The sequence below is a fragment of the Canis aureus genome, chromosome 16 (assembly GCF_053574225.1).
Source record: "Canis aureus isolate CA01 chromosome 16, VMU_Caureus_v.1.0, whole genome shotgun sequence".
NCBI lineage: Eukaryota > Metazoa > Chordata > Mammalia > Carnivora > Canidae > Canis > Canis aureus.
In genome coordinates, this window is record NC_135626.1 from 65,941,968 (window position 1) to 66,013,852 (window position 71,885).

The following is a 71,885-nucleotide window of genomic DNA, read 5'->3' on the forward strand; positions in this document are numbered from 1 at the left end:
GGAACCTAGCTACACTCTGGTTGAGGAAAGCCGTTGGAAATCGCTGTATTCAACTCAGATACACGGGAGTTCAGGCCCAGTGCTCACAAATGCTTTTCTCGCAACCTCTCCCAGCCACTAACATTAGGATGTTAGCAGCTACTACTACAGTCAGGCAGCATGCGGGAGGATTCTGCCCTGTCCTCAGCTCTCTCAGGGAAGCATGTCTTGAAGCCAGCTAGCTGTCAACTAGCTGCATTCCTATGGCAGTGAGAAGGTAGCAGTATTCTGCGTCAGGAGGTTCCAAGATTACCAGTCGACTGCACCTGGGGATACCCTCCAGGTCTGCATTGTTACCCTGCGTCTCAGAATCCTCAGGCAAACGTCTCTGCTGAAGACCTGCGAAACTCACTCTGCAGGCAGTGTGGAACTGTGAGGGACTGAGGCTGAGCTCAACTCTCAGAAGTAAGATGGTTTTGGACAAGGCGTTCAGCTACCCTCTCACGTATGGAACTTAGTATGTAGCACCAGTCTACCACAGGAATTACTAGGAAATCGCTGAACTGAGCTTGGAGGCACTAGTCTTGTGTGCCGGGTGATTCCAATTACCTCTCCCAGCACTTCCGTCAAACAGCGAGCCTAGACCTTTTAGAAGCCAAGGGTACCAGCAGGCTGGATGTGGAGGTACAGGCCATAAGCACAAATCTCAGAAGTGTGTATGCATGGGAGGCAGATGTCTGCTACCCACTCGGACATGGGAGTTGGAACCTAGCTACACTGTGATTGAAGAAGGCCATTGGAAATCGCTGTATTCAACTCAGATACACGGGAGTTCAGGCCCAGTGCTCACACATGCTTTTCCCGCAACCTCTCCCAGCCACTAACATTAGGATGTTAGCAGCTACTCCTACAGTCAGGCAGGATGCGGGAGGGTTCTGCCCTGTCCTCAGCTCTCACAGGGAAGCATGTCTTGAAGCCAGCTGTCAACTAGCTGCATTCCTATGGCAGTGAGAAGGTAGCAGTACTCTGAGTCAGGAGGTTCCAAGATTACCACTCTACTGCAACTGGAGATACCCTCCAGTTCTGCATTGTTAACTTGTACTCAGAAGCCACTGGCAATCGTCTCTGGTGAAGACGTATGAAACTCACTCTGCAGGCAGTGTGGAAGTGTGAGGGACTGAGGGTGTGCTCAACTCTCAGAAGTAAGATGCTTTTGTACAAGGCGTTCAGCTACCTTCTCACATATGGAACTTATTATGTAGCACCTGTGTACCACAAGAATTACTGGGAAATCGTGAATTGAGCTTGGAGGCACTCGTCTTGTGTGCCGGGAGATTCCAATTACATCTCCCAGCACTTCCGTCAAACAGCGAGCCTAGGCCTTTTAGAAGCCAAGGGTACCAGCAGGCTGGATGTGGAGGTACAGGCCATAAGCTCAACTCTCAGAAGTGTATATGCATGGGAGGCAGATGTCTGCTACCCGCTCGTACATGGGATTTGGAACCTAGCTACACTCTGGTTGAGGAAAGCCGTTGGAAATCGCTGTATTCAACTCAGATACACGGGAGTTCAGGCCCAGTGCTCACACATGCTTTTCCCGCAACCTCTCCCAGCCACTAACATTAGGATTTTAGCAGCTACTCCTAGAGTCAGGCAGCATGCGGGAGGGTTCTGCCCTGTCCTCAGCTCTCTCAGGGAAGCATGTCTTGAAGCCAGCTAGCTGTCAACTAGCTGCATTCCTATGGCAGTGAGAAGGTAGCGTATTCTGAGTCAGGAGGTTCCAAGATTACCAGTCGACTGCACCTGGGGATACCCTCCAGGTCTGCATTGTTACCCTGCGTCTCAGAAGCCTCTGGCAAACCTCTCTGCTGAAGACCTGCGAAACTCACTCTGCAGGCAGTGTGGAACTGTGAGGGACTGAGGCTGAGCTCAACTCTCAGAAGTAAGATGGTTTTGGACAAGGCGTTCAGCTACCCTCTCACGTATGGAACTTAGTATGTAGCACCAGTCTACCACAGGAATTACTAGGAAATCTCTGAACTGAGCTTGGAGGCACTAGTCTTGTGTGCCGGGTGATTCCAATTACCTCTCCCAGCACTTCCGTCAAACAGCGAGCCTAGGCCTTTTAGAAGCCAAGGGTACCAGCAGGCTGGCTGTGGAGGTACAGGCCATAAGCTCAACTCTCAGAAGTGTATATGCATGGGAGGCAGATGTCTGCTACCCACTCGGACATGGGAGTTGGAACCTAGCTACACTGTGATTGAAGAAGGCCATTGGAAATCGCTGTATTCAACTCAGATACACGGGAGTTCAGGCCCAGTGCTCACACATGCTTTTCCCGCAACCTCTCCCAGCCGCTAACATTAGGATGTTAGCAGCTACTCCTACAGTCAGGCAGGATGCGGGAGGGTTCTGCCCTGTCCTCAGCTCTCACAGGGAAGCATGTCTTGAAGCCAGCTGTCAACTAGCTGCATTCCTATGGCAGTGAGAAGGTAGCAGTACTCTGAGTCAGGAGGTTCCAAGATTACCACTCTACTGCACCTGGAGATACCCTCCAGGTCTGCATTGTTAACTTGTACTCAGAAGCCTCTGGCAATCGTCTCTGGTGAAGACGTGTGAAACTCACTCTGCAGGCAGTGTGGAACTGTGAGGGACTGAGGGTGGGCTCAACTCTCAGAAGTAAGATGCTTTTGGACAAGGCGTTCAGCTACCTTCTCACATATGGAACTTAGTATGTAGCACCTGTCTACCACAAGAATTACTGGGAAATCGTGAATTGAGCTTGGAGGCACTCGTCTTGTGTGCCGGGAGATTCCAATTACCTCTCCCAGCACTTCCGTCAAACAGCGAGCCTAGGCCTTTTAGAAGCCAAGGGTACCAGCAGGCTGGCTGTGGAGGTATAGGCCATAAGCTCAACTCTCAGAAGTGTGTATGCATGGGAGGCAGATGTCTGCTACCCGCTCGTACATGGGATTAGGAACCTAGCTACACTCTGGTTGAGGAAAGCCGTTGGAAATCGCTGTATTCAACTCAGATACACGGGAGTTCAGGCCCAGTGCTCACACATGCTTTTCCCGCAACCTCTCCCAGCCACTAACATAAGGATGTTAGCAGCTACTCCTACAGTCAGGCAGCATGCGGGAGGGTTCTGCCCTGTCCTCAGCTCTCACAGGGAAGCATGTCTTGAAGCCAGCTGTCAACTAGCTGCATTCCTATGGCAGTGAGAAGGTAGCAGTACTCTGAGTCAGGATGTTCGAAGATTACCACTCTACTGCACCTGGAGATACCCTCCAGTTCTGCATTGTTAACTTGTACTCAGAAGCCTCTGGCAATCGTCTCTGGTGGAGACGTGTGAAACTCACTCTGCAGGCAGTGTGGAACTGTGAGGGACTGAGGCTGAGCTCAACTCTCAGAAGTAAGATGGTTTTGGACAAGGCGTTCAGCTACCCTCTCACGTATGGAACTTAGTATGTAGCACCAGTCTACCACAGAATTACTAGGAAATCGCTGAACTGAGCTTGGAGGCACTAGTCTTGTGTGCTGGGTGATTCCAATTACCTCTGCCAGCACTTCCGGCCAACAGCGAGCCTAGGCCTTTTAGAAGCCAAGGGTACCAGCAGGCTGGATGTGGAGGTACAGGCCATAAGCTCAACTCTCAGAAGTGTGTATGCATAGGAGGCAGATGTCTGCTACCCACTCGGACATGGGAGTTGGAACCTAGCTACACTGTGATTGAAGAAGGCCATTGGAAATCGCTGTATTCAACTCAGATACACGGGAGTTCAGGCCCAGTGCTCACACATGCTTTTCCCGCAACCTCTCCCAGCCACTAACATAAGGATGTTAGCAGCTACTCCTACAGTCAGGCAGGATGCGGGAGGGTTCTGCCCTGTCCTCAGCTCTCACAGGGAAGCATATCTTGAAGCCAGCTGTCAACTAGCTGCATTCCTATGGCAGTGAGAAGGTAGCAGTACTCTGAGTCAAGAGGTTCCAAGATTACCACTCTACTGCACCTGGAGATACCCTCCAGGTCTGCATTGTTAACTTGTACTCAGAAGCCTCTCGCAATCGTCTCTTGTGAAGACGTGTGAAACTCACTCTGCAGGCAGTGTGGAACTGTGAGGGACTGAGGGTGGGCTCAACTCTCAGAAGTAAGATGCTTTTGGACAAGGCGTTCAGCTACCATCTCACATATGGAACTTAGTATGTAGCAACTGTCTACCACAAGAATTACTGGGAAATCGTGAATTGATCTTGGAGGCACTCGTCTTGTGTGCCGGGAGATTCCAATTACCTCTCCCAGCACTTCCGTCAAACAGCGAGCCTAGGCCTTTTAGAAGCCAAGGGTACCAGCAGGCTGGATGTGGAGGTACAGGCCATAAGCTCAACTCTCAGAAGTGTATATGCATGGGAGGCAGATGTCTGCTACCCGCTCGTACATGGGATTTGGAACCTAGCTACACTCAGGTTGAGGAAAGCCGTTGGAAATCGCTGTATTCAACTCAGATACACGGGAGTTCAGGCCCAGTGCTCACACATGCTTTTCCCGCAACCTCTCCCAGCCACTAACATGAGGATGTTAGCAGCTACTCCTATAGTCAGGCAGCATGCGGGAGGGTCCTGCCCTGCCCTCAGCTCTCTCAGGGAAGCATGTCTTGAAGCCAGCTAGCTGTCAACTAGCTGCATTCCTATGGCAGTGAGAAGGTAGCAGTATTCTGAGTCAGGAGGTTCCAAGATTACCAGTCGACTGCACCTGGGGATACCCTCCAGGTCTGCATTGTTACCCTGCGTCTCAGAAGCCTCTGGCAAACCTCTCTGCTGAAGACCTGCGAAACTCACTCTGCAGGCAGTGTGGAACTGTGAGGGACTGAGGCTGAGCTCAACTCTCAGAAGTAAGATGGTTTTGGACAAGGCGTTCAGCTACCCTCTCACGTATGGAACTTAGTATGTAGCACCAGTCTACCACAGGAATTACTAGGAAATCGCTGAACTGAGCTTGGAGGCACTAGTCTTGTGTGCCGGGTGATTCCAATTACCTCTCCCAGCACTTCCGTCAAACAGCGAGCCTAGGCCTTTTAGAAGCCAAGGGTACCAGCAGGCTGGATGTGGAGGTACAGGCCATAAGCTCAACTCTCAGAAGTGTGTATGCATGGGAGGCAGATGTCTGCTACCCACGCGGACATGGGAGTTGGAACCTAGCTACACTGTGATTGAAGAAGGCCATTGGAAATCGCTGTATTCAACTCAGATACACGGGAGTTCAGGCCCAGTGCTCACACATGCTTTTCCCGCAACCTCTCCCAGCCACTAACATTAGGATGTTAGCAGCTACTCCTACAGTCAGGCAGGATGCGGGAGGGTTCTGCCCTGTCCTCAGCTCTCACAGGGAAGCATGTCTTGACGCCAGCTGTCAACTAGCTGCATTCCTATGGCAGTGAGAAGGTAGCAGTACTCTGAGTCAGGAGGTTCCAAGATTACCACTCTACTGCACCTGGAGATACCCTCCAGGTCTGCATTGTTAACTTGTACTCAGAAGCCTCTGGCAATCGTCCTGGTGAAGACGTGTGAAACTCACTCTGCAGGCAGTGTGGAAGTGTGAGGGACTGAGGGTGTGCTCAACTCTCAGAAGTAAGATGCTTTTGGACAAGGCGTTCAGCTACCTTCTCACATATGGAACTTAGTATGTAGCACCTGTCTACCACAAGAATTACTGGGAAATCGTGAATTGAGCTTGGAGGCACTCGTCTTGTGTGCCGGGAGATTCCAATTACCTCTCGCAGCACTTCCGTCAAACAGCGAGCCTAGGCCTTTTAGAAGCCAAGGGAAGCAGCAGGCTGGCTGTGGAGGTACAGGGCATAAGCTCAACTCTCAGAAGTGTGTATGCATGGGAGGCAGATGTCTGCTACCCGCTCGTACATGGGATTTGGAACCTAGCTACACTCTGGTTGAGGAAAGCCGTTGGAAATCGCTGTATTCAACTCAGGTACTCGGGAGATCAGGCCCAGTGCTCACACATGCTTTTCCCGCAACCTCTCCTAGCCACTAACATAAGGATGTTAGCAGCTACTCCTACAGTCAGGCAGCATGCGGGAGGGTTCTGCCCTGTCCTCAGCTCTCACAGGGAAGCATGTTTTGAAGCCAGCTGTCAACTAGCTGCATTCCTATGGCAGTGAGAAGGTAGCAGTATTCTGAGTCAGGAGGTTCCAGGAATACCAGTCGACTGCACCTGGGGATACCCTCCAGGTCTGCATTGTTACCCTGCGTCTCAGAAGCCTCTGGCAAACGTCTCTGCTGAAGACCTGCGAAACTCACTCTGCAGGCAGTTTGGAACTGTGAGGGAGTGAGGCTGAACTCAACTCTCAGAAGTAAGATGGTTTTGGACAAGGCGTTCAGCTACCCTCTCACGTATGGATTTTAGTATGTAGCACCAGTCTACCACAGGAATTACTAGGAAATTGCTGAAGTGAGCTTGGAGGCACTAGTCTTGTGTGCCGGGTGATTCCAATTACCTCTCCCAGCACTTCCGTCAAACAGCGAGCCTAGGCCTTTTAGAAGCCAAGGGTACCAGCAGGGTGGATGTGGAGGTACAGGCCATAAGCTCAACTCTCAGAAGTGTGTATGCATGGGAGGCAGATGTCTGCTACGCACTCGGACATGGGAGTTGGAACCTAGCTACACTGTGATTGCAGAAGGCCATTGGAAATCGCTGTATTCAACTCAGATACACGGGAGTTCAGGCCCAGTGCTCACACATGCTTTTCCCGCAACCTCTCCCAGCCACTAACATTAGGATGTTAGCAGCTACTCCTACAGTCAGGCAGGATGCGGGAGGTTTCTGCCCTGTCCTCAGCTCTCACAGGGAAGCATGTCTTGAAGCCAGCTGTCAACTAGCTGCATTCCTATGGCAGTGAGAAGGTAGCAGTACTCTGAGTCAGGAGGTTCCAAGATTACCACTCTACTGCACCTGGAGATACCCTCCAGGTCTGCATTGTTAACTTGTACTCATAAGCCTCTGGCAATTGTCCTGGTGAAGACGTGTGAAACTCACTCTGCAGGCAGTGTGGAAGTGTGAGGGACTGAGGGTGTGCTCAACTCTCAGAAGTAAGATGCTTTTGGACAAGGCGTTCAGCTACCTTCTCACATATGGAACTTAGTATGTAGCACCTGTCTACCACAAGAATTACTGGGGAATCGTGAATTGAGCTTGGAGGCACTCGTCTTGTGTGCCGGGAGATTCCAATTACCTCTCCCAGCACTTCCGTCAAACAGCGAGCCTAGGCCTTTTAGAAGCCAAGGGTACCAGCAGGTTGGCTGTGGAGGTACAGGCCATAAGCTCAACTCTCAGAATTGTGTATGCATGGGAGGCAGATGTCTGCTACCCCCTCGTACATGGGATTTTGAACCTAGGTACACTCTGGTTGAGGAAAGCCGTTGGAAATCGCTGTATTCAACTCAGATACACGGGAGTTCAGGCCCAGTGCTCACACATGCTTTTCCCGCAACCTCTCCCAGCCACTAACATAAGGATGTTAGCAGCTACTCCTACAGTCAGGCAGCATGCGGGAGGGTTCTGCCCTGTCCTCAGCTCTCACAGGGAAGCATGTCTTGAAGCCAGCTGTCAACTAGCTGCATTCCTATGGCAGTGAGAAGGTAGCAGTATTCTGAGTCAGGACGTTCCAAGATTACCAGTCGACTGCACCTGGGGATACCCTCCAGGTCTGCATTGTTACCCTGCGTCTCAGAAGCCTCTGGCAAACGTCTCTGCTGAAGACCTGCGAAACTCACTCTGCAGGCAGTGTGGAACTGTGAGGGACTGAGGCTGAGCTCAACTCTCAGAAGTAAGATGGTTTTGGACAAGGCGTTCAGCTACCCTCTCACGTATGGAACTTAGTATGTAGCACCAGTCTACCACAGGAATTACTAGGAAATCGCTGAACTGAGCTTGGAGGCACTAGTCTTGTGTGCCGGGTGATTCCAATTACCTCTCCCAGCACTTCCGTCAAACAGCGAGCCTAGGCCTTTCAGAAGCCAAGGGTACCAGCAGGCTGGCTGTGGAGGTACAGGCCATAAGCTCAACTCTCAGAAATGTGTATGCATGGGAGGCAGATGTCTGCTACCCGCTCGTACATGGGATTTGGAACCTAGCTACACTCTGGTTGAGGAAAGCCGTTGGAAATCGCTGTATTCAACTCAGATACACGGGAGTTCAGGCCCAGTGCTCACACATGCTTTTCCCGCAACCTCTCCCAGCCACTAACATAAGGATGTTAGCAGCTACTCCTACAGTCAGGCAGGATGCGGGAGGGTTCTGCCCTGTCCTCAGCTCTCACAGGGAAGCATGTCTTGAAGCCAGCTGTCAACTAGCTTCATTTCTATGGCAGTGAGAAGGTAGCAGTATTCTGAGTCAGGAGGTTCCAAGATTACCAGTCGACTGCACCTGGGGATACCCTCCAGGTCTGCATTTTTACCCTGCGTCTCAGAAGCCTCTGGCAAACGTCTCTGCTGAAGACCTGCGAAACTCACTCTGCAGGCAGTGTGGAACTGTGAGGGACTGTGGCGGAGCTCAACTCTCAGAAGTAAGATGGTTTTGGACAAGGCGTTCAGCTACCCTCTCACGTATGGAACTTAGTATGAGCACCAGTCTACCACAGGAATTACTAGGAAATCGCTGAACTGAGCTTGGAGGCACTAGTCTTGTGTGCCGGGTGATTCCAATTACATCTCCCAGCACTTCCGCCAAACAGCGAGCCTAGGCCTTTTAGAAGCCAAGGGTACCAGCAGGCTGGATGTGGAGGTACAGGCCATAAGCTCAACTCTCAGAAGTGTGTATGCATGGGAGGCAGATGTCTGCTACGCACTCGGACATGGGAGTTGGAACCTAGCTACACTGTGATTGAAGAAGGCCATTGGAAATCGCTGTATTCAACTCAGATACACGGGAGTTCAGGCCCAGTGCTCACACATGCTTTTCCCGCAACCTCTCCCAGCCACTAACATTAGGATGTTAGCAGCTACTCCTACAGTCAGGCAGGATGCGGGAGGGTTCTGCCCTGTCCTCAGCTCTCACAGGGAAGCATGTCTTGAAGCCAGCTGTCTACTAGCTGCATTCCTATGGCAGTGAGAAGGTAACAGTACTCTGAGTCAGGAGGTTCCAAGATTACCACTCTACTGCACCTGGAGATACCCTCCAGGTCTGCATTGTTAACTTGTACTCAGAAGCCTCTGGCAATCGTCTCTGGTGAAGACGTGTGAAACCCACTCTGCAGGCAGTGTGGAAGTGTGAGGGACTGAGGGTGTGCTCAACTCTCAGAAGTAAGATGCTTTTGGACAAGGCGTTCAGCTACATTCTCACATATGGAACTTAGTATGTAGCACCTGTCTACCACAAGAATTACTGGGAAATCGTGAATTGAGCTTGGAGGCACTCGTCTTGTGTGCCGGGAGATTCCAATTACCTCTCCAGCACTTCCGTCAAACAGCGAGCCTAGGCCTTTTAGAAGCCAAGGGTACCAGCAGGCTGGCTGTGGAGGTACAGGCCATAAGCTCAACTCTCAGAAGTGTGTATGCATGGGAGGCAGATGTCTGCTACCCGCTCGTACATGGGATTTGGAACCTAGCTACACTCTGGTTGAGGAAAGCCGTTGGAAATCGCTGTATTCAACTCAGATACTTGGGAGTTCAGGCCCAGTGCTCACACATGCTTTTCCCGCAACCTCTCCCAGCCACTAACATTAGGATGTTAGCAGTTACTCCTACAGTCAGGCAGGATGCGGGAGGGTTCTGCCCTGTCCTCAGCTCTCACAGGGAAGCATGTCTTGAAGCCAGCTGTCAACTAGCTGCATTCCTATGGCAGTGAGAAGGTAGCAGTATTCTGAGTCAGGAGGTTCGAAGATTACCAGTCGCCTGCACCTGGGGATACCCTCCAGGTCTGCATTGTTACCCTGCGTCTCAGAAGCCTCTGGCAAACGTCTCTGCTGAAGACCTGCGAAACTCACTCTGCAGGCAGTGTGGAACTGTGAGGGACTGAGGCTGAGCTCAACTCTCAGAAGTAAGATGGTTTTGGACAAGGCGTTCAGCTACCCTCTCACGTATGGAACTTAGTATGTAGCACCAGTCTACCACAGGAATTACTAGGAAATCGCTGAACTGAGCTTGGAGGCACTAGTCTTGTGTGCCGGGTGATTCCAATTACCTCTCCAGCACTTCCGTCAAACAGCGAGCCTAGGCCTTTTAGAAGCCAAGGGTACCAGCAGGCTGGCTGTGGAGGTACAGGCCATAAGCTCAACTCTCAGAAGTGTGTATGCATGGGAGGCAGATGTCTGCTACCCGCTCGTACATGGGATTTGGAACCTAGCTACACTCTGGTTGAGGAAAGCCGTTGGAAATCGCTGTATTCAACTCAGATACTTGGGAGTTCAGGCCCAGTGCTCACACATGCTTTTCCCGCAACCTCTCCCAGCCACTAACATTAGGATGTTAGCAGCTACTCCTACAGTCAGGCAGGATGCGGGAGGGTTCTGCCCTGTCCTCAGCTCTCACAGGGAAGCATGTCTTGAAGCCAGCTGTCAACTAGCTGCATTCCTATGGCAGTGAGAAGGTAGCAGTATTCTGAGTCAGGAGGTTCCAAGATTACCAGTCGCCTGCACCTGGGGATACCCTCCAGGTCTGCATTGTTACCCTGCGTCTCAGAAGCCTCTGGCAAACGTCTCTGCTGAAGACCTGCGAAACTCACTCTGCAGGCAGTGTGGAACTGTGAGGGACTGAGGCTGAGCTCAACTCTCAGAAGTAAGATGGTTTTGGACAAGGCGTTCAGCTACACTCTCACGTATGGAACTTAGTATGTAGCACCAGTCTACCACAGGAATTACTAGGAAATCGCTGAACTGAGATTGGAGGCACTAGTCTTGTGTGCCGGGTGATTCCAATTACCTCTCCCAGCACTTCCGTCAAACAGCGAGCCTAGGCCTTTTAGAAGCCAAGGTTACCAGCAGGCTGGATGTGGAGGTACAGGCCATAAGCTCAACTCTCAGAAGTGTGTATGCATGGGAGGCAGATGTCTGCTACCCACTCGGACATGGGAGTTGGAACCTAGCTACACTGTGATTGAAGAAGGCCATTGGAAATCGCTGTATTCAACTCAGATACACGGGAGTTCAGGCCCAGTGCTCACACATGCTTTTCCCGCAACCTCTCCCAGCCACTAACTTAAGGATGTTAGCAGCTAATCCTACAGTCAGGCAGGATGCGGGAGGGTTCTGCCCTGTCCTCAGCTCCCTCAGGGAAGCATGTCTTGAAGCCAGCTAGCTGTCCACTAGCTGCATTCCTATGGCAGTGAGAAGGTAGCAGTATTCTGAGTCAGGAGGTTCCAAGATTACTAGTCGACTGCACCTGAGGTTACCCTCCAGGTCTGCATTGTTACCCTGCGTCTCAGAAGCCTCTGGCAAACGTCTCTGCTGAAGACCTGCGAAACTCACTCTGCAGGCAGTGTGGAACTGTGAGGGACTGAGGCTGTGCTCAACTCTCAGAAGTAAGATGGTTTTGGACAAGGCGTTCAGCTACCCTCTGACGTATGGAACTTAGTATGTAGCACCAGTCTACCACAGAAATTACTAGGAAATCGCTGAACTGAGCTTGGAGGCACTAGTCTTGTGTGCCGGGTGATTCCAATTACATCTCCCAGCACTTCCGTCAAACAGCGAGACTAGGCCTTTTAGAAGCCAAGGGTACCAGCAGGCTGGATGTGGAGGTACAGGCCATAAGCTCAACTCTCAGAAGTGTGTATGCATGGGAGGCAGATGTCTGCTACGCACTCGGACATGGGAGTTGGAACATAGCTACACTGTGATTGAAGAAGGCCATTGGAAATCGCTGTATTCAACTCAGATACACGGGAGTTCAGGCCCAGTGCTCACACATGCCTTTCCCGCAACCTCTCCCAGCCACTAACATAAGGATGTTAGCAGCTACTCCTACAGTCAGGCAGGATGCGGGAGGGTTCTGCCCTGTCCTCAGCTCTCACAGGGAAGCATGTCTTGAAGCCAGCTGTCAACTAGCTGCATTCCTATGGCAGTGAGAAGGTAGCAGTACTCTGAGTCAGGAGGTTCCAGGATTACCACTCTACTGCACCTGGAGATACCCTCCAGGTCTGCATTGTTAACTTGTACTCAGAAGCCTCCGGCAATCGTCTCTGGTGAAGACGTGTGAAACTCACTCTGCAGGCAGTGTGGAACTGTGAGGGACTGAGGGTGGGCTCAACTCTCAGAAGTAAGATGCTTTTGGACAAGGCGTTCTGCTACCATCTCACATATGGAACATAGTATGTAGCACCTGTCTACTACAAGAATTACTGGGAAATCGTGAATTGAGCTTGGAGGCACTCGTCTTGTGTGCCGGGAGATTCCAAATACCTCTCCCAGCACTTCCGTCAACAGCGAGCCTAGGACTTTTAGAAGCCAAGGGTACCAGCAGGCTGGCGGTGGAGGTACAGGCCATAAGCTCAACTCTCAGAAATGTGTATGCATGGGAGGCAGATGTCTGCTACCCGCTCGTACATGGGATTTGGAACCTAGCTACACTCTGGTTGAGGAAAGCCGTTGGAAATCGCTGTATTCAACTCAGATACACGGGAGTTCAGGCCCAGTGCTCACACATGCTTTTCCCGCAACCTCTCCCAGCCACTAACATAAGGATGTTAGCAGCTACTCCTACAGTCAGGCAGGATGCGGGAGGGTTCTGCCCTGTCCTCAGCTCTCACAGGGAAGCATGTCTTGAAGCCAGCTGTCAACTAGCTTCATTTCTATGGCAGTGAGAAGGTAGCAGTATTCTGAGTCAGGAGGTTCCAAGATTACCAGTCGACTGCACCTGGGGATACCCTCCAGGTCTGCATTTTTACCCTGCGTCTCAGAAGCCTCTGGCAAACGTCTCTGCTGAAGACCTGCGAAACTCACTCTGCAGGCAGTGTGGAACTGTGAGGGACTGTGGCGGAGCTCAACTCTCAGAAGTAAGATGGTTTTGGACAAGGCGTTCAGCTACCCTCTCACGTATGGAACTTAGTATGAGCACCAGTCTACCACAGGAATTACTAGGAAATCGCTGAACTGAGCTTGGAGGCACTAGTCTTGTGTGCCGGGTGATTCCAATTACATCTCCCAGCACTTCCGCCAAACAGCGAGCCTAGGCCTTTTAGAAGCCAAGGGTACCAGCAGGCTGGATGTGGAGGTACAGGCCATAAGCTCAACTCTCAGAAGTGTGTATGCATGGGAGGCAGATGTCTGCTACGCACTCGGACATGGGAGTTGGAACCTAGCTACACTGTGATTGAAGAAGGCCATTGGAAATCGCTGTATTCAACTCAGATACACGGGAGTTCAGGCCCAGTGCTCACACATGCTTTTCCCGCAACCTCTCCCAGCCACTAACATTAGGATGTTAGCAGCTACTCCTACAGTCAGGCAGGATGCGGGAGGGTTCTGCCCTGTCCTCAGCTCTCACAGGGAAGCATGTCTTGAAGCCAGCTGTCTACTAGCTGCATTCCTATGGCAGTGAGAAGGTAACAGTACTCTGAGTCAGGAGGTTCCAAGATTACCACTCTACTGCACCTGGAGATACCCTCCAGGTCTGCATTGTTAACTTGTACTCAGAAGCCTCTGGCAATCGTCTCTGGTGAAGACGTGTGAAACCCACTCTGCAGGCAGTGTGGAAGTGTGAGGGACTGAGGGTGTGCTCAACTCTCAGAAGTAAGATGCTTTTGGACAAGGCGTTCAGCTACATTCTCACATATGGAACTTAGTATGTAGCACCTGTCTACCACAAGAATTACTGGGAAATCGTGAATTGAGCTTGGAGGCACTCGTCTTGTGTGCCGGGAGATTCCAATTACCTCTCCAGCACTTCCGTCAAACAGCGAGCCTAGGCCTTTTAGAAGCCAAGGGTACCAGCAGGCTGGCTGTGGAGGTACAGGCCATAAGCTCAACTCTCAGAAGTGTGTATGCATGGGAGGCAGATGTCTGCTACCCGCTCGTACATGGGATTTGGAACCTAGCTACACTCTGGTTGAGGAAAGCCGTTGGAAATCGCTGTATTCAACTCAGATACTTGGGAGTTCAGGCCCAGTGCTCACACATGCTTTTCCCGCAACCTCTCCCAGCCACTAACATTAGGATGTTAGCAGTTACTCCTACAGTCAGGCAGGATGCGGGAGGGTTCTGCCCTGTCCTCAGCTCTCACAGGGAAGCATGTCTTGAAGCCAGCTGTCAACTAGCTGCATTCCTATGGCAGTGAGAAGGTAGCAGTATTCTGAGTCAGGAGGTTCGAAGATTACCAGTCGCCTGCACCTGGGGATACCCTCCAGGTCTGCATTGTTACCCTGCGTCTCAGAAGCCTCTGGCAAACGTCTCTGCTGAAGACCTGCGAAACTCACTCTGCAGGCAGTGTGGAACTGTGAGGGACTGAGGCTGAGCTCAACTCTCAGAAGTAAGATGGTTTTGGACAAGGCGTTCAGCTACCCTCTCACGTATGGAACTTAGTATGTAGCACCAGTCTACCACAGGAATTACTAGGAAATCGCTGAACTGAGCTTGGAGGCACTAGTCTTGTGTGCCGGGTGATTCCAATTACCTCTCCAGCACTTCCGTCAAACAGCGAGCCTAGGCCTTTTAGAAGCCAAGGGTACCAGCAGGCTGGCTGTGGAGGTACAGGCCATAAGCTCAACTCTCAGAAGTGTGTATGCATGGGAGGCAGATGTCTGCTACCCGCTCGTACATGGGATTTGGAACCTAGCTACACTCTGGTTGAGGAAAGCCGTTGGAAATCGCTGTATTCAACTCAGATACTTGGGAGTTCAGGCCCAGTGCTCACACATGCTTTTCCCGCAACCTCTCCCAGCCACTAACATTAGGATGTTAGCAGCTACTCCTACAGTCAGGCAGGATGCGGGAGGGTTCTGCCCTGTCCTCAGCTCTCACAGGGAAGCATGTCTTGAAGCCAGCTGTCAACTAGCTGCATTCCTATGGCAGTGAGAAGGTAGCAGTATTCTGAGTCAGGAGGTTCCAAGATTACCAGTCGCCTGCACCTGGGGATACCCTCCAGGTCTGCATTGTTACCCTGCGTCTCAGAAGCCTCTGGCAAACGTCTCTGCTGAAGACCTGCGAAACTCACTCTGCAGGCAGTGTGGAACTGTGAGGGACTGAGGCTGAGCTCAACTCTCAGAAGTAAGATGGTTTTGGACAAGGCGTTCAGCTACACTCTCACGTATGGAACTTAGTATGTAGCACCAGTCTACCACAGGAATTACTAGGAAATCGCTGAACTGAGATTGGAGGCACTAGTCTTGTGTGCCGGGTGATTCCAATTACCTCTCCCAGCACTTCCGTCAAACAGCGAGCCTAGGCCTTTTAGAAGCCAAGGTTACCAGCAGGCTGGATGTGGAGGTACAGGCCATAAGCTCAACTCTCAGAAGTGTGTATGCATGGGAGGCAGATGTCTGCTACCCACTCGGACATGGGAGTTGGAACCTAGCTACACTGTGATTGAAGAAGGCCATTGGAAATCGCTGTATTCAACTCAGATACACGGGAGTTCAGGCCCAGTGCTCACACATGCTTTTCCCGCAACCTCTCCCAGCCACTAACTTAAGGATGTTAGCAGCTAATCCTACAGTCAGGCAGGATGCGGGAGGGTTCTGCCCTGTCCTCAGCTCCCTCAGGGAAGCATGTCTTGAAGCCAGCTAGCTGTCCACTAGCTGCATTCCTATGGCAGTGAGAAGGTAGCAGTATTCTGAGTCAGGAGGTTCCAAGATTACTAGTCGACTGCACCTGAGGTTACCCTCCAGGTCTGCATTGTTACCCTGCGTCTCAGAAGCCTCTGGCAAACGTCTCTGCTGAAGACCTGCGAAACTCACTCTGCAGGCAGTGTGGAACTGTGAGGGACTGAGGCTGTGCTCAACTCTCAGAAGTAAGATGGTTTTGGACAAGGCGTTCAGCTACCCTCTGACGTATGGAACTTAGTATGTAGCACCAGTCTACCACAGAAATTACTAGGAAATCGCTGAACTGAGCTTGGAGGCACTAGTCTTGTGTGCCGGGTGATTCCAATTACATCTCCCAGCACTTCCGTCAAACAGCGAGACTAGGCCTTTTAGAAGCCAAGGGTACCAGCAGGCTGGATGTGGAGGTACAGGCCATAAGCTCAACTCTCAGAAGTGTGTATGCATGGGAGGCAGATGTCTGCTACGCACTCGGACATGGGAGTTGGAACATAGCTACACTGTGATTGAAGAAGGCCATTGGAAATCGCTGTATTCAACTCAGATACACGGGAGTTCAGGCCCAGTGCTCACACATGCCTTTCCCGCAACCTCTCCCAGCCACTAACATAAGGATGTTAGCAGCTACTCCTACAGTCAGGCAGGATGCGGGAGGGTTCTGCCCTGTCCTCAGCTCTCACAGGGAAGCATGTCTTGAAGCCAGCTGTCAACTAGCTGCATTCCTATGGCAGTGAGAAGGTAGCAGTACTCTGAGTCAGGAGGTTCCAGGATTACCACTCTACTGCACCTGGAGATACCCTCCAGGTCTGCATTGTTAACTTGTACTCAGAAGCCTCCGGCAATCGTCTCTGGTGAAGACGTGTGAAACTCACTCTGCAGGCAGTGTGGAACTGTGAGGGACTGAGGGTGGGCTCAACTCTCAGAAGTAAGATGCTTTTGGACAAGGCGTTCTGCTACCATCTCACATATGGAACATAGTATGTAGCACCTGTCTACTACAAGAATTACTGGGAAATCGTGAATTGAGCTTGGAGGCACTCGTCTTGTGTGCCGGGAGATTCCAAATACCTCTCCCAGCACTTCCGTCAACAGCGAGCCTAGGACTTTTAGAAGCCAAGGGTACCAGCAGGCTGGCGGTGGAGGTACAGGCCATAAGCTCAACTCTCAGAAGTGTGTATGCATGGGAGGCAGATGTCTGCTACCCGCTCGTACATGGGATTTGGAACCTAGCTACACTCTGGTTGAGGAAAGCCGTTGGAAATCGCTGTATTCAACTCAGATACACGGGAGTTCAGGCCCAGTGCTCACACATGCTTTTCCCGCAACCTCTCCCAGCCACTAACATTAGGATGTTAGCAGCTACTCCTACAGTCAGGCAGGATGCGGGAGGGTTCTGCCCTGTCCTCAGCTCTCACAGGGAAGCATGTCTTGAAGCCAGCTGTCAACTAGCTGCATTCCTATGGCAGTGAGAAGGTAGCAGTACTCTGAGTCAGGAGGTTCCAAGATTACCACTCTACTGCACCTGGAGATACCCTCCAGGTCTGCATTGTTAACTTGTACTCAGAAGCCTCTGGCAATCGTCTCTGGTGAAGACGTGTGAAACTCACTCTGCAGGCAGTGTGGAAGTGTGAGGGACTGAGGGTGTGCTCAACTCTCAGAAGTAAGATGCTTTTGGACAAGGCGTTCAGCTACGTTCTCACATATGGAACTTAGTATGTAGCACCTGTCTACCACAAGAATTACTGGGAAATCGTGAATTGAGCTTGGAGGCACTCGTCTTGTGTGCCGGGAGATTCCAATTAACTCTCCAGCACTTCCGTCAAACAGCGAGCCTAGGCCTTTTAGAAGCCAAGGGTACCAGCAGGCTGGCTGTGGAGGTACAGGCCATAAGCTCAACTCTCAGAAGTGTGTATGCATGGGAGGCAGATGTCTGCTACCCGCTCGTACATGGGATTTGGAAACTAGCTACACTCTGGTTGAGGAAAGCCGTTGGAAATCGCTGTATTCAACTCAGATACATGGGAGTTCAGGCCCAGTGCTCACACATGCTTTTCCCGCAACCTCTCCCAGCCACTAACATTAGGATGTTAGCAGCTACTCCTACAGTCAGGCAGGATGCGGGAGGGTTCTGCCCTGTCCTCAGCTCTCACAGGGAAGCATGTCTTGAAGCCAGCTGTCAACTAGCTGCATTCCTATGGCAGTGAGAGGGTAGCAGTATTCTGAGTCAGGAGGTTCCAAGATTACCAGTCGCCTGCACCTGGGGATACCCTCCAGGTCTGCATTGTTACCCTGCGTCTCAGAAGCCTCTGGCAAACGTCTCTGCTGAAGACCTGCGAAACTCACTCTGCAGGCAGTGTGGAACTGTGAGGGACTGAGGCTGAGCTCAACTCTCAGAAGTAAGATGGTTTTGGACAAGGCGTTCAGCTACCCTCTCACGTATGGAACTTAGTATGTAGCACCAGTCTACCACAGGAATTACTAGGAAATCGCTGAACTGAGCTTGGAGGCACTAGTCTTGTGTGCCGGGTGATTCCAAATACCTCTCCCAGCACTTCCGTCAAACAGCGAGCCTAGGCCTTTTAGAAGCCAAGGGTACCAGCAGGCTGGATGTGGAGGTACAGGCCATAAGCTCAACTCTCAGAAGTGTGTATGCATGGGAGGCAGATGTCTGCTACCCACTCGGACATGGGAGTTGGAACCTAGCTACACTGTGATTGAAGAAGGCCATTGGAAATCGCTGTATTCAACTCAGATACACGGGAGTTCAGGCCCAGTGCTCACACATGCTTTTCCCGCAACCTCTCCCAGCCACTAACATAAGGATGTTAGCAGCTACTCCTACAGTCAAGCAGGATGCGGGAGGGTTCTGCCCTGTCCTCAGCTCCCTCAGGAAAGCATGTCTTGAAGCCAGCTAGCTGTCCACTAGCTGCATTCCTATGGCAGTGAGAAGGTAGCAGTATTCTGAGTCAGGAGGTTCCAAGATTACTAGTCGACTGCACCTGGGGATACCCTCCAGGTCTGCATTGTTACCCTGCGTCTCAGAAGCCTCTGGCAAACGTCTCTGCTGAAGACCTGCGAAACTCACTCTGCAGGCAGTGTGGAACTGTGAGGGACTGAGGCTGAGCTCAACTCTCAGAAGTAAGATGGTTTTGGACAAGGCGTTCAGCTACCCTCTCACGTATGGAACTTAGTATGTAGCACCAGTCTACCACAGGAATTACTAGGAAATCGCTGAACTGAGCTTGGAGGCACTAGTCTTGTGTGCCGGGTGATTCCAATTACATCTCCCAGCACTTCCGTCAAACAGCGAGCTTAGCCCTTTTAGAAGCCAAGGGTACCAGCAGGCTGGATGTGGAGGTACAGGCCATAAGCTCAACTCTCAGAAGTGTGTATGCATGGGAGGAAGATGTCTGCTACGCACTCGGACATGTTAGTTGGAACCTAGCTACACTGTGATTGAAGAAGGCCATTGGAAATCGCTGTATTCAACTCAGATACACGGGAGTTCAGGCCCAGTGCTCACACATGCCTTTCCCGCAACCTCTCCCAGCCACTAACATAAGGATGTTAGCAGCTACTCCTACAGTCAGGCAGGATGCGGGAGGGTTCTGCCCTGTCCTCAGCTCTCACAGGGAAGCATGTCTTGAAGCCAGCTGTCAACTAGCTGCATTCCTATGACAGTGAGAAGGTAGCAGTACTCTGAGTCAGGAGGTTCCAAGATTACCACTCTACTGCACCTGAAGATACCCTCCAGGTCTGCATTGTTAACTTGTACTCAGAAGCCTCTGGCAATCGTCTCTGGTGAAGACGTGTGAAACTCACTCTGCAGGCAGTGTGGAACTGTGAGGGACTGAGGGTGGGCTCAACTCTCAGAAGTAAGATGCTTTTGGACAAGGCTTTCAGCTACCATCTCACATATGGAACATAGTATGTAGCACCTGTCTACTACAAGAATTACTGGGAAATCGTGAATTGAGCTTGGAGGCACTCGTCTTGTGTGCCGGGAGATTCCAAATACCTCTCCCAGCACTTCCGTCAACAGCGAGCCTAGGACTTTTAGAAGCCAAGGGTACCAGCAGGCTGGCGGTGGAGGTACAGGCCATAAGCTCAACTCTCAGAAGTGTGTATGCATGGGAGGCAGATGTCTGCTACCCTCTCGTACATGGGATTTGGAACCTAGCTACACTCTGGTTGAGGAAAGCCGTTGGAAATCGCTGTATTCAACTCAGATACACGGGAGTTCAGGCCCAGTGCTCACACATGCTTTTCCTGCAACCTCTCCCAGCCACTAACATTAGGATGTTAGCAGCTACTCCTAGAGTCAGGCAGCATGCGGGAGGGTTCTGCCCTGTCCTCAGCTCTCTCAGGGAAGCATGTCTTGAAGCCAGCTAGCTGTCAACTAGCTGCATTCCTATGGCAGTGAGAAGGTAGCAGTATTCTGAGTCAGGAGGTTCCAAGATTACCAGTCGACTGCACCTGGGGATACCCTCCAGGTCTGCATTGTTACCCTGCGTCTCAGAAGCCTCTGGCAAACCTCTCTGCTGAAGACCTGAGAAACTCACTCTGCAGGCAGTGTGGAACTGTGAGGGACTGAGGCTGAGCTCAACTCTCAGAAGTAAGATGGTTTTGGACAAGGCGTTCAGCTAACCTCTCACGTATGGAACTTAGTATGTAGCACCAGTCTACCACAGGAATTACTAGGAAATCGCTGAACTGAGCTTGGAGGCACTAGTCTTGAGTGCCGGGTGATTCCAATTACCTCTCCCAGCACTTCCGTCAAACAGCGAGCCTAGGCCTTTTAGAAGCCAAGGGTACCAGCAGGGTGGATGTGGAGGTACAGGCCATAAGCTCAACTCTCAGAAGTGTATATGCATGGGAGGCAGATGTCTGCTACACACTCGGACTTGGAAGTTGGAACCTAGCTACACTGTGATTGAAGAAGGCCATTGGAAATCGCTGTATTCAACTCAGATACACGGGAGTTCAGGCCCAGTGCTCACACATGCTTTTCCCGCAACCTCACCCAGCCACTAACATTAGGATGTTAGCAGCTACTCCTACAGTCAGGCAGGATGTGGGAGGGTTCTGCCCTGTCCTCAGCTCTCACAGGGAAGCATGTCTTGAAGCCAGCTGTCAACTAGCTGCATTCCTATGGCAGTGAAAAGGTAGCAGTACTCTGAGTCAGGAGGTTCCAAGATTACCACTCTACTGCACCTGGAGATACCCTCCAAGTCTGCATTGTTAACTTGTACTCTGAAGCCTCTCGCAATCGTCTCTCTTGAAGACGTGTGAAACTCACTCTGCAGGCAGTGTGGAAGTGTGAGGGACTGAGGGTGTGCTCAACTCTCAAAAGTAAGATGCTTTTGGACAAGGCGTTCAGCTACCTTCTCACATATGGAACTTAGTATGTAACACCTGTCTACCACAAGAATTACTGGGAAATCGTGAATTGAGCTTGGAGGCACTCGTCTTGTGTGCCGGGAGATTCCAATTACCTCTCCCAGCACTTCCGTCAAACAGCGAGCCTAGGCCTTTTAGAAGCCAAGGGTACCAGCAGGCTGGCTGTGGAAGTACAGGCCACAAGCTCAACTCTCAGAAGTGTGTATGCAAGGGAGGCAGATGTCTGCTACCCGCTCTTACATGGGATTTGGAACCTAGCTACACTCTGGTTGAGGAAAGCCGTTGGAAATCGCTGTATTCAACTCAGATACACGGGAGTTCAGGCCCAGTGCTCACACATGCTTTTCCCGCAACCTCTCCCAGCCACTAACATTAGGATGTTAGCAGCTACTCCTATAGTCAGGCAGCATGCGGGAGGGTCCTGCCCTTCCCTCAGCTTTCTCAGGGAAGCATGTCTTGAAGCCAGCTAGCTGTCAACTAGCTGCATTCCTATTGCAGTGAGAAGGTAGCAGTATTCTGAGTCAGGAGTTTCCAAGATTACCAGTCGACTGCACCTGGGGATACCCTCCAGGTCTGCATTGTTACCCTGCGTCTCAGAAGCCTCTGGCAAACCTCTCTGCTGAAGACCTGCGAAACTCACTCTGCAGGCAGTGTGGAACTGTGAGGGACTGAGGCTGAGCTCAACTCTCAGAAGTAAGATGGTTTTGGACAAGGCGTTCAGCTACCCTCTCACGTATGGAACTTAGTATGTAGCACCAGTCTACCACAGGAATTACTAGGAAATCGCTGAACTGAGCTTGGAGGCACTAGTCTTGTGTGCCGGGTGATTCCAATTACCTCTCCCAGCACTTCCGTCAAACAGCGAGCCTAGGCCTTTTAGAACCCAAGGGTACCAGCAGGCTGGATGTGGAGGTACAGGCCATAAGCTCAACTCTCAGAAGTGTATATGCATGGGAGGCAGATGTCTGCTACCCACTCGGACATGGGAGTTGGAACCTAGCTACACTGTGATTGAAGAAGGCCATTGGAAATCGCTGTATTCAACTCAGATACACGGGAGTTCAGGCCCAGTGCTCACACATGCTTTTCCCGCAACCTCTCCCAGCCACTAACATTAGGATGTTAGCAGCTACTCCTACAGTCAGGCAGGATGCGGGAGGGTTCTGCCCTGTCCTCAGCTCTCACAGGGAAGCATGTCTTGAAGCCAGCTGTCAACTAGCGGCATTCCTATGGCAGTGAGAAGGTAGCAGTACTCTGAGTCAGGAGGTTCCAAGATTACCACACTACTGCACCTGGAGATACCCTCCAGGTCTGCATTGTTAACTTGTACTCAGAAGCCTCTGGCAATCTTCTCCGGTGAAGACGTGTGAAACACACTCTGCAGGCAGTGTGGAAGTGTGAGGGACTGAGGGTGTGCTCAACTCTCAGAAGTAAGATGCTTTTGGACAAGGCGTTCAGCTACCTTCTCACATATGGAACTTAGTATGTAGCACCTGTCTACCACAAGAATTACTGGGAAATCGTGAATTGAGCTTGGAGGCACTCGTCTTGTGTGCCGGGATATTCCAATTACCTCTCCCAGCACTTCCGTCAAACAGCGAGCCTAGGCCTTTTAGAAGCCAAGGGTACCAGCAGGCTGGCTGTGGAGGTATAGGCCATAAGCTCAACTCTCAGAAGTGTGTATGCATGGGAGGCAGATGTCTGCTACCCGCTCGTACATGGGATTTGGAACCTAGCTACACTCTGGTTGAGGAAAGCCGTTGGAAATCGCTGTATTCAACTCAGATACACGGGAGTTTAGGCCCAGTGCTCACACATGCTTTTCCCACAACCTCTACCAGCCACTAACATAAGGATGTTAGCAGCTACTCCTACAGTCAGGCAGCATGCGGGAGGGTTCTGCCCTGTCCTCAGCTCTCACAGGGAAGCATGTCTTGAAGCCAGCTGTCAACTAGCTGCATTCCTATGGCAGTGAGAAGGTAGCAGTATTCTGAGTCAGGAGGTTCCAAGATTACCAGTCGACTGCACCTGGGGATACCCTCCAGGTCTGCATTGTTACCCTGCGTCTCAGAGGCCTCTGGCAAACCTCTCTGCTGAAGACCTGCGAAACTCACTCTGCAGGCAGTGTGGAACTGTGAGGGACTGAGGCTGAGCTCAACTCTCAGAAGTAAGATGCTTTTGGACAAGGCGTTCAGCTACCCTCTCACGTATGGAACTTAGTATGTAGCACCAGTCTACCACAGGAATTACTAGGAAATCGCTGAACTGAGCTTGGAGGCACTAGTCTTGTGTGCCGGGTGATTCCAATTACCTCTCCCAGCACTTCCGTCAAACAGCGAGCCTAGGCCTTTTAGAAGCCAAGGGTACCAGCAGGCTGGCTGTGGAGGTACAGGCCATAAGCTCAACTCTCAGAAGTGTATATGCATGGGAGGCAGATGTCTGCTACCCATTCGGACATGGGAGTTGGAACCTAGCTACACTGTGATTGAAGAAGGCCATTGGAAATCGCTGTATTCAACTCAGATACACGGGAGTTCAGGCCCAGTGCTCACACATGCTTTTCCCGCAACCTCTCCCAGCCACTAACATTAGGATGTTAGCAGCTACTCCTACAGTCAGGCAGGATGCGGGAGGGTTCTGCCCTGTCCTCAGCTCTCACAGGGAAGCATGTCTTGAAGCCAGCTGTCAACTAGCTGCATTTCTATGGCAGTGAGAAGGTAGCAGTACTCTGAGTCAGGAGGTTCCAAGATTACCACTCTACTGCACCTGGAGATTCCCTCCAGGTCTGCATTGTTAACTTGTACTCAGAAGCCTCTGGCAATCGTCTCTGGTGAAGACGTGTGAAACTCACTCTGCAGGCAGTGTGGAACTGTGAGGGACTGAGGGTGGGCTCAACTCTCAGAAGTAAGATGCTTTTGGACAAGGCGTTCAGCTACCATCTCACATATGGAACTTAGTATGTAGCACCTGTCTACCACAAGAATTACTGGGAAATCGTGAAGTGAGCTTGGAGGCACTCTTCTTCTGTGCCGGGAGATTCCAAATACCTCTCCCAGCACTTCCGTCAAACAGCGAGCCTAGGCCTTTTAGAAGCCAAGGGTACCAGCAGGCTGGCTGTGGAGGTACAGGCCATAAGCTCAACTCTAAGAAGTGTATATGCTTGGGAGGCAGGTGTCTGCTACCCGCTCGTACATGGGATTTGGAACCTAGATACACTCTGGTTGAGGAAAGCCGTTGGAAATCGCTGTATTCAACTCAGATACACGGGAGTTCAGGCCCAGTGCTCACACATGCTTTTCCCGCAACCTCTCCCAGCCACTAACATTAGGATGTTAGCAGCTACTCCTACAGTCAGGCAGCATGTGGGAGGGTTCTGCCCTGTCCTCAGATCTCTCAGGGAAGCATGTCTTGAAGCCAGCTAGCTGTCAACTAGCTGCATTCCTATGGCAGTGAGAAGGTAGCAGTATTCTGAGTCAGGAGGTTCCAAAATTACCAGTCGACTGCACCTGGGGATACCCTCCAGGTCGGCATTGTTACCTGCGTCTCAGAAGCCTCTGGCAAACCTCTCTGCTGAAGACCTGCGAAACTCACTCTGCAGGCAGTGTGGAACTGTGAGGGACTGAGGCTGAGCTCAACTCTCAGAAGTAAGATGCTTTTGGACAAAGCGTTCAGCTACCCTCTCACGTATGGAACTTAGTATGTAGCACCTGTCTACCACAAGAATTACTGGGAAATCGTGAATTGAGCTTGGAGGCACTCGTCTTGTGTGCCGGGAGATTCCAATTACCTCTCCCAGCACTTCCGTCAAACAGCGAGCCTAGGCCTTTTAGAAGCCAAGGGTACCAGCAGGCTGGATGTGGATGTACAGGCCATAAGCTCAACTCTCAGAAGTGTGTATGCATGGGTGGCAGATGTCTGCTACCCACTCGGACATGGGAGTTGGAACCTAGCTACACTCTGATTGAAGAAGGCCATTGGAAATCGCTGTATTCAACTCAGATACACGGGAGTTCAGGCCCAGTGCTCACACATGCTTTTCCCGCAACCTCTCCCAGCCACTAACATTAGGATGTTAGCAGCTACTCCTACAGTCAGGCAGGATGCGGGAGGGTTCTGCCCTGTCCTCAGCTCTCACAGGGAAGCATGTCTTGAAGCCAGCTGTCAACTAGCTGCATTCCTATGGCTGTGAGAAGGTAGCAGTACTCTGAGTCAGGAGGTTCCAAGATTACCACTCTACTGCACCTGGAGATACCCTCCAGGTCTGCATTGTTAACTTGTACTCAGAAGCATCTGGCAATCGTCTCTGGTGAAGACGTGTGAAACTCACTCTGCAGGCAGTGTGGAAGTGTGAGGGACTGAGGGTGTGCTCAACTCTCAGAAGTAAGATGCTTTTGGACAAGGCGTTCAGCTACCTTCTCACATATGGAACTTAGTATGTAGCACCTGTCTACCACAAGAATTACTGGGAAATCGTGAATTGAGCTTGGAGGCACTCGTCTTGTGTGCCGGGAGATTCCAATTACCTCTCCCAGCACTTCCGTCAAACAGCGAGCCTAGGCCTTTTAGAAGTCAAGGGTACCAGCAGGCTGGATGTGGAGGTACAGGCCATAAGCTCACCTCTCAGAAGTGTGTATGCATGGGAGTCCGATGTCTGATACACGCTCGTACATGGGATTTGGAAACTAGCTACACTCTGGTTGAGGAAAGCCGTTGGAAATCGCTGTATTCAACTCAGGTAAACGGGAGTTCAGGCCCAGTGCTCACAAATGCTTTTCCCGCAACCTCTCCTAGCCACTAACATAAGGATGTTAGCAGCTACTCCTACAGTCAGGCAGGATGCGGGAGGGTTCTGCCCTGTCCTCAGCTCTCAGAGGGAAGCATGTCTTGAAGCCAGCTGTCAACTAGCTGCATTCCTATGGCAGTGAGAAGGTAACAGTATTCTGAGTCAGGAGGTTCCAAGATTACCAGTCGACTGCACCTGGGGATACCCTCCAGGTCTGCATTGTTACCCTGCGTCTCAGAAGCCTCTGGCAAACGTCTCTGCTGAAGACCAGCGAACTCACTCAGCAGGCAGTGTGGAACTGTGAGGGACTGAGGGTGAGCTGAACTCTCAGAAGTAAGATGGTTTTGGACAAGGCGTTCAGCTACACTCTCACGTATGGAACTTAGTATGTAGCACCAGTCTACAACAGGAATTACTAGGAAATCGCTGAACTGAGCTTGGAGGCACTAGTCTTGTGTGCCGGGTGATTCCAATTACCTCTCCCAGCACTTCCGTCAAACAGCGAGCCTAGGGCTATTAGAAGCCAATTGTACGAGCAGGCTGGATGTGGAGGTACAGGCCATAAGCTCAACTCTCAGAAGTGTGTATTCATGGGAGGCAGATGTCTGCTACCCACTCGGACATGGGAGTTGGAACCTAGCTACACTGTGATTGAAGAAGGCCATTGGAAATCGCTGTATTCAACTCAGATACACGGGAGTTCAGGCCCAGTGCTCACACATGCTTTTCCCGCAACCTCTCCCAGCCACTAACATAAGGATGTTAGCAGCTACTCCTACAGTCAGGCAGGATGCGGGAGGTTTCTTTCGTGCCCTCAGCTCTCACAGGGAAGCATGTCCTGAAGCCAGCTATCAACTAGCTGCATTACTATGGCAGTGAGAAGGTAGCAGTACTCTGAGTCAGGAGGTTCCAAGATTACCAGTCGACTGCACCTGGGGATACCCTCCAGGTCTGCATTGTTAACTTGTACTCAGAAGCCTCTGGCAATCGTCTCTGGTGAGGACGTGTGAAACTCACTCTGCAGGCAGTGTGGAAGTGTGAGGGACTGAGGGTGTGCTCAACTCTCAGAAGTAAGATGCTTTTGGACAAGGCGTTCAGCTACCTTCTCACATATGGAACTTAGTATGTAGCACCTGTCTACCACAAGAATTACTGGGAAATCGTGAATTGAGCTTGGAGGCACTCGTCTTGTGTGCCGGGAGATTCCAATTACCTCTCCCAGCACTTCCGTCAAACAGCGAGCCTAGGCCTTTTAGAAGCCAAGGTTACCAGCAGGCTGGCTGTGGAGGTACAGGCCAGAAGCTCAACTCTCAGAAGTGTGTATGCATGGGAGGCAGATGTCTGCTACCCGCTCGTACATGGGATTTGGAACCTAGCTACACTCTGGTTGAGGAAAGCCGTTGGAAATCGCTGTATTCAACTCAGGTACACGGGAGTTCAGGCCCAGTGCTCACACATGCTTTTCCCGCAACCTCTCCCAGCCACTAACATAAGGATGTTAGCAGCTACTCCTACAGTCAGGCAGCATGCGGGAGGGTTCTGCCCTGTCCTCAGCTCTCACAGGGAAGCATGTTTTGAAGCCAGCTGTCAACTAGCTGCATTCCTATGGCAGTGAGAAGGTAGCAGTATTCTGAGTAAGGAGGTTCCAAGAATACCAGTCGACTGCACCTGGGGATACCCTCCAGGTCTGCATTGTTACCCTGCGTCTCAGAAGCCTCTGGCAAACGTCTCTGCTGAAGACCTGCGAAACTCACTCTGCAGGCAGTGTGGAACTGTGACGGACTGAGGCTGAGCTCAACTCTCAGAAGTAAGATGGTTTTGGACAAGGCGTTCAGCTACCCTCTCACGTATGGAACTTAGTATGTAGCACCAGTCTACCACAGGAATTACTAGGAAATTGCTGAACTGAGCTTGGAGGCACTAGTCTTGTGTGCCGGGTGATTCCAATTACCTCTCCCAGCACTTCCGTCAAACAGCGAGCCTAGGCCTTTTAAAAGCCAAGGGTACCAGCAGGCTGGATGTGGAGGTACAGGCCATAAGCTCAACTCTCAGAAGTGTGTATGCATGGGAGGCAGATGTCTGCTACCCACGCGGACATGGGAGTTGGAACCTAGCTACACTGTGATTGAAGAAGGCCATTGGAAATCGCTGTATTCAACTCAGATACACGGGAGTTCAGGCCCAGTGCTCACACATGCTTTTACCGCAACCTCTCCCAGCCACTAACATTAGGATGTTAGCAGCTACTCCTACAGTCAGGCAGGATGCGGGAGGGTTCTGCCCTGTCCTCAGCTCTCACAGGGAAGCATGTTTTGAAGCCAGCTGTCAACTAGCTGCATTCCTATGGCAGTGAGAAGGTAGCAGTATTCTGAGTCAGGAGGTTCCAGGAATACCAGTCGACTGCACCTGGGGATACCCTCCAGGTCTGCATTGTTACCCTGCGTCTCAGAAGCCTCTGGCAAACGTCTCTGCTGAAGACCTGCGAAACTCACTCTGCAGGCAGTGTGGAACTGTGAGGGACTGAGGCTGAGCTCAACTCTCAGAAGTAAGATGGTTTTGGACAAGGCGTTCAGCTACCCTCTCACGTATGGAACTTAGTATGTAGCACCAGTCTACCACAGGAATTACTAGGAAATCGCTGAACTGAGCTTGGAGGCACTAGTCTTGTGTGCCGGGTGATTCCAATTACCTCTCCCAGCACTTCCGTCAAACAGCGAGCCTAGGCCTTTCAGAAGCCAAGGGTACCAGCAGGCTGGCTGTGGAGGTACAGGCCATAAGCTCAACTCTCAGAAATGTGTATGCATGGGAGGCAGATGTCTGCTACCCGCTCGTACATGGGATTTGGAACCTAGCTACACTCTGGTTGAGGAAAGCCGTTGGAAATCGCTGTATTCAACTCAGATACACGGGAGTTCAGGCCCAGTGCTCACACATGCTTTTCCCGCAACCTCTCCCAGCTACTAACATAAGGATGTTAGCAGCTACTCCTACAGTCAGGCAGCATGCGGGAGGGTTCTGCCCTGTCCTCAGCTCTCACAGGGAAGCATGTCTTGAAGCCAGCTGTCAACTAGCTGCATTCCTATGGCAGTGAGAAGGTAGCAGTATTCTGAGTCAGGAGGTTCCAAGATTATCAGTCGACTGCACCTGGGGATACCCTCCAGGTCTGCATTGTTACCCTGCGTCTCAGAAGCCTCTGGCAAACGTCTCTGCTGTAGACTTGCGAAACTCACTCTGCAGGCAGTGTCGAACTGTGAGGGACTGAGGCTGAGCTCAACTCTCCGAAGTAAGATGGTTTTGGACAAGGCGTTCAGCTACCCTCTCACGTATGGAACTTAGTATGTAGCACCAGTCTACCACAGGAATTACTAGGAAATCGCTGAACTGAGCTTGGAGGCACTAGTCTTGTGTGCCGGGTGATTCCAATTACCTCTCCCAGCACTTCCGTCAAACAGCGAGCCTAGGCCTTTTAGAAGCCAAGGGTACCAGCAGGCTGGCTCTGGAGGTACAGGCCATAAGCTCAACTCTCAGAAGTGTGTATGCATGGGAGGCAGATGTCTGCTACCCACTCGGACATGGGAGTTGGAAACTAGCTACACTGTGATTGAAGAAGGCCATTGGAAATCGCTGTATTCAACTCAGATACACGGGAGTTCAGGCCCAGTGCTCACACATGCTTTTCCCGCAACCTCTCCCAGCCACTAACATTAGGATGTTAGCAGCTACTCCTACAGTCAGGCAGGATGCGGGAGGGTTCTGCCCTGTCCTCAGCTCTCACAAGGAAGCATGTCTTGAAGCCAGCTGTCAACTAGCTGCATTCCTATGACAGTGAGAAGGTAGCAGTACTCTGAGTCAGGAGGTTCCAAGATTACCACTCTACTGCACCTGGAGATACCCTCCAGGTCTGCATTGTTAACTTGTACTCAGAAGCCTCTGGCAATCGTCCTGGTGAAGACGTGTGAAACTCACTCTGCAGGCAGTGTGGAAGTGTGAGGGACTGAGGGTGTGCTCAACTCTCAGAAGTAAGATGCTTTTGGACAAGGCGTTCACCTACCTTCTCACATATGGAACTTAGTATGTAGCACCTGTCTACCACAAGAATTACTGGGAAATCGTGAATTGAGCTTGGAGGCACTCGTCTTGTGTGCCGGGAGATTCCAATTACCTCTCCCAGCACTTCCGTCAAACAGCGAGCCTAGGCCTTTTAGAAGCCAAGGGTACCAGCAGGCTGGCTGTGGAGGTACAGGCCATAAGCTCAACTCTCAGAAGTGTGTATGCATGGGAGGCAGATGTCTGCTACCCGCTCGTACATGGGATTTGGAACCTAGCTACACTCTGGTTGAGGAAAGCCGTTGGAAATCGCTGTATTCAACTCAGATACACGGGAGTTCAGGCCCAGTGCTCACACATGCTTTTCCCGCAACCTCTCCCAGCCACTAACATAAGGATGTTAGCAGCTACTCCTACAGTCAGGCAGCATGCGGGAGGGTTCTGCCCTGTCCTCAGCTCTCTCAGGGAAGCATGTCTTGAAGCCAGCTGTCAACTAGCTGCATTCCTATGGCAGTGAGAAGGTAGCAGTATTCTGAGTCAGGACGTTCCAAGATTACCAGTCGACTGCACCTGGGGATACCCTCCAGGTCTGCATTGTTACCCTGCGTCTCAGAAGCCTCTGGCAAACGTCTCTGCTGTAGACCTGCGAAACTCACTCTGCAGGCAGTGTGGAACTGTGAGGGACTGAGGCTGAGCTCAACTCTCAGAAGTAAGATGGTTTTGGACAAGGCGTTCAGCTACCCTCTCACGTATGGAACTTAGTATGTAGCACCAGTCTACCACAGGAATTACTAGGAAATCCCTGAACTGAGCTTGGAGGCACTAGTCTTGTGTGCCGGGTGATTCCAATTACCTCTCCCAGCACTTCCGCTAAACAGCGAGCCTAGGCCTTTCAGAAGCCAAGGGTACCAGCAGGCTGGCTGTGGAGGTACAGGCCATAAGCTCAACTCTCAGAAGTGTGTATGCATGGGAGGCAGATATCTGCTACCCGCTCGTACATGGGATTTGGAACCTAGCTACACTCTGGTTGAGGAAAGCCGTTGGAAATCGCTGTATTCAACTCAGATACACGGGAGTTCAGGCCCAGTGCCTACACATGCTTTTCCCGCAACCTCTCCCAGCCACTAACATAAGGATGTTAGCAGCTACTCCTACAGTCAGGCAGGATGCGGGAGGGTTCTGCCCTGTCCTCAGCTCTCACAGGGAAGCATGTCTTGAAGCCAGCTGTCAACTAGCTTCATTTCTATGGCAGTGAGAAGGTAGCAGTATTCTGAGTCAGGAGGTTCCAAGATTACCAGTCGACTGCACCTGGGGATACCCTCCAGGTCTGCATTGTTACCCTGCGTCTCAGAAGCCTCTGGCAAACGTCTCTGCTGAAGACCTGCGAAACTCACTCTGCAGGCAGTGTGGAACTGTGAGGGACTGTGGCGGAGCTCAACTCTCAGAAGTAAGATGGTTTTGGACAAGGCGTTCAGCTACCCTCTCACGTATGGAACTTAGTATGAGCACCAGTCTACCACAGGAATTACTAGGAAATCGCTGAACTGAGCTTGGAGGCACTAGTCTTGTGTGCCGGGTGATTCCAATTACATCTCCCAGCACTTCCGCCAAACAGCGAGCCTAGGCCTTTTAGAAGCCAAGGGTACCAGCAGGCTGGATGTGGAGGTACAGGCCATAAGCTCAACTCTCAGAAGTGTGTATGCATGGGAGGCAGATGTCTGCTACGCACTCGGACATGGGAGTTGGAAACTAGCTACACTGTGATTGATGAAGGCCATTGGAAATCGCTGTATTCAACTCAGATACACGGGAGTTCAGGCCCAGTGCTCACACATGCCTTTCCCGCAACCTCTCCCAGCCACTAACATAAGGATGTTAGCAGCTACTCCTACAGTCAGGCAGGATGCGGGAGGGTTCTGCCCTGTCCTCAGCTCTCACAGGGAAGCATGTCTTGAAGCCAGCTGTCAACTAGCTGCATTCCTATGGCAGTGAGAAGGTAGCAGTACTCTGAGTCAGGAGGTTCCAGGATTACCACTCTACTGCACCTGGAGATACCCTCTAGGTCTGCATTGTTAACTTGTACTCAGAAGCCTCTGGCAATCGTCTCTGGTGAAGACGTGTGAAACTCACTCTGCAGGCAGTGTGGAACTGTGAGGGACTGAGGGTGGGCTCAACTCTCAGAAGTAAGATGCTTTTGGACAAGGCATTCAGCTACCATCTCACATATGGAACATAGTATGTAGCACCTGTCTACTACTAGAATTACTGGGAAATCGTGAATTGAGCTTGGAGGCACTCGTCTTGTGTGCCGGGAGATCCCAAATACCTCTCCCAGCACTTCCGTCAACAGCGAGCCTAGGACTTTTAGAAGCCAAGGGTACCAGCAGGCTGGCGGTGGAGGTACAGGCCATAAGCTCAACTCTCAGAAGTGTGTATGCATGGGAGTCAGATGTCTGCTACCCGCTCGTACATGGGATTTGGAACCTAGCTACACTCTGGTTGAGGAAAGCCGTTGGAAATCGCAGTATTCAACTCAGATACACGGGAGTTCAGGCCCAGTGCTCACACATGCTTTTCCCGCAACCTCTCCCAGCCACTAACATTAGGATGTTAGCAGCTACTCCTACAGTCAGGCAGGATGCGGGAGGGTTCTGCCCTGTCCTCAGCTCTCACAGGGAAGCATGTCTTGAAGCCAGCTGTCAACTAGCTGCATTCCTATGGCAGTGAGAAGGTAGCAGTACTCTGAGTCAGGAGGTTCCAAGATTACTACTCTACTGCACCTGGAGATACCCTCCAGGTCTGCATTGTTAACTTGTACTCAGAAGCCTCTGGCAATCGTCTCTGGTGAAGACGTGTGAAACTCACTCTGCAGGCAGTGTGGAAGTGTGAGGGACTGAGGGTGTGCTCAACTCTCAGAAGTAAGATGCTTTTGGACAAGGCGTTCAGCTACCTTCTCACATATGGAACTTAGTATGTAGCACCTTCTACCACAAGAATTACTGGGAAATCGTGAATTGAGCTTGGAGGCACTCGTCTTGTGTGCCGCGAGATTCCAATTACCTCTCCAGCACTTCCGTCAAACAGCGAGCCTAGGCCTTTTAGAAGCCAAGGGTACCAGCAGGCTGGCTGTGGAGGTACAGGCCATAAGCTCAACTCTCAGAAGTGTGTATGCATGGGAGGCAGATGTCTGCTACCCGCTCGTACATGGGATTTGGAACCTAGCTACACTCTGGTTGAGGAAAGCCGTTGGAAATCGCTGTATTCAACTCAGATACATGGGAGTTCAGGCCCAGTGCTCACACATGCTTTTCCCGCAACCTCTCCCAGCCACTAACATAAGCATGTTAGCAGCTACTCCTACAGTCAGGCAGCATGCGGGAGGGTTCTGCCCTGTCCTCAGCTCTCACAGGGAAGCATGTCTTGAAGCCAGCTGTCAACTAGCTGCATTCCTATGGCAGTGAGAAGGTAGCAGTATTCTGAGTCAGGAGGTTCCAAGATTACCAGTCGACTGCACCTGGGGATACCCTCCAGGTCTGCATTGTTACCCTGCGTCTCAGAAGCCTCTGGCAAACGTCTCTGCTGTAGACCTGCGAAACTCACTCTGCAGGCAGTGTGGAACTGTGAAGGACTGAGGATGAGCTCAACTCTCAGAAGTAAGATGGTTTTGGACAAGGCGTTCAGCTACCCTCTCACGTATGGAACTTAGTATGAGCACCAGTCTACCACAGGAATTACTAGGAAATCGCTGAACTGAGCTTGGAGGCACTAGTCTTGTGTGCCGGGTGATTCCAATTACATCTCCCAGCACTTCCGTCAAACAGCGAGCCTAGGCCTTTTAGAAGCCAAGGGTACCAGCAGGCTGGATGTGGAGGTACAGGCCATAAGCTCAACTCTCAGAAGTGTGTATGCATGGGAGGCAGATGTCTGCTACGCACTCGGACATGGGAGTTGGAACCTAGCTACACTGTGATTGAAGAAGGCCATTGGAAATCGCTGTATTCAACTCAGATACACGGGAGTTCAGGCCCAGTGCTCACACATGCCTTTCCCGCAACCTCTCCCAGCCACTAACATAAGGATGTTAGCAGCTACTCCTACAGTCAGGCAGGATGCGGGAGGGTTCTGCCCTGTCCTCAGCTCTCACAGGGAAGCATGTCTTGAAGCCAGCTGTCAACTAGCTGCATTCCTATGGCATTGAGAAGGTAGCAGTACTCTGAGTCAGGAGGTTCCAGGATTACCACTCTACTGCACCTGGAGATACCCTCCATGTCTGCATTGTTAACTTGTACTCAGAAGCCTCTGGCAATCGTCTCTGGTGAAGACGTGTGAAACTCACTCTGCAGGCAGTGTGGAACTGTGAGGGACTGAGGGTGGGCTCAACTCTCAGAAGTAAGATGCTTTTGGACAAGGCGTTCAGCTACCATCTCACATATGGAACATAGTATGTAGCACCTGTCTACTACAAGAATTACTGGGAAATCGTGAATTGAGCTTGGAGGCACTCGTCTTGTGTGCCGGGAGATTCCAATTACCTCTCCCAGCACTTCCGTCAAACAGCGAGCCTAGGCCTTTTAGAAGCCAAGGGTACCAGCAGGCTGGCTGTGGAGGTACGGGCCATAAGCTCAACTCTCAGAAGTGTATGCATGGGAGGCAGATGTCTGCTACCCGCTCGTACATGGGATTTGGAACCTAGATACACTCTGGTTGAGGAAAGCCGTTGGAAATCGCTGTATTCAACTCAGATACACGGGAGTTCAGGCCCAGTGCTCACACATGCTTTTCCCGCAACCTCTCCCAGCCACTAACATAAGGATGTTAGCAGCTACTCCTACAGACAGGCAGCATGCGGCAGGGTTCTGCCCTGTCCTCAGCTCTCACAGGGAAGCATGTCTTGAAGCCAGCTGTCAACTAGCTGCATTCCTATGGCAGTGAGAAGGTAGCAGTATTCTGAGTCAGGAGGTTCCAAGATTACCAGTCGACTGCACCTGGGGATACCCTCCAGGTGTGCATTGTTACCCTGCGTCTCAGAAGCCTCTGGCAAATGTCTCTGCTGAAGACCTGCGAAACTCACTCTGCAGGCAGTGTGGAACTGTGAGGGACTGATGCTGAGCTCAACTCTCAGGAGTAAGATGGTTTTGGACAAGGCGTTCAGCTACCCTCTCACGTATGGAACTTAGTATCTAGCACCAGTCTACCACAGGACTTACTAGGAAATTGCGGAACTGAGCTTGGAGGCACTAGTCTTGTGTGCCGGGTGATTCCAATTACCTCTCCCAGCACTTCCGTCAAACAGCGAGCCTAGGCCTTTTAGAAGCCAAGGGTACCAGCAGGCTGGATGTGGAGGTACAGGCCATAAGCTCAACTCTCAGAAGTGTGTATGCATGGGAGGCAGATGTCTGCTACCCACTCGGACATGGGAGTTGGAACCTAGCTACACTGTGATTGAAGAAGGCCATTGGAAATCGCTGTATTCAACTCAGATACACGGGAGTTCAGGCCCAGTGCTCACACATGCTTTTCCCGCAACCTCTCCCAGCCACTAACATAAGGATGTTAGCAGCTACTCCTACAGTCAGGCAGGATGCGGGAGGGTTCTGCCCTGTCCTCAGCTCTCACAGGGAAGCATGTCTTGAAGCCAGCTGTCAACTAGCTGCATTCCTATGGCAGTGAGAAGGTAGCAGTACTCTGAGTCAGGAGGTTCCAAGATTACCACTCTACTGCACCTGGAGATACCCTCCAGGTCTGCATTGTTAACTTGTACTCAGAAGCCTCTGGCAATCGTCTTTGGTGAAGACGTGTGAAACTCACTCTGCAGGCAGTGTGGAAGTGTGAGGGACTGAGGGTGTGCTCAACTCTCAGAAGTAAGATGCTTTTGGACAAGGCGTTCAGCTACCTTCTCACATATGGAACTTAGTATGTAGCACCTGTCTACCACAAGAATTACTGGGAAATCGTGAATTGAGCTTGGAGGCACTCGTCTTGTGTGCCGGGAGATTCCAATTACCTCTCCCAGCACTTCCGTCAAACAGCGAGCCTAGGCCTTTTAGAAGCCAAGGGTACCAGCAGGCTGGCTGTGGAGGTACGGGCCATAAGCTCAACTCTCAGAAGTGTATGCATGGGAGGCAGATGTCTGCTACCCGCTCGTACATGGGATTTGGAACCTAGATACACTCTGGTTGAGGAAAGCCGTTGGAAATCGCTGTATTCAACTCAGATACACGGGAGTTCAGGCCCAGTGCTCACACATGCTTTTCCCGCAACCTCTCCCAGCCACTAACATAAGGATGTTAGCAGCTACTCCTACAGACAGGCAGCATGCGGCAGGGTTCTGCCCTGTCCTCAGCTCTCACAGGGAAGCATGTCTTGAAGCCAGCTGTCAACTAACTGCATTCCTATGGCAGTGAGAAGGTAGCAGTATTCTGAGTCAGGAGGTTCCAAGATTACCAGTCGACTGCACCTGGGGATACCCTCCAGGTCTGCATTGTTACCCTGCGTTTCAGAAGCCTCTGGCAATCGTCTCTGCTGAAGACCTGCGAAACTCACTCTGCAGGCAGTGTGGAACTGTGAGGGACTGAGGCTGAGCTCAACTCTCAGAAGTAAGATGGTTTTGGACAAGGCGTTCAGCTACCCTCTCACGTATGGAACTTAGTATGTAGCACCAGTCTACCACAGGAATTACTAGGAAATCGCTGAACTGAGCTTGGAGGCACTAGTCTTGTGTGCCGGGTGATTCCAATTACCTCTCCCAGCACTTCCGTCAAACAGCGAGCCTAGGCCTTTTAGAAGCCAAGAGTACCAGCAGGCTGGATGTGGAGGTACAAGCCATAAGCTCAACTCTCAGAAGTGTGTATGCATGGGAGGCAGATGTCTGCTACCCACTCGGACATGGGAGTTGGAACCTAGCTACACTGTGATTGAAGAAGGCCATTGGAAATCGCTGTATTCAACTCAGATACACGGGAGTTCAGGCCCAGTGCTCACACATGCTTTTCCCGCAACCTCTCCCAGCCACTAACATTAGGATGTTAGCAGCTACTCCTACAGTCAGGCAGGATGCGGGAGGGTTCTGCCCTGTCCTCAGCTCTCACAGGGAAGCATGTCTTGAAGCCAGCTGTCAACTAGCTGCATTCCTGTGGCAGTGAGAAGGTAGCAGTACTCTGAGTCAGGAGGTTCCAAGATTACCACTCTACTGCACCTGGAGATACCCTCCAGGTCTGCATTGTTAACTTGTACTCAGAAGCCTCTGGTAATCGTCTCTGGTGAAGACGTGTGAAAATCACTCTGCAGGCAGTGTGGAAGTGTGTGGGACTGAGGGTGGGCTCAACTCTCAGAAGTAAGATGCTTTTGGACAAGGCGTTCAGCTACCATCTCACATATGGAACTTAGTATGTAGCACCTGTCTACCACAAGAATTACTGGGAAATCGTGAATTGAGCTTGGAGGCACTCGTCTTGTGTGCTGGGAGATTCCAATTACTTCTCCCAGCACTTCCATCAAACAGCGAGCCTAGGCCTTTTAGAAGACAAGGGTACCAGCAGGCTGGCTGTGGAGGTACAGGCCATAAGTTCAACTCTCAGAAGTGTGTATGCACGTGAGGCAGATGTCTGCTACCCGCTCGTACATGGGATTTGGAACCTAGCTACACTCTGGTTGAGGAAAGCCGTTGGAAATCGCTGTATTCAACTCAGATACACGGGAGTTCAGGCCCAGTGCTCACACATGCTTTTCCCGCAACCTCTCCCAGCCACTAACATAAGGATGTTAGCAGCTACTCCTACAGTCAGGCAGCATGCGGGAGGGTTCTGCCCTGTCCTCAGCTCTCACAGGGAAGCATGTCTTGAAGCCAGCTGTCAACTAGCTGCATTCCTATGGCAGTGAGAAGGTAGCAGTATTCTGAGTCAGGAGGTTCCAAGGTTACCAGTCGACTGCACCTGGGGATACCCTCCAGGTCTGCATTGTTACCCTGCGTCTCAGAAGCCTCTGGCAAACGTCTCTGCTGAAGACCTGCGAAACTCACTCTGCAGGCAGTGTGGAACTGTGAGGGACTGAGGCTGAGCTCAACTCTCAGAAGTAAGATGGTTTTGGACAAGGCGTTCAGCTACCCTCTCACGTATGGAACTTAGTATGTAGCACCTGTCTACCACAATAATTACTGGGAAATCGTGAATTGAGCTTGGAGGCACTCGTCTTGTGTGCCAGGAGATTCCAATTACCTCTTCCAGCACTTCCATCAAACAGCGAGCCTAGGCCTTTTAGAAGCCAAGGGTACCAGCAGGCTGGATATGGAGGTACAGGCCATAAGCTCAACTCTCAGAAGTGTGTATGCATGGGAGGCAGATGTCTGTTACCCACTCGGACATGGGAGTGGAACCTAGCTACAGTGTGATTGAAGAAGGCCATTGGAAATCGCTGTATTCAACTCAGATACACGGGAGTTCAGGCCCAGTGCTCACACATGCTTTTCCCGCAACCTCTCCCAGCCACTAACATAAGGATGTTAGCAGCTACTCCTACAGTCAGGCAGCATGCGGGAGGGTTCTGCGCTGTCCTCAGCTCTCACAGGGAAGCATGTCTTGAAGCCAGCTGTCAACTAGCTGCATTCCTATGGCAGTGAGAAGGTAGCAGTACTCTGAGTCAGGAGGTTCCAAGATTACCACTCTACTGCACCTGGAGATACCCTCCAGGTCTGCATTGTTAACTTGTACTCAGAAGCCTCTGACAATCGTCTCTGGTGAAGACGTGTGAAACTCACTCTGCAGGCAATGTGGAACTGTGAGGTACTGAGGGTGGGCTCAAGTCTCAGAAGTAAGATGCTTTTGGACAAGGCGTTCAGCTACCATCTCACATATGGAACTTAGTATGTAGCACCTGTCTACCACAAGAGTTACTGGGAAATCGTGAAATGAGCTTGGAGGCACTCATCTTGTGTGCCGGGAGATTCCAATTACCTCTCCCAGACTTCCGTCAAACAGCGAGCCTAGGCCTTTTAGAAGCCAAGGGTACCAGCAGGCTGGCTGTGGAGGTACAGGCCATAAGCTCAACCCTCAGAAGTGTGTATGCATGGGAGGCAGATGTCTGCTACCCGCTCGTACATGGGATTTGGAACCTAGCTACACTCTGGTTGAGGAAAGCCGTTGGAAATCGCTGTATTCAACTCAGATACACGGGAGTTCAGGCCCAGTGCTCGCACATGCATTTCCCGCAACCTCTCCCAGCCACTAACATAAGGAGGTTAGCAGCTACTCCTACAGTCAGGCAGCATGCGGGAGGGTTCTGCCCTGTCCTCAGCTCTCACAGGGAAGCATGTCTTGAAGCCAGCTGTCAACTAGCTGCATTCCTATGGCAGTGAGAAGGTAGCAGTATTCTGAGTCAGGAGGTTCTAAGATTACCGGTCGACTGCACCTGGGGATACCCTCCAGGTCTGCATTGTTACCCTGCGTCTCAGAAGCCTCTGGCAAACGTCTCTGCTGAAGACCTGCGAAACTCACTCTGCAGGCAGTGTGGAACTGTGAGGGACTGAGGCTGAGCTCAACTCTCAGAAGTAAGATGGTTTTGGACAAGGCGTTCAGCTACCCTCTCACGTATGGAACTTAGTATGTAGCACCAGTCTACCACAGGAATTACTAGGAAATCGCTGAACTGAGCTTGGAGGCACTAGTCTTGTGTGCCGGGTGATTCCAATTACCTCTCCCAGCACTTCCGTCAAACAGCGAGCCTAGGCCTTTTAGAAGCCAAGAGTACCAGCAGGCTGGATGTGGAGGTACAAGCCATAAGCTCAACTCTCAGAAGTGTGTATGCATGGGAGGCAGATGTCTGCTACCCACTCGGACATGGGAGTTGGAACCTAGCTACACTGTGATTGAAGAAGGCCATTGGAAATCGCTGTATTCAACTCAGATACACGGGAGTTCAGGCCCAGTGCTCACACATGCTTTTCCCGCAACCTCTCCCAGCCACTAACATTAGGATGTTAGCAGCTACTCCTACAGTCAGGCAGGATGCGGGAGGGTTCTGCCCTGTCCTCAGCTCTCACAGGGAAGCATGTCTTGAAGCCAGCTGTCAACTAGCTGCATTCCTGTGGCAGTGAGAAGGTAGCAGTACTCTGAGTCAGGAGGTTCCAAGATTACCACTCTACTGCACCTGGAGATACCCTCCAGGTCTGCATTGTTAACTTGTACTCAGAAGCCTCTGGTAATCGTCTCTGGTGAAGACGTGTGAAAATCACTCTGCAGGCAGTGTGGAAGTGTGAGGGACTGAGGGTGGGCTCAACTCTCAGAAGTAAGATGCTTTTGGACAAGGCGTTCAGCTACCATCTCACATATGGAACTTAGTATGTAGCACCTGTCTACCACAAGAATTACTGGGAAATCGTGAATTGAGCTTGGAGGCACTCGTCTTGTGTGCTGGGAGATTCCAATTACTTCTCCCAGCACTTCCATCAAACAGCGAGCCTAGGCCTTTTAGAAGACAAGGGTACCAGCAGGCTGGCTGTGGAGGTACAGGCCATAAGTTCAACTCTCAGAAGTGTGTATGCACGGGAGGCAGATGTCTGCTACCCGCTCGTACATGGGATTTGGAACCTAGCTACACTCTGGTTGAGGAAAGCCGTTGGAAATCGCTGTATTCAACTCAGATACACGGGAGTTCAGGCCCAGTGCTCACACATGCTTTTCCCGCAACCTCTCCCAGCCACTAACATAAGGATGTTAGCAGCTACTCCTACAGTCAGGCAGCATGCGGGAGGGTTCTGCCCTGTCCTCAGCTCTCACAGGGAAGCATGTCTTGAAGCCAGCTGTCAACTAGCTGCATTCCTATGGCAGTGAGAAGGTAGCAGTATTCTGAGTCAGGAGGTTCCAAGGTTACCAGTCGACTGCACCTGGGGATACCCTCCAGGTCTGCATTGTTACCCTGCGTCTCAGAAGCCTCTGGCAAACGTCTCTGCTGAAGACCTGCGAAACTCACTCTGCAGGCAGTGTGGAACTGTGAGGGACTGAGGCTGAGCTCAACTCTCAGAAGTAAGATGGTTTTGGACAAGGCGTTCAGCTACCCTCTCACGTATGGAACTTAGTATGTAGCACCTGTCTACCACAATAATTACTGGGAAATCGTGAATTGAGCTTGGAGGCACTCGTCTTGTGTGCCAGGAGATTCCAATTACCTCTTCCAGCACTTCCATCAAACAGCGAGCCTAGGCCTTTTAGAAGCCAAGGGTACCAGCAGGCTGGATATGGAGGTACAGGCCATAAGCTCAACTCTCAGAAGTGTGTATGCATGGGAGGCAGATGTCTGTTACCCACTCGGACATGGGAGTGGAACCTAGCTACAGTGTGATTGAAGAAGGCCATTGGAAATCGCTGTATTCAACTCAGATACACGGGAGTTCAGGCCCAGTGCTCACACATGCTTTTCCCGCAACCTCTCCCAGCCACTAACATAAGGATGTTAGCAGCTACTCCTACAGTCAGGCAGCATGCGGGAGGGTTCTGCGCTGTCCTCAGCTCTCACAGGGAAGCATGTCTTGAAGCCAGCTGTCAACTAGCTGCATTCCTATGGCAGTGAGAAGGTAGCAGTACTCTGAGTCAGGAGGTTCCAAGATTACCACTCTACTGCACCTGGAGATACCCTCCAGGTCTGCATTGTTAACTTGTACTCAGAAGCCTCTGACAATCGTCTCTGGTGAAGACGTGTGAAACTCACTCTGCAGGCAATGTGGAACTGTGAGGTACTGAGGGTGGGCTCAAGTCTCAGAAGTAAGATGCTTTTGGACAAGGCGTTCAGCTACCATCTCACATATGGAACTTAGTATGTAGCACCTGTCTACCACAAGAGTTACTGGGAAATCGTGAAATGAGCTTGGAGGCACTCATCTTGTGTGCCGGGAGATTCCAATTACCTCTCCCAGACTTCCGTCAAACAGCGAGCCTAGGCCTTTTAGAAGCCAAGGGTACCAGCAGGCTGGCTGTGGAGGTACAGGCCATAAGCTCAACCCTCAGAAGTGTGTATGCATGGGAGGCAGATGTCTGCTACCCGCTCGTACATGGGATTTGGAACCTAGCTACACTCTGGTTGAGGAAAGCCGTTGGAAATCGCTGTATTCAACTCAGATACACGGGAGTTCAGGCCCAGTGCTCGCACATGCATTTCCCGCAACCTCTCCCAGCCACTAACATAAGGAGGTTAGCAGCTACTCCTACAGTCAGGCAGCATGCGGGAGGGTTCTGCCCTGTCCTCAGCTCTCACAGGGAAGCATGTCTTGAAGCCAGCTGTCAACTAGCTGCATTCCTATGGCAGTGAGAAGGTAGCAGTATTCTGAGTCAGGAGGTTCTAAGATTACCGGTCGACTGCACCTGGGGATACCCTCCAGGTCTGCATTGTTACCCTGCGTCTCAGAAGCCTCTGGCAAATGTCTCTGCTGAAGACCTGCGAAACTCACTCTGCAGGCAGTGTGGAACTGTGAGGGACTGAGGCTGAGCTCAACTCTCAGAAGTAAGATGGTTTTGGACAAGGCGTTCAGCTACCCTCTCACGTATGGAACTTAGTATGTAGCACCAGTCTACCACAGGAATTACTAGGAAATCGCTGAACTGAGTTTGCAGGCACTAGTCTTGTGTGCCGGGTGATTCCAATTACCTCTCCCAGCACTTCCGTCAAACAGCGAGCCTAGGCCTTTTAGAAGCCAAGAGTACCAGCAGGCTGGATGTGGAGGTACAAGCCATAAGCTCAACTCTCAGAAGTGTGTATGCATGGGAGGCAGATGTCTGCTACCCACTCGGACATGGGAGTTGGAACCTAGCTACACTGTGATTGAAGAAGGCCATTGGAAATCGCTGTATTCAACTCAGATACACGGGAGTTCAGGCCCAGTGCTCACACATGCTTTTCCCGCAAACTCTCCCAGCCACTAACATTAGGATGTTAGCAGCTACTCCTACAGTCAGGCAGGATGCGGGAGGGTTCTGCCCTGTCCTCAGCTCTCACAGGGAAGCATGTCTTGAAGCCAGCTGTCAACTAGCTGCATTCCTATGGCAGTGAGAAGGTAGCAGTACTCTGAGTCAGGAGGTTCCAAGATTACCACTCTACTGCACCTGGAGATACCCTCCAGGTCTGCATTGTTAACTTGTACTCAGAAGCCTCTGGCAATCGTCCTGGTGAAGATGTGTGAAACACACTCTGCAGGCTGTGTGGAAGTGTGAGGGACTGAGGGTGTGCTCAACTCTCAGAAGTAAGATGCTTTTGGACAAGGCGTTCAGCTACCTTCTCACATATGGAACTTAGTATGTAGCACCTGTCTACCACAAGAATTACTGGCAAATGGTGAATTGAGCTTGGAGGCACTCGTCTTGTGTGCCGGGAGATTCCAATTACCTCTCCCAGCACTTCCGTCAAACAGCGAGCCTAGGCGTTTTAGAAGCCAAGGGTACCAGCAGGCTGGATGTGGAGGTACAGGCCATAAGCTCAACTCTCAGAAGTGTGTATGCATGGGAGGCAGATGTCTGCTACCCGCTCGTACATGGGATTTGGAACCTAGCTACACTCTGGTTGAGGAAAGCCGTTGGAAATCGCTGTATTCAACTCAGATACACGGGAGTTCAGGCCCAGTGCTCACACATGCTTTTCCCGCAACCTCTCCCAGCCACTAACATAAGGATGTTAGCAGCTACTCCTACAGTCAGGCAGCATGCGGGAGGGTTGTGCCCTCTCCTCCGCTCTCACAGGGAAGCATGTCTTGAAGCCAGCTGTCAACTAGCTGCATTCCTATGGCAGTGAGAAGGTAGCAGTATTCTGAGTCAGGAGGTTCCAAGATTACCAGTCGACTGCACCTGGGGATACCCTCCAGGTCTGCATTGTTACCCTGCGTCTCAGAAGCCTCTGGCAAACGTCTCTGCTGAAGACCTGCGAAACTCACTCTGCAGGCAGTGTGGAACTGTGAGGGACTGATGCTGAGCTCAACTCTCAGAAGTAAGATGGTTTTGGACAAGGCGTTCAGCTACCCTCTCACGTATGGAACTTAGTATCTAGCACCAGTCTACCACAGGACTTACTAGGAAATTGCTGAACTGAGCTTGGAGGCACTAGTCTTGTGTGCCGGGTGATTCCAATTACCTCTCCCAGCACTTCCGTCAAACAGCGAGCCTAGGCCTTTTAGAAGCCAAGGGTACCAGCAGGCTGGATGTGGAGGTACAGGCCATAAGCTCAACTCTCAGAAGTGTGTATGCATGGGAGGCAGATGTCTGCTACCCACTCGGACATGGGAGTTGGAACCTAGCTACACTGTGATTGAAGAAGGCCATTGGAAATCGCTGTATTCAACTCAGATACACGGGAGTTCAGGCCCAGTGCTCACACATGCTTTTCCCGCAACCTCTCCCAGCCACTAACATAAGGATGTTAGCAGCTACTCCTACAGTCAGGCAGGATGCGGGAGGGTTCTGCCCTGTCCTCAGCTCTCACAGGGAAGCATGTCTTGAAGCCAGCTGTCAACTAGCTGCATTCCTATGGCAGTGAGAAGGTAGCAGTACTCTGAGTCAGGAGGTTCCAAGATTACCACTCTACTGCACCTGGAGATACCCTCCAGGTCTGCATTGTTAACTTGTACTCAGAAGCCTCTGGCAATCGTCTCTGCTGAAGACCTGCGAAACTCACTCTGCAGGCAGTGTGGAACTGTGAGGGACTGAGGCTGAGCTCAACTCTCAGAAGTAAGATGCTTTTGGACAAGGCGTTCAGCTACCCTCTCACGTATGGAACTTAGTATGTAGCACCAGTCTACCACAGGAATTACTAGGAAATCGCTGAACTGAGCTTGGAGGCACTAGTCTTGTGTGCCGGGTGATTCCAATTACCTCTCCCAGCACTTCCGTCAAACAGCGAGCCTAGGCCTTTTAGAAGCCAAGGGTACCAGCAGGCTGGATGTGGAGGTACAAGCCATAAGCTCAACTCTCAGACGTGTGTATGCATGGGAGGCAGATGTCTGCTACCCACTCGGACATGGGAGTTGGAACCTAGCTACACTGTGATTGAAGAAGGCCATTGGAAATCGCTGTATTCAACTCAGATACACGGGAGTTCAGGCCCAGTGCTCACACATGCTTTTCCCGCAACCTCTCCCAGCCACTAACATAAGGATGTTAGCAGCTATTCCTACAGTCAGGCAGGATGCGGGAGGGTTCTGCCCTGTCCTCAGCTCTCACAGGGAAGCATGTCTTGAAGCCAGCTGTCAACTAGCTGCATTCCTATGGCAGTGAGAAGGTAGCAGTACTCTGAGTCAGGAGGTTCCAAGATTACCACTCTACTGCACCTGGAGAAACCCTCCAGGTCTGCATTGTTAACTTTTACTCAGAAGCCTCTGGCAATCGTCTCTGGTGAAGACGTGTGAAACTCACTCTGTAGGCAGTGTGGAAGTGTGAGGGACTGAGGGTGTGCTCAACTCTCAGAAGTAAGATGCTTTTGGACAAGGCGTTCAGCTACCATCTCACATATGGGACTTAGTGTGTAGCACCTGTCTACCACAAGAATTACTGGGGAATCGTGAATTGAGCTTGGAGGCACTCGTCTTGTGTGCCGGATGATTCCAATTACCTCTCCCAGCACTTCCGTCAAACAGCGAGCCTAGGCCTTTTAGAAGCCAAGGTTACCAGCAGGCTGGATGTGGAGGTACAGGCCATAAGCTCAACTCTCAGAAGTGTGTATGCATGGGAGGCAGATGTCTGCTACCCGCTCGTACATGGGATTTGGAACCTAGCTACACTCTGGTTGAGGAAAGCCGTTGGAAATCGCTGTATTCAACTCAGATACACGGGAGTTCAGGCCCAGTGCTCACACATGCTTTTCCCGCAACCTCTCCCAGCCACTAACATAAGGATGTTAGCAGCTACTCCTACAGTCAGGCTGCATGCGGGAGGGTTCTGCCCTGTCCTCAGCTCTCACAGGGAAGCATGTCTTGAAGCCAGCTGTCAACTAGCTGCATTCCTATGGCAGTGAGAAGGTAGCAGTATTCTGAGTCAGGAGGTTCCAAGATTACCAGTCGACTGCACCTGGGGATACCCTCCAGGTCTGCATTGTTACCCTGCGTCTCAGAAGCCTCTGGCAAACGTCTCTGCTGAAGACCTGCGAAACTCACTCTGCAGGCAGTGTGGAACTGTGAGGGACTGAGGCTGAGCTCAACTCTCAGAAGTAAGATGGTTTTGGACAAGGCGTTCAGCTACCCTCTCACGTATGGAACTTAGTATGTAGCACCAGTCTACCACAGGACTTACTAGGAAATCGCTGAACTGAGCTTGGAGGCACTAGTCTTGTGTGCCGGGTGATTCCAATTACCTCTCCCAGCACTTCCGTCAAACAGCGAGCCTAGGCCTTTTAGAAGCCATGGGTACCAGCAGGCTGGATGTGGAGGTACAGGCTATAAGCTCAACTCTCAGAAGTGTGTATGCATGGGAGGCAGATGTCTGCTACCCACTCGGACATGGGAGTTGGAACCTAGCTACACTGTGATTGAAGAAGGCCATTGGAAATCGCTGTATTCAACTCAGATACACGGGAGTTCAGGCCCAGTGCTCACACAAGCTTTTCCCGCAACCTCTCCCAGCCACTAACAAAAGGATGTTAGCAGCTACTCCTACAGTCAGGCAGGATGCGGGAGGGTTCTGCCCTGTCCTCAGCTCTCACAGGGAAGCATGTCTTGAAGCCAGCTGTCAACTAGCTGCATTCCTATGGCAGTGAGAAGGTAGCAGTACTCTGAGTCAGGAGGTTCCAAGATTACCACTCTACTGCACCTGGAGATACCCTCCTGGTCTGCATTGTTAACTTGTACTCAGAAGCCTCTGGCAATCGTCTCTGGTGAAGACGTGTGAAACTCACTCTGCAGGCAGTGTGGAAGTGTGAGGGACTGAGGGTGGGCTCAACTCTCAGAAGTAAGATGCTTTTGGACAAGGCGTTCAGCTACCATCACACATATGGAACTTAGTATGTAGCACCTGTCTACCACAAGAATTACTGGGAAATCGTGAATTGAGCTTGGAGGCACTAGTCTTGTGTGCCGGGAGATTCCAAATACCTCTCCCAGCACTTCCATCAAACAGCGAGCCTAGGCCTTTTAGAAGCCAAGGGTACCAGCAGGCTGGCTGTGGAGGTACAGGCCATAAGCTCAACTCTCAGAAGTGTGTATGCATGGGAGGCAGATGTCTGCTACCCGCTCGTACATGGGATTTGGAACCTAGCTACACTCTGGTTGAGGAAAGCCGTTGGAAATCGCTGTATTCAACTCAGATACACGGAGTTCAGGCCCAGTGCTCACACATGCTTTTCCCGCAACCTCTCCCAGCCACTAACATAAGGATGTTAGTAGCTATTCCTACAGTCAGGCAGGATGCGGTAGGGTTCTGCCCTGTCCTCAGCTCTCACAGGGAAGCATGTCTTGAAGCCAGCTGTCAACTAGCTGCATTCCTATGGCAGTGAGAAGGTAGCAGTACTCTGAGTCAGGAGGTTCCAAGATTACCACTCTACTGCACCTGGAGATACCCTACAGGTCTGCATTGTTAACTTGTACTCAGAAGCCTCTGGCAATCGTCTCTGGTGAAGACGTGTGAAACTCACTCTGCAGGCAGTGTGGAACTGTGAGGGACTGAGGGTGTGCTCAACTCTCAGAAGTAAGATGCTTTTGGACAAGGCGTTCAGCTACCATCACACATATGGAACTTAGTATGTAGCACCTGTCTACCACAAGAATTACTGGGAAATCGTGAATTGAGCTTGGAGGCACTCGTATTGTGTGCCGGGAGATTCCAATTACCTCTCCCAGCACTTCCGTCAAACAGCGAGCCTAGGCCTTTTAGAAGCCAAGGTTACCAGCAGGCTGGCTGTGGAGGTACAGGCTATAAGCTCAACTCTCAGAAGTGTGTATGCATGGGAGGCAGATGTCTGCTACCCACTCGGACATGGGAGTTGGAACCTAGCTACACTGTGATTGAAGAAGGCCATTGGAAATCGCTGTATTCAACTCAGATACACGGGAGTTCAGGCCCAGTGCTCACACATGCTTTTCCGGCAACCTCTCCCAGCCACTAACATAAGGATTTTAGCAGCTACTCCTACAGTCAGGCAGGATGCGGGAGGGTTTTGCCCTATCCTCAGCTCTCACAGGGAAGCATGTCTTGAAGCCAGCTGTCAACTAGCTGCATTCCTATGGCAGTGAGAAGGTAGCAGTACTCTGAGTCAGGAGGTTCCAAGATTACCACTCTACTGCACCTGGAGATACCCTCCAGGTCTGCATTGTTAACTTGTACTCAGAAGCCTCTGGCAATCGTCTCTGGTGAAGACGTGTGAAAATCACTCTGCAGGCAGTGTGGAAGTGTGAGGGACTGAGGGTGGGCTCAACTCTCAGAAGTAAGATGCTTTTGGACAAGGCGTTCAGCTACCATCTCACATATGGAACTTAGTATGTAGCACCTGTCTACCACAAGAATTACTGGGAAATCGTGAATTGAGCTTGGAGGCACTCGTCTTGTGTGCTGGGAGATTCCAATTACTTCTCCCAGCACTTCCATCAAACAGCGAGCCTAGGCCTTTTAGAAGACAAGGGTACCAGCAGGCTGGCTGTGGAGGTACAGGCCATAAGTTCAACTCTCAGAAGTGTGTATGCACGGGAGGCAGATGTCTACTACCCGCTCGTACATGGGATTTGGAACCTAGCTACACTCTGGTTGAGGAAAGCCGTTGGAAATCGCTGTATTCAACTCAGATACACGGGAGTTCAGGCCCAGTGCTCACACATGCTTTTCCCGCAACCTCTCCCAGCCACTAACATAAGGATGTTAGCAGCTACTCCTACAGTCAGGCAGCATGCGGGAGGGTTCTGCCCTGTCCTCAGCTCTCACAGGGAAGCATGTCTTGAAGCCAGCTGTCAACTAGCTGCATTCCTATGGCAGTGAGAAGGTAGCAGTATTCTGAGTCAGGAGGTTCCAAGTTTACCAGTCGACTGCACCTGGGGATACCCTCCAGGTCTGCATTGTTACCCTGCGTCTCAGAAGCCTCTGGCAAACGTCTCTGCTGAAGACCTGCGAAACTCACTCTGCAGGCAGTGTGGAACTGTGAGGGACTGAGGCTGAGCTCAACTCTCAGAAGTAAGATGGTTTTGGACAAGGCGTTCAGCTACCCTCTCACGTATGGAACTTAGTATGTAGCACCAGTCTACCACAGGAATTACTTGGAAATCGCTGAACTGAGCTTGGAGGCACTCGTCTTGTGTGCCGGGTGATTCCAATAACCTCTCCCAGCACTTCCGTCAAACAGCGAGCCTAGGCCTTTTAGAAGCCAAGGGTACCAGCAGGCTGGATGTGGAGGTACAGGCCATAAGCTCAACTCTCAGAAGTGTGTATGCATGGGAGGCAGATGTCTGCTACCCACTCGGACATGGGAGTTGGAACCTATCTACACTGTGATTGAAGAAGGCCATTGGAAATCGCTGTATTCAACTCAGATACACGGGAGTTCAGGCCCAGTGCTCACACATGCTTTTCCCGCAACCTCTCACAGCCACTAACATAAGGATGTTAGCAGCTACTCCTACAGTCAGGCAGGATGCGGGAGGGTTCTGCCCTGTCCTCAGCTCTCACAGGGAAGCATGTCTTGAAGCCAGCTGTCAACTAGCTGCATTCCTATGGCAGTGAGAAGGTAGCAGTACTCTGAGTCAGGAGGTTCCAAGATTACCACTCTACTGCACCTGGAGATACCCTCCAGGTCTGCATTGTTAACTTGTACTCAGAAGCCTCTGGCAATCGTCTCTGGTGAAGACGTGTGAAACTCACTCTGCAGGCAGTGTGGAAGTGTGAGGGCCTGAGGGTGTGCTCAACTCTCAGAAGTAAGATGCTTTTGGACAAGGCGTTCAGCTACCTTCTCACATATGGAACTTAGTATGTAGCACCTGTCTACCACAAGAATTACTGGGAAATCGTGAATTGAGCTTGGAGGCACTCGTCTTGTGTGCGGGAGATTCCAATTACCTCTCCCAGCACTTCCGTCAAACAGCGAGCCTAGGCCTTTTAGAAGCCAAGGGTACCAGCAGGCTGGCTGTGGAGGTACAGGCCATAAGCTCAACTCTCAGAAGTGTGTATGCATGGGAGGCAGATGTCTGCTACCCGCTCGTACATGAGATTTGGAACCTAGATACACTCTGGTTGAGGAAAGCCGTTGGAAATCGCTGTATTCAACTCAGATACACGGGAGTTCAGGCCCAGTGCTCACACATGCTTTTCCCGCAACCTCTCCCAGCCACTAACATAAGGATGTTAGCAGCTACTCCTACAGACAGGCAGCATGCGGGAGGGTTCTGCCCTGTCCTCAGCTCTCACAGGGAAGCATGTCTTGAAGCCAGCTGTCAACTAGCTGCATTCCTATGGCAGTGAGAAGGTAGCAGTATTCTGAGTCAGGAGGTTCCAAGATTACCAGTCGACTGCACCTGGGGATACCCTCCAGGTCTGCATTGTTACCCTGCGTTTCAGAAGCCTCTGGCAATCGTCTCTGCTGAAGACCTGCGAAACTCACTCTGCAGGCAGTGTGGAACTGTGAGGGACTGAGGCTGAGCTCAACTCTCAGAAGTAAGATGGATTTGGACAAGGCGTTCAGCTACCCTCTCACGTATGGAACTTAGTATGTAGCACCAGTCTACCACAGGAATTACTAGGAAATCGCAGAAGTGAGCTTGGAGGCACTAGTCTTGTGTGCCGGGTGATTCCAATTACCTCTCCCAGCACTTCCGACAAACAGCGAGCCTAGACCTTTTAGAAGCCAAGGGTACCAGCAGGCTGGCTGTGGAGGTACAGGCCATAAGCTCAACTCTCAGAAGTGTGTATGCATGGGAGGCAGATGTCTGCTACACGCTCGTACATGGGATTTGGAACCTATCTACACTCTGGTTGAGGAAAGCCGTTGGAAATCGCTGTATTCAACTCAGGTACACGGGAGTTCACGCCAGTGCTCACACATGCTTTTCCCGCAACCTCTCCCAGCCACTAACATAAGGAGGTTAGCAGCTACTCCTACAGTCAGACAGCATGCGGGAGGGTTCTGCCCTGTCCTCAGCTCTCACAGGGAAGCATGTCTTGAAGCCAGCTGTCAACTAGCTGCATTCCTATGGCAGTGAGAAGGTAGCAGTATTCTGAGTTGGAGGTTCCAAGATTACCAGTCGACTGCACCTGGGGATACCCTCCAGGTCTGCATTGTTACCCTGCGTCTCAGAAGCCTCTGGCAAACGTCTCTGCTGAAGACCTGCGAAACTCACTCTGCAGGCAGTGTGGAACTGTGAGGGACTGAGGGTGGGCTCAACCCTCAGAAGTAAGATGCTTTTGGACAAGGCGTTCAGCTACCATCTCACATATGGTACTTAGTATGTAGCACCTGTCTACCACAAGAATTACTGGGAAATCGTGAATTGAGCTTGGAGGCACTCGTCTTGTGTGCCGGGAGATTCCAATTACCTCTCCCAGCACTTCCGTCAAACAGCGAGCCTAGGCCTTTTAGAAGACAAGGGTACCAGCAGGCTGGCTGTGGAGGTACAGGCCATAAGCTCAACTCTCAGAAGTGTGTATGCATGGGAGGCAGATGTCTGCTACCCGCTCGTACATGGGATTTGGAAACTAGCTACACTCTGGTTGAGGAAAGCCGTTTGGAAATCGCTGTATTCAAATCAGATACACGGGAGTTCAGGCCCAGTGCTCACACATGCTTTTCCCGCAACCTCTCCCAGCCACTAACATAAGGATGTTAGCAGCTACTCCTACAGTCAGGCAGCATGCGGGAGGGTTCTGCCCTGTCCTCAGCTATCACAGGGAAGCATGTCTTGAAGCCAGCTGTCAACTAGCTGCATTTCTATGGCAGTGAGAAGGTAGCAGTATTCTGAGTCAGGAGGTTCCAAGATTACCAGTCGACTGCACCTGGGGATACCCTCCAGGTCTGCATTGTTACCCTGCGTCTCAGAAGCCTCTGGCAAACGTCTCTGCTGAAGACCTGCGAAACTCACTCTGCAGGCAGTGTGGAACTGTGAGGGACTGAGGCTGAGCTCAACTCTCAGAAGTAAGATGGTTTTGGACAAGGCGTTCAGCTACCCTCTCACGTATGGAACTTAGTATGTAGCACCAGTCTACCACAGGAATTACTTGGAAATCGCTGAACTGAGCTTGGAGACACTAGTCTTGTGTGCCGGGTGATTCCAATTACCTCTCCCAGCACTTCCGTCAAACAGCGAGCCTAGGCCTTTTAGAAGCCAAGGGTACCAGCAGGCTGGATGTGGAGGTACAGGCCATAAGCTCAACTCTCAGGAGTGTGTATGCATGGGAGGCAGATGTCTGCTACCCGCTCGTACATAGGATTTGGAACCTAGCTACACTCTGGTTGAGGAAAGCCGTTGGAAATCGCTGTATTCAACTCAGATACACGGGAGTTCAGGCCCAGTGCTCACACATGCTTTTCCCGCAACCTCTCCCAGCCACTAACATAAGGATGTTAGCAGCTACTCCTACAGTCAGGCAGGATGCGGGAGGGTTCTGCCCTGTCCTCAGCTCTCACAGGGAAGCATGTCTTGAAGCCAGCTGTCAACTAGCTGCATTCCTATGGCAGTGAGAAGGTAGCAGTATTCTGAGTCAGGAGGTCCCAAGATTACCAGTCGACTGCACCTGGGGATACCCTCCAGGTCTGCATTGTTACTCTGCGTCTCAGAAGCCTCTGGCAAACGTCTCTGCTGAAGACCTGCGAAACTCACTCTGCAGGCAGTGTGGAACTGTGAGGGACTGAGGCTGAGCTCAACTCTCAGAAGTAAGATTGTTTTGGACAAGGCGTTCAGCTACCCTCTCACGTATGGAACTTAGTATGTAGCACCAGTCTACCACAGGAATTACTAGGAAATCGCTGAACTGAGCTTGGAGGCACTACTCTTGTGTGCCGGGTGATTCCAATTACCTCTCCCAGCACTTCCGTCAAACAGCGAGCCTAGGCATTTTAGAAGCCAAGGGTACCAGCAGGCTGGATGTGGAGGTACAGGCCATAAGCTCAACTCTCAGAAGTGTGTATGCATGGGAGGCAGATGTCTGCTACCCACTCGGACATGGGAGTTGGAACCTAGCTACACTGTGATTGAAGAAGGCCATTGGAAATCGCTGTATTCAACTCAGATACACGGGAGTTCAGGCCCAGTGCTCACACATGCTTTTCCCGCAACCTCTCCCAGCCACTAACAGGATGTTAGCAGCTACTCCTACAGTCAGGCAGGATGCGGGAGGGTTCTGCCCTGTCCTCAGCTCTCACAGGGAAGCATGTCTTGAAGCCAGCAGTCAACTAGCTGCATTCCTATGGCAGTGAGAAGGTAGCAGTACTCTGAGTCAGGAGGTTCCAAGATTACCAATCTACTGCACCTGGAGTACCCTCCAGGTCTGCATTGTTAACTTGTACTCAGAAGCCTCTGGCAATCGTCCTGGTGAAGACGTGTGAAACTTACTCTGCAGGCAGTGTGGAAGTGTGAGGGACTGAGGGTGTGCTCAACTCTCAGAAGTAAGATGCTTTTGGACAAGGCGTTCAGCTACCTTCTCACATATGGAACTTATATGTAGCACCTGTCTACCACAAGAATTACTGGGAAATCGTGAATTGATCTTGGAGGCACTCGTCTTGTGTGCCGGGAGATTCCAATTACCTCTCCCAGCACTTCCGTCAAACAGCGAGCCTAGGCCTTTTAGAAGCCAAGGGTACCAGCAGGCTGGCTGTGGAGGTACAGGCCATAAGCTCAACTCTCAGAAGTGTGTATGCATGGGAGGCAGATGTCTGCTACCCGCTCGTACATGGATTTGGAACCTAGCTACACTCTGGTTGAGGAAAGCCGTTGGAAATCGCTGTATTCAACTCAGATACACGGGAGTTCAGGCCCAGTGCTCACACATGCTTTTCCCGCAACCTCTCCCACCCACTAACATAAGGATGTTAGCAGCTACTCCTACAGTCAGGCAGCATGAGGGAGGGTTCTGCCCTGTCCTCAGCTCTCACAGGGAAGCATGTCTTGAAGCCAGCTAGCTGTCAACTAGCTGCATTCCTATGGCAGTGAGAAGGTAGCAGTATTCTGAGTCAGGAGGTTCCAAGATTACCAGTCGACTGCACCTGGGGATACCCTCCAGGTCTGCATTGTTACCCTGCGTCTCAGAAGCCTCTGGCAAACGTCTCTGCTGAAGACCTGCGAAACTCACTCTGCAGGCAGTGTGGAACTGTGAGGGACTGAGGCTGAGCTCAACTCTCAGAAGTAAGATGGTTTTGGACAAGGCGTTCAGCTACCCTCTCACGTATGGAACTTAGTATGTAGCACCAGTCTACCACAGGAATTACTAGGAAATCGCTGAACTGAGCTTGGAGGCACTAGTCTTGTGTGCCGGGTGATTCCAATTACCTCTCCCAGCACTTCCGCCAAACAGCGAGCCTAGGCCTTTTAGAAGCCAAGGGTACCAGCAGGCTGGCTGTGGAGGTACAGGCCATAAGCTCAACTCTCAGAAGTGTGAATGCATGGGACGCAGATGTCTGCTACCCGCTCGTACATGGGATTTGGAACCTAGCTACACTCTGGTTGAGGAAAGCCGTTGGAAATCGCTGTATTCAACTCAGGTACACGGGAGTTCAGGCCCAGTGCTCACATATGCTTTTGCCGCAACCTCTCCCAGCCACTAACATAAGGATGTTAGCAGCTACTCCTACAGTCAGGCAGCATGCGGGAGGGTTCTGCCCTGTCCTCAGCTCTCACAGGGAAGCATGTCTTGAAGCCAGCTGTCAACTAGCTGCATTCCTATGGCAGTGAGAAGGTAGCAGTATTCTGAGTCAGGAGGTTCCAAGATTACCAGTCGACTGCACCTGGGGATACCCTCCAGGTCTGCAATGTTACCCTGCGTCTCAGAAGCCTCTGGCAAACGTCTCTGCTGAAGACCTGCGAAAATCACTCTGCAGGCAGTGTCGAACTGTGAGGGACGGAGGCTGAGCTAAACTCTCAGAAGTAAGATGGTTTTGGACAAGGCGTTCAGCTACCCTCTCACGTATGGAACTTAGTATGTAGCACCAGTCTACCACAGGAATTACTAGGAAATCGCTGAACTGAGCTTGGAGGCACTAGTCTTGTGTGCCGGGTGATTCCAATTACCTCTCCCAGCACTTCCGTCAAACAGCGAGCCTAGGCCTTTTAGAAGCCAAGGGTACCAGCAGGCTGGCTGTGGAGGTACAGGCCATAAGCTCAACTCTCAGAAGTGTGTATGCATGGGAGGCAGATGTCTGCTACCCGCTCGTACATGGGATTTGGAACCTAGACACTCTGGTTGAGGTAATCCGTTGGAAATCGCTGTATTCAACTCAGATACACGGGAGTTCAGGCCCAGTGCTCACACATGCTTTTCCCGCAACCTCTCCCAGCCACTAACGTAAGGATGTTAGCAGCTACTCCTACAGTCAGGCAGGATGCGGGAGGGTTCTGCCCTGTCCTCAGCTCTCACAGGGAAGCATGTCTTGAAGCCAGCTGTCAACTAGCTGCATTCCTATGGCAGTGAGAAGGTAGCAGTATTCTGAGTCAGGAGGTTCCAAGATTACCAGTCGACTGCACCTGGGGATACCCTCCAGGTCTGCATTGTTACTCTGCGTCTCAGAAGCCTCTGGCAAACGTCTCTGCTGAAGACCTGCGAAACTCACTCTGCAGGCAGTGTGGAACTGTGAGGGACTGAGGCTGAGCTCAACTCTCAGAAGTAGATTGTTTTGGACAAGGCGTTCAGCTACCCTCTCACGTATGGAACTTACTATGTAGCACCAGTCTACCACAGGAATTACTAGGAAATCGCTGAACTGAGCTTGGAGGCACTAGTCTTGTGTGCCGGGTGATTCCAATTACCTCTCCCAGCACTTCCGTCAAACAGCGAGCCTAGGCATTTTAGAAGCCAAGGGTACCAGCAGGCTGGATGTGGAGGTACAGGCCATAAGCTCAACTCTCAGAAGTGTGTATGCATGGGAGGCAGATGTCTGCTACCCACTCGGACATGGGAGTTGGAACCTAGCTACACTGTGATTGAAGAAGGCCATTGGAAATCGCTGTATTCAACTCAGATACACGGGAGTTCAGGCCCAGTGCTCACACATGCTTTTCCCGCAACCTCTCCCAGCCACTAACAGGATGTTAGCAGCTACTCCTACAGTCAGGCAGGATGCGGGAGGGTTCTGCCCTGTCCTCAGCTCTCACAGGGAAGCATGTCTTGAAGCCAGCAGTCAACTAGCTGCATTCCTATGGCAGTGAGAAGGTAGCAGTACTCTGAGTCAGGAGGTTCCAAGATTACCACTCTACTGCACCTGGAGTACCCTCCAGGTCTGCATTGTTAACTTGTACTCAGAAGCCTCTGGCAATCGTCTCTGGTGAAGACGTGTGAAACTCACTCTGCAGGCAGTGTGGAAGTGTGAGGGACTGAGGGTGTGCTCAACTCTCAGAAGTAAGATGCTTTTGGACAAGGCGTTCAGCTACCTTCTCACATATGGAACTTAGTATGTAGCACCTGTCTACCACAGGAATTACTGGGAAATCGTGAATTGAGCTTGGAGGCACTCGTCTTGTGTGCCGGGAGATTCCAATTACCTCTCCCAGCACTTCCGTCAAACAGCGAGCCTAGGCCTTTTAGAAGCCAAGGGTACCAGCAGGCTGGCTGTGGAGGTACAGGCCATAAGCTCAACTCTCAGAAGTGTGTATGCATGGGAGGCAGATGTCTGCTACCCGCTCGTACATGGATTTGGAACCTAGCTACACTCTGGTTGAGGAAAGCCGTTGGAAATCGCTGTATTCAACTCAGATACACGGGAGTTCAGGCCCAGTGCTCACACATGCTTTTCACGCAACCTCTCCCAGCCACTAACATAAGGATGTTAGCAGCTACTCCTACAGTCAGGCAGCATGCGGGAGGGTTCTGCCCTGTCCTCAGCTCTCACAGGGAAGCATGTCTTGAAGCCAGCTGTCAACTAGCTGCATTCCTATGGCAGTGAGAAGGTAGCAGTATTCTGAGTCAGGAGGTTCCAAGATTACCAGTCGACTGCACCTGGGGATACCCTACAGGTCTGCATTGTTACCCTGAGTCTCAGAAACCTCTGGCAAACGTCTCTGCTGAAGACCTGCGAAACTCACTCTGCAGGCAGTGTGGAACTGTGAGGGACTGAGGCTGAGCTCAACTGTCAGAAGTAAGATGGTTTTGGACAAGGCGTTCAGCTACCCTCTCACGTATGGAACTTAGTATGTAGCACCAGTCTACCACAGGAATTACTAGGAAATCGCTGAACTGAGCTTGGAGCACTAGTCTTGTGTGCCGGGTGATTCCAATTACCTCTCCCAGCACTTCCGTCAAACAGCGAGCCTAGGCCTTTTAGAAGCCAAGGGTACCAGCAGGCTGGCTGTGGAGGTACAGGCCATAAGCTCAACTCTCAGAAGTGTGTATGCATGGGAGGCAGATGTCTGCTACTCGCTCGTACATGGGATTTGGAACCTAGCTACACTCTGGTTGAGGAAAGCCGTTGGAAATCGCTGTATTCAACTCAGATACACGGGAGTTCAGGCCCAGTGCTCACACATGCTTTTCCCGCAACCTCTCCCAGCCACTAACATTAGGATGTTAGCAGCTACTCCTACAGTCAGGCAGGATGCGGGAGGGTTCTGCCCTGTCCTCAGCTCTCACAGGGAAGCATGTCTTGAAGCCAGCTGTCAACTAGCTGCATTCCTATGGCAGTGAGAAGGTAGCAGTACTCTGAGTCAGGAGGTTCCAAGATTACCACTCTACTGCACCTGGAGATACCCTCCAGGTCTGCATTGTTAACTTGTACTCAGAAGCCTCTGGCAATCGTCCTGTTGAAGACGTGTGAAACTCACTCTGCAGGCAGTGTGGAAGTGTGAGGGACAGAGGGTGTGCTCAACTCTCAGAAGTAAGATGCTTTTGGACAAGGCGTTCAGCTACCTTCTCACATATGGAACTTAGTATGTAGCACCTGTCTACCACAAGAATTACTGGGAAATCGTGAATTGAGCTTGGAGGCACTCGTCTTGTGTGACGGGAGATTCCAATTACCTCTCCCAGCACTTCCGTCAAACAGCGAGCCTAGGCCTTTTAGAAGCCAAGGGTACCAGCAGCCTGGCTGTGGAGGTACAGGCCATAAGCTCAACTCTCAGAAGTGTGTATGCATGGGAGGCAGATGTCTGCTACCCGCTCGTACATGGGATTTGGAACCTAGCTACACTCTGGTTGAGGAAAGCCGTTGGAAATCGCTGTATTCAACTCAGATACACGGGAGTTCAGGCCCAGTGCTCACACATGCTTTTCCCGCAACCTCTCCCAGCCACTAACATAAGGATGTTAGCAGCTACTCCTACAGTCAGGCAGCATGCGGGAGGGTTCTGCCCTGTCCTCAGCTCTCACAGGGAAGCATGTCTTGAAGCCAGCTGTCAACTAGCTGCATTCCTATGGCAGTGAGAAGGTAGCAGTATTCTGAGTCAGGAGGTTCCAAGATTACCAGTCGACTGCACCTGGGGATACCCTCCAGGTCTGCATTGTTACCCTGCGTCTCAGAAGCCTCTGGCAAACGTCTCTGCTGAAGACCTGCGAAACTCACTCTGCAGGCAGTGTGGAACTGTGAGGGACTGAGGCTGAGCTCAACTCTCAGAAGTAAGATGGTTTTGGACAAGGCGTTCAGCTACCCTCTCACGTATGGAACTTAGTATGTAGCACCAGTCTACCACAGGAATTACTAGGAAATCGCTGAACTGAGCTTGGAGGCACTAGTCTTGTGTGCCGGGTGATTCCAATTACCTCTCCCAGCACTTCCGCCAAACAGCGAGCCTAGGCCTTTTAGAAGCCAAGGGTACCAGGAGGCTGGCTGTGGAGGTACAGGCCATAAGCTCAACTCTCAGAAGTGTGTATGCATGGGAGGCAGATGTCTGCTACCCGCTCGTACATGGGATTTGGAACCTAGCTACACTCTGGTTGAGGAAAGCCGTTGGAAATCGCTGTATTCAACTCAGGTACACGGGAGTTCACGCCAGTGCTCACACATGCTTTTCCCGCAACCTCTCCCAGCCACTAACATAAGGAGGTTAGTAGCTACTCCTACAGTCAGACAGCATGCGGGAGGGTTCTGCCCTGTCCTCAGCTCTCACAGGGAAGCATGTCTTGAAGCCAGCTGTCAACTAGCTGCATTCCTATGGCAGTGAGAAGGTAGCAGTATTCTGAGTCAGGAGGTCCCAAGATTACCAGTCGACTGCACCTGGGGATACCCTCCAGGTCTGCATTGTTACTCTGCGTCTCAGAAGCCTCTGGCAAACGTCTCTGCTGAAGACCTGCGAAACTCACTCTGCAGGCAGTGTGGAACTGTGAGGGACTGAGGCTGAGCTCAACTCTCAGAAGTAAGATTGTTTTGGACAAGGCGTTCAGCTACCCTCTCACGTATGGAACTTAGTATGTAGCACCAGTCTACCACAGGAATTACTAGGAAATCGCTGAACTGAGCTTGGAGGCACTACTCTTGTGTGCCGGGTGATTCCAATTACCTCTCCCAGCACTTCCGTCAAACAGCGAGCCTAGGCATTTTAGAAGCCAAGGGTACCAGCAGGCTGGATGTGGAGGTACAGGCCATAAGCTCAACTCTCAGAAGTGTGTATGCATGGGAGGCAGATGTCTGCTACCCACTCGGACATGGGAGTTGGAACCTAGCTACACTGTGATTGAAGAAGGCCATTGGAAATCGCTGTATTCAACTCAGATACACGGGAGTTCAGGCCCAGTGCTCACACATGCTTTTCCCGCAACCTCTCCCAGCCACTAACAGGATGTTAGCAGCTACTCCTACAGTCAGGCAGGATGCGGGAGGGTTCTGCCCTGTCCTCAGCTCTCACAGGGAAGCATGTCTTGAAGCCAGCAGTCAACTAGCTGCATTCCTATGGCAGTGAGAAGGTAGCAGTACTCTGAGTCAGGAGGTTCCAAGATTACCAATCTACTGCACCTGGAGTACCCTCCAGGTCTGCATTGTTAACTTGTACTCAGAAGCCTCTGGCAATCGTCCTGGTGAAGACGTGTGAAACTTACTCTGCAGGCAGTGTGGAAGTGTGAGGGACTGAGGGTGTGCTCAACTCTCAGAAGTAAGATGCTTTTGGACAAGGCGTTCAGCTACCTTCTCACATATGGAACTTATATGTAGCACCTGTCTACCACAAGAATTACTGGGAAATCGTGAATTGATCTTGGAGGCACTCGTCTTGTGTGCCGGGAGATTCCAATTACCTCTCCCAGCACTTCCGTCAAACAGCGAGCCTAGGCCTTTTAGAAGCCAAGGGTACCAGCAGGCTGGCTGTGGAGGTACAGGCCATAAGCTCAACTCTCAGAAGTGTGTATGCATGGGAGGCAGATGTCTGCTACCCGCTCGTACATGGATTTGGAACCTAGCTACACTCTGGTTGAGGAAAGCCGTTGGAAATCGCTGTATTCAACTCAGATACACGGGAGTTCAGGCCCAGTGCTCACACATGCTTTTCCCGCAACCTCTCCCACCCACTAACATAAGGATGTTAGCAGCTACTCCTACAGTCAGGCAGCATGCGGGAGGGTTCTGCCCTGTCCTCAGCTCTCACAGGGAAGCATGTCTTGAAGCCAGCTAGCTGTCAACTAGCTGCATTCCTATGGCAGTGAGAAGGTAGCAGTATTCTGAGTCAGGAGGTTCCAAGATTACCAGTCGACTGCACCTGGGGATACCCTCCAGGTCTGCATTGTTACCCTGCGTCTCAGAAGCCTCTGGCAAACGTCTCTGCTGAAGACCTGCGAAACTCACTCTGCAGGCAGTGTGGAACTGTGAGGGACTGAGGCTGAGCTCAACTCTCAGAAGTAAGATGGTTTTGGACAAGGCGTTCAGCTACCCTCTCACGTATGGAACTTAGTATGTAGCACCAGTCTACCACAGGAATTACTAGGAAATCGCTGAACTGAGCTTGGAGGCACTAGTCTTGTGTGCCGGGTGATTCCAATTACCTCTCCCAGCACTTCCGCCAAACAGCGAGCCTAGGCCTTTTAGAAGCCAAGGGTACCAGCAGGCTGGCTGTGGAGGTACAGGCCATAAGCTCAACTCTCAGAAGTGTGAATGCATGGGACGCAGATGTCTGCTACCCGCTCGTACATGGGATTTGGAACCTAGCTACACTCTGGTTGAGGAAAGCCGTTGGAAATCGCTGTATTCAACTCAGGTACACGGGAGTTCAGGCCCAGTGCTCACATATGCTTTTGCCGCAACCTCTCCCAGCCACTAACATAAGGATGTTAGCAGCTACTCCTACAGTCAGGCAGCATGCGGGAGGGTTCTGCCCTGTCCTCAGCTCTCACAGGGAAGCATGTCTTGAAGCCAGCTGTCAACTAGCTGCATTCCTATGGCAGTGAGAAGGTAGCAGTATTCTGAGTCAGGAGGTTCCAAGATTACCAGACGACTGCACCTGGGGATACCCTCCAGGTCTGCAATGTTACCCTGCGTCTCAGAAGCCTCTGGCAAACGTCTCTGCTGAAGACCTGCGAAAATCACTCTGCAGGCAGTGTCGAACTGTGAGGGACGGAGGCTGAGCTAAACTCTCAGAAGTAAGATGGTTTTGGACAAGGCGTTCAGCTACCCTCTCACGTATGGAACTTAGTATGTAGCACCAGTCTACCACAGGAATTACTAGGAAATCGCTGAACTGAGCTTGGAGGCACTAGTCTTGTGTGCCGGGTGATTCCAATTACCTCTCCCAGCACTTCCGTCAAACAGCGAGCCTAGGCCTTTTAGAAGCCAAGGGTACCAGCAGGCTGGCTGTGGAGGTACAGGCCATAAGCTCAACTCTCAGAAGTGTGTATGCATGGGAGGCAGATGTCTGCTACCCGCTCGTACATGGGATTTGGAACCTAGACACTCTGGTTGAGGTAAGCCGTTGGAAATCGCTGTATTCAACTCAGATACACGGGAGTTCAGGCCCAGTGCTCACACATGCTTTTCCCGCAACCTCTCCCAGCCACTAACGTAAGGATGTTAGCAGCTACTCCTACAGTCAGGCAGGATGCGGGAGGGTTCTGCCCTGTCCTCAGCTCTCACAGGGAAGCATGTCTTGAAGCCAGCTGTCAACTAGCTGCATTCCTATGGCAGTGAGAAGGTAGCAGTATTCTGAGTCAGGAGGTTCCAAGATTACCAGTCGACTGCACCTGGGGATACCCTCCAGGTCTGCATTGTTACTCTGCGTCTCAGAAGCCTCTGGCAAACGTCTCTGCTGAAGACCTGCGAAACTCACTCTGCAGGCAGTGTGGAACTGTGAGGGACTGAGGCTGAGCTCAACTCTCAGAAGTAGATTGTTTTGGACAAGGCGTTCAGCTACCCTCTCACGTATGGAACTTACTATGTAGCACCAGTCTACCACAGGAATTACTAGGAAATCGCTGAACTGAGCTTGGAGGCACTAGTCTTGTGTGCCGGGTGATTCCAATTACCTCTCCCAGCACTTCCGTCAAACAGCGAGCCTAGGCATTTTAGAAGCCAAGGGTACCAGCAGGCTGGATGTGGAGGTACAGGCCATAAGCTCAACTCTCAGAAGTGTGTATGCATGGGAGGCAGATGTCTGCTACCCACTCGGACATGGGAGTTGGAACCTAGCTACACTGTGATTGAAGAAGGCCATTGGAAATCGCTGTATTCAACTCAGATACACGGGAGTTCAGGCCCAGTGCTCACACATGCTTTTCCCGCAACCTCTCCCAGCCACTAACAGGATGTTAGCAGCTACTCCTACAGTCAGGCAGGATGCGGGAGGGTTCTGCCCTGTCCTCAGCTCTCACAGGGAAGCATGTCTTGAAGCCAGCAGTCAACTAGCTGCATTCCTATGGCAGTGAGAAGGTAGCAGTACTCTGAGTCAGGAGGTTCCAAGATTACCACTCTACTGCACCTGGAGTACCCTCCAGGTCTGCATTGTTAACTTGTACTCAGAAGCCTCTGGCAATCGTCTCTGGTGAAGACGTGTGAAACTCACTCTGCAGGCAGTGTGGAAGTGTGAGGGACTGAGGGTGTGCTCAACTCTCAGAAGTAAGATGCTTTTGGACAAGGCGTTCAGCTACCTTCTCACATATGGAACTTAGTATGTAGCACCTGTCTACCACAGGAATTACTGGGAAATCGTGAATTGAGCTTGGAGGCACTCGTCTTGTGTGCCGGGAGATTCCAATTACCTCTCCCAGCACTTCCGTCAAACAGCGAGCCTAGGCCTTTTAGAAGCCAAGGGTACCAGCAGGCTGGCTGTGGAGGTACAGGCCATAAGCTCAACTCTCAGAAGTGTGTATGCATGGGAGGCAGATGTCTGCTACCCGCTCGTACATGGATTTGGAACCTAGCTACACTCTGGTTGAGGAAAGCCGTTGGAAATCGCTGTATTCAACTCAGATACACGGGAGTTCAGGCCCAGTGCTCACACATGCTTTTCACGCAACCTCTCCCAGCCACTAACATAAGGATGTTAGCAGCTACTCCTACAGTCAGGCAGCATGCGGGAGGGTTCTGCCCTGTCCTCAGCTCTCACAGGGAAGCATGTCTTGAAGCCAGCTGTCAACTAGCTGCATTCCTATGGCAGTGAGAAGGTAGCAGTATTCTGAGTCAGGAGGTTCCAAGATTACCAGTCGACTGCACCTGGGGATACCCTACAGGTCTGCATTGTTACCCTGAGTCTCAGAAACCTCTGGCAAACGTCTCTGCTGAAGACCTGCGAAACTCACTCTGCAGGCAGTGTGGAACTGTGAGGGACTGAGGCTGAGCTCAACTGTCAGAAGTAAGATGGTTTTGGACAAGGCGTTCAGCTACCCTCTCACGTATGGAACTTAGTATGTAGCACCAGTCTACCACAGGAATTACTAGGAAATCGCTGAACTGAGCTTGGAGCACTAGTCTTGTGTGCCGGGTGATTCCAATTACCTCTCCCAGCACTTCCGTCAAACAGCGAGCCTAGGCCTTTTAGAAGCCAAGGGTACCAGCAGGCTGGCTGTGGAGGTACAGGCCATAAGCTCAACTCTCAGAAGTGTGTATGCATGGGAGGCAGATGTCTGCTACTCGCTCGTACATGGGATTTGGAACCTAGCTACACTCTGGTTGAGGAAAGCCGTTGGAAATCGCTGTATTCAACTCAGATACACGGGAGTTCAGGCCCAGTGCTCAACATGCTTTTCCCGCAACCTCTCCCAGCCACTAACATTAGGATGTTAGCAGCTACTCCTACAGTCAGGCAGGATGCGGGAGGGTTCTGCCCTGTCCTCAGCTCTCACAGGGAAGCATGTCTTGAAGCCAGCTGTCAACTAGCTGCATTCCTATGGCAGTGAGAAGGTAGCAGTACTCTGAGTCAGGAGGTTCCAAGATTACCACTCTACTGCACCTGGAGATACCCTCCAGGTCTGCATTGTTAACTTGTACTCAGAAGCCTCTGGCAATCGTCCTGTTGAAGACGTGTGAAACTCACTCTGCAGGCAGTGTGGAAGTGTGAGGGACAGAGGGTGTGCTCAACTCTCAGAAGTAAGATGCTTTTGGACAAGGCGTTCAGCTACCTTCTCACATATGGAACTTAGTATGTAGCACCTGTCTACCACAAGAATTACTGGGAAATCGTGAATTGAGCTTGGAGGCACTCGTCTTGTGTGACGGGAGATTCCAATTACCTCTCCCAGCACTTCCGTCAAACAGCGAGCCTAGGCCTTTTAGAAGCCAAGGGTACCAGCAGCCTGGCTGTGGAGGTACAGGCCATAAGCTCAACTCTCAGAAGTGTGTATGCATGGGAGGCAGATGTCTGCTACCCGCTCGTACATGGGATTTGGAACCTAGCTACACTCTGGTTGAGGAAAGCCGTTGGAAATCGCTGTATTCAACTCAGATACACGGGAGTTCAGGCCCAGTGCTCACACATGCTTTTCCCGCAACCTCTCCCAGCCACTAACATAAGGATGTTAGCAGCTACTCCTACAGTCAGGCAGCATGCGGGAGGGTTCTGCCCTGTCCTCAGCTCTCACAGGGAAGCATGTCTTGAAGCCAGCTGTCAACTAGCTGCATTCCTATGGCAGTGAGAAGGTAGCAGTATTCTGAGTCAGGAGGTTCCAAGATTACCAGTCGACTGCACCTGGGGATACCCTCCAGGTCTGCATTGTTACCCTGCGTCTCAGAAGCCTCTGGCAAACGTCTCTGCTGAAGACCTGCGAAACTCACTCTGCAGGCAGTGTGGAACTGTGAGGGACTGAGGCTGAGCTCAACTCTCAGAAGTAAGATGGTTTTGGACAAGGCGTTCAGCTACCCTCTCACGTATGGAACTTAGTATGTAGCACCAGTCTACCACAGGAATTACTAGGAAATCGCTGAACTGAGCTTGGAGGCACTAGTCTTGTGTGCCGGGTGATTCCAATTACCTCTCCCAGCACTTCCGCCAAACAGCGAGCCTAGGCCTTTTAGAAGCCAAGGGTACCAGGAGGCTGGCTGTGGAGGTACAGGCCATAAGCTCAACTCTCAGAAGTGTGTATGCATGGGAGGCAGATGTCTGCTACCCGCTCGTACATGGGATTTGGAACCTAGCTACACTCTGGTTGAGGAAAGCCGTTGGAAATCGCTGTATTCAACTCAGGTACACGGGAGTTCACGCCAGTGCTCACACATGCTTTTCCCGCAACCTCTCCCAGCCACTAACATAAGGAGGTTAGTAGCTACTCCTACAGTCAGACAGCATGCGGGAGGGTTCTGCCCTGTCCTCAGCTCTCACAGGGAAGCATGTCTTGAAGCCAGCTGTCAACTAGCTGCATTCCTATGGCAGTGAGAAGGTAGCAGTATTCTGAGTTGGAGGTTCCAAGATTACCAGTCGACTGCACCTGGGGATACCCTCCAGGTCTGCATTGTTACCCTGCGTCTCAGAAGCCTCTGGCAAACGTCTCTGCTGAAGACCTGCGAAACTCACTCTGCAGGCAGTGTGGAACTGTGAGGGACTGAGGCTGAGCTCAACTCTCAGAAGTAAGATGGTTTTGGACAAGGCGTTCAGCTACCCTCTCACGTATGGAACTTAGTATGTAGCACCAGTCTACCACAGGAATTACTAGGAAATCGCTGAACTGAGCTTGGAGGCACTAGTCTTGTGTGCCGGGTGATTCCAATTACCTCTCCCAGCACTTCCGTCAAACAGCGAGCCTAGGCCTTTTAGAAGCCAAGGGTACCAGCAGGCTGGATGTGGAGGTACAGGCCATAAGCTCAACTCTCAGAAGTGTGTATGCATGGGAGGCAGATGTCTGCTACCCACTCGGACATGGGAGTTGGAACCTAGCTACACTGTGATTGAAGAAGGCCATTGGAAATCGCTGTATTCAACTCAGATACACGGGAGTTCAGGCTCAGTGCTCACACATGCTTTTCCCGCAACCTCTCCCAGCCACTAACATAAGGATGTTAGCAGCTACTCCTACAGTCAGGCAGGATGCGGGAGGGTTCTGCCCTGTCCTCAGCTCTCACAGGGAAGCATGTCTTGAAGCCAGCTGTCAACTAGCTGCATTCCTATGGCAGTGAGAAGGTAGCAGTACTCTGAGTCAGGAGGTTCCAAGATTACCACTCTACTGCACCTGGAGATACCCTCCAGGTCTGCATTGTTAACTTGTACTCAGAAGCCTCTGGCAATCGTCTTTGGTGAAGACGTGTGAAACTCACTCTGCAGGCAGTGTGGAAGTGTGAGGGACTGAGGGTGGGCTCAACCCTCAGAAGTAAGATGCTTTTGGACAAGGCGTTCAGCTACCATCTCACATATGGTACTTAGTATGTAGCACCTGTCTACCACAAGAATTACTGGGAAATCGTGAATTGAGCTTGGAGGCACTCGTCTTGTGTGCCGGGAGATTCCAATTACCTCTCCCAGCACTTCCGTCAAACAGCGAGCCTAGGCCTTTTAGAAGCCAAGGGTACCAGCAGGCTGGCTGTGGAGGTACAGGCCATAAGCTCAGCTCTCAGAAGTGTGTATGCATGGGAGGCAGATGTCTGCTACCCGCTCGTACATGGGATTTGGAAACTAGCTACACTCTGGTTGAGGAAAGCCGTTGGAAATCGCTGTATTCAAATCAGATACACGGGAGTTCAGGCCCAGTGCTCACACATGCTTTTCCCGCAACCTCTCCCAGCCACTAACATAAGGATGTTAGCAGCTACTCCTACAGTCAGGCAGCATGCGGGAGGGTTCTGCCCTGTCCTCAGCTATCACAGGGAAGCATGTCTTGAAGCCAGCTGTCAACTAGCTGCATTTCTATGGCAGTGAGAAGGTAGCAGTATTCTGAGTCAGGAGGTTCCAAGATTACCAGTCGACTGCACCTGGGGATACCCTCCAGGTCTGCATTGTTACCCTGCGTCTCAGAAGCCTCTGGCAAACGTCTCTGCTGAAGACCTGCGAAACTCACTCTGCAGGCAGTGTGGAACTGTGAGGGACTGAGGCTGAGCTCAACTCTCAGAAGTAAGATGGTTTTGGACAAGGCGTTCAGCTACCCTCTCACGTATGGAACTTAGTATGTAGCACCAGTCTACCACAGGAATTACTAGGAAATCGCTGAACTGAGCTTGGAGACACTAGTCTTGTGTGCCGGGTGATTCCAATTACCTCTCCCAGCACTTCCGTCAAACAGCGAGCCTAGGCCTTTTAGAAGCCAAGGGTACCAGCAGGCTGGATGTGGAGGTACAGGCCATAAGCTCAACTCTCAGAAGTGTGTATGCATGGGAGGCAGATGTCTGCTACCCGCTCGTACATAGGATTTGGAACCTAGCTACACTCTGGTTGAGGAAAGCCGTTGGAAATCGCTGTATTCAACTCAGATACACGGGAGTTCAGGCCCAGTGCTCACACATGCTTTTCCCGCAACCTCTCCCAGCCACTAACATAAGGATGTTAGCAGCTACTCCTACAGTCAGGCAGGATGCGGGAGGGTTCTGCCCTGTCCTCAGCTCTCACAGGGAAGCATGTCTTGAAGCCAGCTGTCAACTAGCTGCATTCCTATGGCAGTGAGAAGGTAGCAGTATTCTGAGTCAGGAGGTTCCAAGATTACCAGTCGACTGCACCTGGGGATACCCTCCAGGTCTGCATTGTTACTCTGCGTCTCAGAAGCCTCTGGCAAACGTCTCTGCTGAAGACCTGCGAAACTCACTCTGCAGGCAGTGTGGAACTGTGAGGGACTGAGGCTGAGCTCAACTCTCAGAAGTAAGATTGTTTTGGACAAGGCGTTCAGCTACCCTCTCACGTATGGAACTTAGTATGTAGCACCAGTCTACCACAGGAATTACTAGGAAATCGCTGAACTGAGCTTGGAGGCACTAGTCTTGTGTGCCGGGTGATTCCAATTACCTCTCCCAGCACTTCCGTCAAACAGCGAGCCTAGGCATTTTAGAAGCCAAGGGTACCAGCAGGCTGGATGTGGAGGTACAGGCCATAAGCTCAACTCTCAGAAGTGTGTATGCATGGGAGGCAGATGTCTGCTACCCACTCGGACATGGGAGTTGGAACCTAGCTACACTGTGATTGAAGAAGGCCATTGGAAATCGCTGTATTCAACTCAGATACACGGGAGTTCAGGCCCAGTGCTCACACATGCTTTTCCCGCAACCTCTCCCAGCCACTAACAGGATGTTAGCAGCTACTCCTACAGTCAGGCAGGATGCGGGAGGGTTCTGCCCTGTCCTCAGCTCTCACAGGGAAGCATGTCTTGAAGCCAGCAGGCAACTAGCTGCATTCCTATGGCAGTGAGAAGGTAGCAGTACTCTGAGTCAGGAGGTTCCAAGATTACCAATCTACTGCACCTGGAGTACCCTCCAGGTCTGCATTGTTAACTTGTACTCAGAAGCCTCTGGCAATCGTCCTGGTGAAGACGTGTGAAACTTACTCTGCAGGCAGTGTGGAAGTGTGAGGGACTGAGGGTGTGCTCAACTCTCAGAAGTAAGATGCTTTTGGACAAGGCGTTCAGCTACCTTCTCACATATGGAACTTAGTATGTAGCACCTGTCTACCACAAGAATTACTGGGAAATCGTGAATTGAGCTTGGAGGCACTCGTCTTGTGTGCCGGGAGATTCCAATTACCTCTCCCAGCACTTCCGTCAAACAGCGAGCCTAGGCCTTTTAGAAGCCAAGGGTACCAGCAGGCTGGCTGTGGAGGTACAGGCCATAAGCTCAACTCTCAGAAGTGTGTATGCATGGGAGGCAGATGTCTGCTACCCGCTCGTACATGGATTTGGAACCTAGCTACACTCTGGTTGAGGAAAGCCGTTGGAAATCGCTGTATTCAACTCAGATACACGGGAGTTCAGGCCCAGTGCTCACACATGCTTTTCCCGCAACCTCTCCCACCCACTAACATAAGGATGTTAGCAGCTACTCCTACAGTCAGGCAGCATGCGGGAGGGTTCTGCCCTGTCCTCAGCTCTCACAGGGAAGCATGTCTTGAAGCCAGCTAGCTGTCAACTAGCTGCATTCCTATGGCAGTGAGAAGGTAGCAGTATTCTGAGTCAGGAGGTTCCAAGATTACCAGTCGACTGCACCTGGGGATACCCTCCAGGTCTGCATTGTTACCCTGCGTCTCAGAAGCCTCTGGCAAACGTCTCTGCTGAAGACCTGCGAAACTCACTCTGCAGGCAGTGTGGAACTGTGAGGGACTGAGGCTGAGCTCAACTCTCAGAAGTAAGATGGTTTTGGACAAGGCGTTCAGCTACCCTCTCACGTATGGAACTTAGTATGTAGCACCAGTCTACCACAGGAATTACTAGGAAATCGCTGAACTGAGCTTGGAGGCACTAGTCTTGTGTGCCGGGTGATTCCAATTACCTCTCCCAGCACTTCCGCCAAACAGCGAGCCTAGGCCTTTTAGAAGCCAAGGGTACCAGCAGGCTGGCTGTGGAGGTACAGGCCATAAGCTCAACTCTCAGAAGTGTGTATGCATGGGACGCAGATGTCTGCTACCCGCTCGTACATGGGATTTGGAACCTAGCTACACTCTGGTTGAGGAAAGCCGTTGGAAATCGCTGTATTCAACTCAGGTACACGGGAGTTCAGGCCCAGTGCTCACATATGCTTTTGCCGCAACCTCTCCCAGCCACTAACATAAGGATGTTAGCAGCTACTCCTACAGTCAGGCAGCATGCGGGAGGGTTCTGCCCTGTCCTCAGCTCTCACAGGGAAGCATGTCTTGAAGCCAGCTGTCAACTAGCTGCATTCCTATGGCAGTGAGAAGGTAGCAGTATTCTGAGTCAGGAGGTTCCAAGATTACCAGTCGACTGCACCTGGGGATACCCTCCAGGTCTGCATTGTTACCCTGCGTCTCAGAAGCCTCTGGCAAACGTCTCTGCTGAAGACCTGCGAAAATCACTCTGCAGGCAGTGTCGAACTGTGAGGGACGGAGGCTGAGCTAAACTCTCAGAAGTAAGATGGTTTTGGACAAGGCGTTCAGCTACCCTCTCACGTATGGAACTTAGTATGTAGCACCAGTCTACCACAGGAATTACTAGGAAATCGCTGAACTGAGCTTGGAGGCACTAGTCTTGTGTGCCGGGTGATTCCAATTACCTCTCCCAGCACTTCCGTCAAACAGCGAGCCTAGGCCTTTTAGAAGCCAAGGGTACCAGCAGGCTGGCTGTGGAGTTACAGGCCATAAGCTCAACTCTCAGAAGTGTGTATGCATGGGAGGCAGATGTCTGCTACTCGCTCGTACATGGGATTTGGAACCTAGCTACACTCTGGTTGAGGAAAGCCGTTGGAAATCGCTGTATTCAACTCAGATACACGGGAGTTCAGGCCCAGTGCTCACACATGCTTTTCCCGCAACCTCTCCCAGCCACTAACATTAGGATGTTAGCAGCTACTCCTACAGTCAGGCAGGATGCGGGAGGGTTCTGCCCTGTCCTCAGCTCTCACAGGGAAGCATGTCTTGAAGCCAGCTGTCAACTAGCTGCATTCCTATGGCAGTGAGAAGGTAGCAGTACTCTGAGTCAGGAGGTTCCAAGATTACCACTCTACTGCACCTGGAGATACCCTCCAGGTCTGCATTGTTAACTTGTACTCAGAAGCCTCTGGCAATCGTCCTGTTGAAGACGTGTGAAACTCACTCTGCAGGCATTGTGGAAGTGTGAGGGACAGAGGGTGTGCTCAACTCTCAGAAGTAAGATGCTTTTGGACAAGGCGTTCAGCTAACTTCTCACATATGGAACTTAGTATGTAGCACCTGTCTACCACAAGAATTAGTGGGAAATCGCGAATTGAGCTTGGAGGCACTCGTCTTGTGTGACGGGAGATTCCAATTACCTCTCCCAGCACTTCCGTCAAACAGCGAGCCTAGGCCTTTTAGAAGCCAAGGGTACCAGCAGGCTGGCTGTGGAGGTACAGGCCATAAGCTCAACTCTCAGAAGTGTGTATGCATGGGAGGCAGATGTCTGCTACCCGCTCGTACATGGGATTTGGAACCTAGCTACACTCTGGTTGAGGAAAGCCGTTGGAAATCGCTGTATTCAACTCAGATACACGGGAGTTCAGGCCCAGTGCTCACACATGCTTTTCCCGCAACCTCTCCCAGCCACTAACATAAGGATGTTAGCAGCTACTCCTACAGTCAGGCAGCATGCGGGAGGGTTCTGCCCTGTCCTCAGCTCTCACAGGGAAGCATGTCTTGAAGCCAGCTGTCAACTAGCTGCATTCCTATGGCAGTGAGAAGGTAGCAGTATTCTGAGTCAGGAGGTTCCAAGATTACCAGTCGACTGCACCTGGGGATACCCTCCAGGTCTGCATTGTTACCCTGCGTCTCAGAAGCCTCTGCAAACGTCTCTGCTGAAGACCTGCGAAACTCACTCTGCAGGCAGTGTGGAACTGTGAGGGACT